Genomic DNA, 72,089 nt, shown 5'->3' on the forward strand with positions numbered 1-72,089 from the left:
ATTACCGGCATTTCTCACAAAGAAAAGGTAATTCTTTTTTTAATGCAACAACGAAAAGTGATTATGAATTTCCCATGTTATTTGTGAATACTTTAAACGCGTCAGTATTTTTAGCATTTCATATTGGTAGTCTTTCTCATATGAGTTCTTTTGAGCTCAACATGCCTCATTAGTGATCGTTGGATTAACATTCAACGACCGCGCTGCTTCTTCAATCTTTGATCTTCTTGCTCCTGCCGTCGAAACCAGCGCCAACGGGACTGCCTGCTCCTGCCTCCCCTGGTCGGATGTGCTGCCACCGCCGGTCATGCCATCCCTCTACTCACTCACACCTCTTATCATTCTTCGGCAATGGCAACCTCGCACCGCAGCCGGATCAGTCAACCCTTGTACCCCCTCCGCATGGGCATCCACCTGCATCGTCTTCCCTAGCTCCGCGGCGTTCCCTTCCTAGGCCTCACCGTCATCCACCGTCTTGATGCTCTCAGCGCGGCGTGGACAATGAGGTCAACGGACGACAACCATCGGAATAGTAATTTAGGCGGTAAGGCTGACAGCTGGACCCACCAGCTACATCTTGGAACACAAGGAAGTGCCTCCTTATTACTCGCAAAATAAAAATGATTCCTCCTCTGATAGCTGTACCCAGCTATTATATCTTTGCATGCAAGGAAGTGCGTCCTTATGCTCCCTGACAGCTGGGACCCACCCGAGCGAAGCATATGTAGCGTTGTCTGTCTAGTCGCAAACGTGTACGTGCATACAGGTGGATCGGTCTCTCTACAACGATGAACCGTGGTCGAGTAAGTAGTGGCACGTGTTATAGTAGAGCCCTCGACGTAGCAGTTCAGGCAATCCCGTCTAAACCGTGTACACGTACGTAGAACCACATGCCAAAAAATACGACCACATACGTACATACGGGCAGGTCTCGAACGCGTACTCGTGCATACGTACGGCCAGGGCTCGTGTACATGGAGAGGCAACGAACGACAACAATAGCGATTCTCAAAAAAAAAGAACGACAACAATAGCATTCTGTTCATCGGGGGGCCAACCGACTTGGACGGAACAGCCGCAACGGGGTCTGGGGTACTGTAGAATGGAGGAAACGACCTTCTGTTCGACTATCTATGGTCGAAACGGGATCCTGTTTATCGGGAAGGGTTTGTCGTACCGCAAAACAGAGGAAACAGACTTTTGTTCTAGCGCCTATAGTCGAAACAAGGTCCTGTTGGAGGGGGTGTGGCGTATCGCAAAACGGAGGAAATAGACTTCTGTTCGAGCGCCTACGATCGAAACGGGGTCCTGTTCTGGCAGGGGTGTGGCATACAACAAAAAGGGACTCCACGGGCTACTGTTCATCCACCATCTGCTGCCTCTCACTCCAGCCTCCATGAGGTACTGTTCATCCACCTCGTCCTTCAGGCTCCACCGACTACTGTTCATAAAGCCCCCACGTGGTCCTTTTCATCCACCCCCAACCGTCTGGGGTGTGGCGGCCTCCTCGGGGTCTTGTTCATCCAGCGGTAGCTGCCTACTACCAGGGGATCCTGTTCATCCAACCCCCACCGGCTGGGGTGGGGCATAAACGTACGTACGAGCGGGCGGCAGTAACGGGAATTGTTCATGCACAGCCAACCAACTGGCTGGACTTACCACACGCCTCGACTCGTTTCTACGTATCGCGCGCGCGGCAGCAATGGACAGTGTTCATCCAGAGGCAACCCAACGCACCGGCTGGCTACATCTCACATGGGGGCTCGATCGGCTTCACTAAGAAGCAAGAAGGATCGATTTGATTCAGTTAGCAGCAAAGGAATTGGCCGGCTTCAGTTAACAGCGAAGGAATCGCTCGGGTTCAGTTAGCAGCGAAGGGATGGATCAATTGGCTTCAGTATGTTATGGGATCGATCCCGCGTGTTCAGTACGTAGCTAGCTATAGTGCAATCGTTCGGGTTCAGTAAGTGAACGCCTTGCAAAAGGGTTCAGTTAGCGAGCGCCTCGCACTCGCGTGCGTACGAGAGAAATGCATAAACCACACCGCATCGCTCGGCCCCGATCACCCACCGTAACCGGGAACTTTCCGATATTTTCCTCGCCCTCACTTCTATCACGATTTTTTCCGTCATAGACGGCCCAAAGAATGTCATGCAGGTGCGTCTCCGGCCGACCCAGTATGAAAAGCCCATTTTTTGTCATGATTTTATGTCATAGAAGTAGGAGCCTACCACATCTATGATGATACGTGTTTTTGTCACAATTATCATCACAGAAGTGTCATAAGCATGACAGAAAAAGTTTTCGTTCGGGCCAAAATGTCACGGATGTGTCTTTTTTGTAGTGATAAACTCTCTTCGCCCTATTCTCCTCGACAATTGGTTCGTCAACCAATGTTGATTACTCGTGGTAGATGCTTGAGGTAATCTCCGAACCTTTATAGACTTCTTCTTCGAGAACCACAGTCACTCTTGGTCTCTAAAGAAATTGACACCTAACCGTGTAGAAGTTCACAACTCTCAAGAGTAATAGATGGAGCGTATTGGACTTAGATTCAAGTGATGCTAAACCACTATCTAATTTTGATTCAAGTGATGCTAAACCACTATCTAGTTTTCTGTCTCCAGGTTTTTTCTCTCGGTGAATTTTAAACTCAAATCACTCAGGAGATAGGGTTTCTCAATAAACTTCTCGAAATCAAATGGAGCAGCCACCGGACAAAGCCAACACAGGGTGGCTATTTATAGCCGCAGCCTTCCCTGATGGAAAATGACCATTTCGAACACAAGGTCCAGCCAATGGCCAATCGACATGTTCTCAACGGTCGGATTTTGGAAGCAACGGTAACATTACTTGAGGAGCAAGTAATGCTAGCTCTTCGGTCAGAGACAAATCTCTCACAGCAAAGAAGAACACAGTCTCTTGCTGACAAGTATTTGCTCGGAGCTCAAAGAGATTTCTCTCACTGCTCACATAGGATTTTGTTTAGCATCAGAGAATCAAAGTTTCGAACACTATACCCGTGTTAATAGTATGGTGATCCTATGATTCAAAGAGAAAGAAGAACAATGAAACAAATGCTACGTCTTCACTTCATCTTCAACTTCTCGGCTGCAGTCAATTACTTTGGACAGTGTAACATCCCAATTCTTCAATTTGGATGTTATACATACATCATCACATGCATATCATATTTTTATTTGCGTTGGTTATGATCCTAGAAATCTTAAGCAACTCAAGGACCCAATGAGAGAGTTGGAGGTTTCACTAAAATTTCATATTTGAATAAATTATCAATTTGATTTTAATATTTTCCCTCCAATTATTTTCAATAACAAAAAAAGAGAAGATAATATGACTTCTTCAACAGAAGAGAAATATTGGAGGAGAAATTTTAAAATCAATTTCTTATTTTATTTGTATTTTATTTGCTATTTTATTTGAATTAGAGAAAAACTTGCATTTAGTCCTGAAAAATGTTCATCATGTCCTAAATATTAGGTTTGGATGGTGAAAATTGTTTCTGGGGTTTTTAGGATTTCTTTATATTTTATTAGGATTTTTCTTTCGCGGTGGATTTTTTTTAAAATCTCCTGGGCCGGCCCGGCCGCAGCCGGGCCAAGGCCCAGCTCGCCGCCGCCTCGCCGAGTCTGCCTCGCGCACGCACGCGCCACCGCCGCCGTTGGCCCCTCCCCAAGCCATCGCCCCCAGGCTTTAAAAGCCGAGCCCCCCTCTCTTCTCACCACCGCCGCCCACCACCTCCCGCAGCAGCAGCAGCACGGCGCAGCCGCCACCGCTGCTTGCGCCGTGCCGCCGCCTCCCACCGTCATCGCCGCAGCCGCCTGCATCGCTAGCCGCGCCGCCGCCGCCGCTGCCTTGTTCTGCCTCGCCAGAGCTCGTCGCCGTCGCCGTTGGATCTCGTCGGTTTTCCGATATAAACCGAACCGCCGTCTCGATTTTCTTTTCGGTTTATTTTTCAGATCGGTTTTCGTTTTAGTTCGTTAGTTGATGAACGTTCACCCGGTTAGATCGTTTTAACGAACGGTGTTCATTCGTTAGCCTCTGTTTACGAACGTTCGTTCGTTAGGTTTTTCTTTTTAGTTTTATTTTCGGGCAGGGACCTATCCGCGAATACTTTTATCATAGATTAGTCCCTGAACTTCAAACCCTCGTTACTTTTTGTTCGTTTATCCAAATCCAGTGAAACCAACACCAAAATCTTCGTCTTGTTCCCCTCTTTCCAGATAATCAACTTGAACATGGTTTTGACAATTTAAAATTTGGTTTCAAGCAGATTTGTTTTCGAACTTCTTTTGATCGTAGTTTGAATTTTGTAGCTCCGATTTAATTGATTCTTTTTGCAAATCGAAGATCTTCACTTGAAATTTCAGTTTGGATCTTTTCCTTTGAGTTTACCTTTGCATCTTATGCTTGAGTGCTTATGTATGCTATTGTTTGTTCACGATAGAGTTTTCGGAGTGCGAAGCGTGCTACTACGAGTCACCAGGGTTTTCAGATCGTCAGCAAGGCAAGTAACACTTTGATCATATCCCTTATTACCCAGTTTTTATGCATTACTTTAAACCATCTACATCAACTCCATGGCCCCTCCGATGATGTGTGAGTAGTTTACTTCAGACCTTCGGGTCCATAGTTATTAGCTAGATGGCTTCTTCTCTCTCTTTGAATCTCAATACAAAGTTCTCCTTGATCTTCTTGGAGATCTATTTGATGTAACTCTTTTTGCGGTGTGTTTGTCGAGATCCGATACTTCATCCCGTATTCCCATAACTCCCCGGTACTCTGAAAAATACCCGAATCACTCGGAACCTTTCCGATGTACGAATATAGTCGTCCAATATATCGATCTTTACGTCTCGACCATTTCGAGACTCCTCGTGATATCCCTGATCTCATCGGGGACTCCGGACTACCTTCGGTACATCAAATCACATAAACTCATAATACCAATCGTCACTGAATGTTAAGTGTGCGGACCCTATGTGTTTGAGAACTATGTAGACATGACCGAGACACGTCTCCTGTCAATAACCAATAGCGAAACCTGGATGCTCATATTGGCTCCTACATGTTCTACGAAGATCTTTATTGGTCAGACCGCATAACAACATACGTTGTTCCCTTTATCATCAGTATGTTACTTGCCCGAGATTCGATCATCGGTATCCTCATACCTAGTTCAGTCTCGTTACCGGCAAGTCTCCTTACTCGTTCCGTAATGCATCTCCCGCAACTAACTCATTAGTCATAATGCTTGCAAGGCTTATAGTGATGTGCATTACCGAGAGGGCCAAGAGATACCTCTCCGACAATCAGAGTGACAAATCCTAATCTCGATCTATGCCAACTCAACAAGCACCATCGGAGACACCTGTAGAGAACCTTTATAATCACCCAGTTACGTTGTGATGCTTGGTAGCACACAGTGTTCCTCTGGTACTCGGGAGTTGCATAATCTCATAGTCATAGGAGCATGCATAAGTCATGAAGAAAGCAGTAGCAACAAACTAAATGATCATCGTGTTAAGCTAACGAAATGGGTCAAGTCAATCATATCATTCTCTAATGATGTGATCCCGTTAATCAAATGACAACTCATGTCTATGGCTAGGAAACTTAACCATCTTTGATTCAACGAGCTAGTCAAGTAGAGGCATACTAGTGACACTCTGTTTGTCTATGTATTCACACATGTACAAAGTTTCCGGTTAATACAATTCTAGCATGAATAATAAACATTTATCATGATATAAGGAAATAAATAATAACTTTATTATTTCCTCTAGGGCATATTTCCTTCAGTCTCCCACTTGCACTAGAGTCAATAATCTAGTTCATATCTTTATGTGATTTGTTCACATCTCCATGTGACTGATACCCAAAGGGTTTACTAGAGTCAATAATCTAGTTCACGTCGTTATGTGATTAACACCCAAAGAGTGATCATGTTTTGCTTGTGAGAGAAATTTAGTCTATGGGTCTGCAACATTCAGATCCGTATGTATTTCACAAATTTCTATATCTACAATGCTCTGCACGGAGCTACTCTAGCTAATTGCTCCCACTTTCAATATGTATCCAGATTGAGACTTAGAGTCATCTAGATTGATGTAAAAAGCTTGCGTCGACGTAACTCTTTACGACGAACTCTTTTATCACCTTCATAACCAAGAAATATTTCCTTAGTCCTCTAAAGATATGACCGATATCCAGTGATCTACTCCTAGATCACTATTGTACTCCCTTGCCAGAATCATGCTAAGGTATACAATAGGACTGGTAAACAACATAGCATACTTTATAGAACCTATGACTGAGGCATAGGCAATGACTTTTCATTCTCTTTCTATTTTCTACTGTGGTCAGGTTTTGAGTCTTTACTCAACTTCACACCTTACAACACAGGCAAGAACTCCTTCTTTGTCTGTTCCATTTTGAACTACTTCAAAATCTTGTCAAGGTATGTACTCATTGAAAAAACTTATCAAGCGTCTTCATCTATCTCTATAGATCTTGATGCTCAATGTGTAAGTAGCTTCATCGAGGTCTTTTTTTGAAAAACTCCTTCCAAATACTCCTTTATGCTTTCCAGAAAATTCTACATTCTTTCCGATCAACAATATGTCATTCACATATACTTCTTAGAAATGTTGTAGTGCTCCCACTCACTTTCTTGTAAATACAGGCTTCACCGCAAGTCTGTATAAAACCATATGCTTTGATCACTTTATCAAATCATATATTCCAACTCCGAGATGCTTGCACCAGTCCATAGATGGATTGCTGGAGCTTGCTCACTTTGTTAGCACCTTTAGGATCGACAAAACCTTCTGGTTGCATCATATACAACTCTTTTTTAAGAAATCCTCTAAGGAATGCATTTTTGACATCCATTTGCCAGATTTCATAAAATGCGGCAACTGCTAAGATGATTTGGACAGGTTTTTAAGTATCGATACGAGTGAGAAAATCTCATCGTAGTCAACACCTTGAACTTGTCGAAAACATTTTTTACGACAATTCGAGCTTTGTAGATAGTAACACTACTATCCGTGTCCGTCTTCCTCTTTAAGATCCATTTTTTTCTATGGCTTGCTAATCATTGGGCAAGTCAATCAAAGTACATATTTTGTTCTTTATACATGGATCCCATCTCAGATTTCATGGCCTTAAGCCATTTCGCGGAATCTAGGCTCATCATCGCTTCCTCATAGTTTGTAGGTTCGTCATGGTCTAGTAACATGACTTCCAGAAAGGATTACCATACCACTCTGGTGCGGACCATACTCTGGTTGTCCTACGAGGTTCGGTAGTAACTTGATCTGAAGTTTCATGATCATCATCATTTAGCTTCCTCGCTAATTGGCGTGGAAATCACAAGAACTGATTTCTGTGATGAACTACTTTCCAATTCGGGAGAAGGTACAATTACCTCATCAAGTTCTACATTCCCCCCACTCACTTCTTTCGAGAAAAACTTCTTCTCTAAAAAGGATCCACTCTTAGCAATGAATGTCTTGCCTTCGAATCTGTGATAGAAGGTATACCCAACTGTCTCCTTTGGGTATCCTATGAAGACACATTTCTCCGATTTGGGTTTGAGCTTATCAGGATGAAACTTTTTCACATAAGCATCACAACCCCAAACTTTAAGAAATGACAACTTTGGTTTCTTGCCAAACCACAGTTCATATGGTGTCGTCTCAACGGATTTAGATGGTGCCCTATTTAACGTGAATGCAGCTGTCTCTAATGCATAACCCCAAAACGATTATGGTAAATCGGTAAGAGACATCATAGATTGTACCATATCTAATAAAGTATGGTTACGATGTTCGGACACACCATTACGCTGTGGTGTTCCAGGTGACATGAGTTGCGAAACTATTCCGCATTTTTTCAAATGAAGACCAAACTCGTAACTCAAATATTCGCCTCCGCGATCAGATCGTAGAAACTTTATTTTCTTGTTACGATGATTTTTCACTTCACTTTGAAATTCTTTGAACTTTTCAAATGTTTCAGACTTATGTTTCATTAAGTTAGATATACCCATACCTGCTCAAATCATCTGTGAAGGTCAGAAAATAACGATACCCACCGCGAGCCTCAACACTTATTGGATCGCATACATCAGTATGTATTATTTCCAATAAGTCAGTTGCTTGCTCCATTATTCCGGAGAACAGAGTCTTAGTCATCTTGCCTATGAGGCATGGTTCGCAAGCATCAACTGATTCATAATCAAGTGATTCCAAAAGCCCATCAACATGGATTTTCTTCATGCGCTTTACACCAATATGACCTAAACGGCAGTGCCACAAATAAGTTACACTATCACTATTAACTTTGCATCTTTTGGCTTCAATATTATGAATATGTGTATCACTACGATTGAGATTCAATAAACAATTCACCTTGGGTGTATGACCATTGAATGTTTTATTCATGTAAACAGAACAAGAATTATTCTCTGACTTTAAATGAATAACTGTATTGCAATAAACATGATAGAATCATATTCATGCTTGACGCAAACACCAAATAATATTTATTTAGGTTCAACACTAATCCCGAAAGTGTAGGGAGTGTGCGATGATGATCATATCAATCTTGGAACCACTTCCAACACACATCGTCACTTCACCCTTAACTAGTCTCTGTTCATTCTACAACTCCTGTTTCGACTAATCTTTAGCAACTGAACTAGTATCAAATACTAAGGGGTTGCTATAAACACTAGTAAAGTACACATCAATAACATGTATATCAAATATACCTTTGTTCACTTTGCCATCCTTCTTATCCACCAAATAGTTGGGGCAGTTCTACTTCCAGTGACCAGTCCATTTGCAGTAGACGCACTTAGTCTCAGGCTTAGGTCTAGACTTGGGCTTCTTCACTTGAGCAGCAACTTGCTTGCTGTTATTCTTGAAGTTCCCCTTCTTCCCTTTACCCTTTTCTTGAAACTAGTGGTCTTGTCAACCATCAACACTTGATGCTTTTCTTGATTTCTACTTTCGTCGATTTCAGCATCACGAAGAGCTTGGGAACCGTTTCCGTTATCTCTTGCATATTATAGTTCATCATGAAGTTCTAGTAACTTGGTGATAGTGACTAGAGAACTCTCTCAATCACTATCTTATCTGGAAGATTAACTCCCACTTGATTCAAGTGATTGTAGTACTCAGACATTCTGAGCACATGCTTACTAGCTGAGCTATTCTCCTCCATCTTGTAGGCAAAGTGCTTGTCAGAGGTCTCATACCTCTCGACACGGGCATGAGTATGAAATACCAATTTCAACTCTTAGAACATCTTATATGTTCCGTGGCATTCAAAACGTTTTTGAAGTCCCGGTTCCAAGCCATAAAGCATGGTGCACTAAATTATAAAGTAGTCATCATACCGAGTTTTGCCAAACGTTCATAACGTCTGCATCTGCTCCTGCAATAGGTCCGTCACCTAGCGGTGCATCAAGGACATAATTCTTCTGTGCAGCAACAAGGATAATCCTCAGATCACGGATCCAATTTGCATCATTGCTACTATCATCTTTCAATATAGTTTTCTCTAGGAATATATCATAAATAAAACGAGGAAGCTATACGCGAGCAATTGATCTACAACATAGGTATGCAAATACTATCAGGACTAAGTTCATGATAAATTAAAGTTCAATTAATCATATTACTTAAGAACTCCCACTTAGATAGACATCTCTCTTATCATCTAAGTGATCACGTGATCCAAATCAACTAAACCATAACCGATCATCACGTGAAATGGAGTAGTTTTCAATGGTGAACATCACTATGTTGATCGTATCTACTATATGATTCACGCTCAACCTTTCGATCTCAGTGTTCCGAGGCCATATCTGCATATGTTAGGCTCGTCAAGTATAACCCGAGTATTCTGCGTGTGCAAAACTGGCTTGCACCCGTTGTATAAGAACGTTGAGCTTATCACACCCGATCATCACGTGGTGTCTCGGCACGACGATCTTTGACAACGGTGCATACTCAGGGAGAACACTTGTACCTTGAAATTTTTAGTGAGAGATCATCTTATAATGCTACCGTCAATCAAAGCAGAATAAGATGCATAAAGGATAAACATCACATGCAATCAATATATGTGATATGATATGGCCATCATCATCTTGTGCCTTTGATCTCCATCTCCAAAGCACCGTCATGATCACCAACGTCACCGGCGCGACACCTTGATCTCCATCGTAGCACCATTGTCGTCTCGACAACTATTGCTTCTACGAGTATCGCTACCGCTTAGTGATAAAGTAAAGCAATTAGAGGGCAATTACATTACCTACAATAAAGCGACAACCATATGGCTCCTGCCAGTTGCCGATAACTCTGTTACAAAACATGATCATCTCATACAATAAAATATAGCATCATGTCTTGACCATATCACATCACAACATGCCCTGCAAAAACAAGTTAGACGTCCTCTACTTTGTTGTTGCATGTTTTACATGGCTGCTACGGGCTGAGCAAGAACCGTTCTTACCTACGCATCAAAACCACAACGATATTTTATCAAGTTAGTGTTGTTTTAACCTTCAACAAGGACCGGGCATAGTCACATTTGGTTCAAGTAAAGTTGGAGAAACTGACACCCGCCAGCCACCTGTGTGCGAAGCATGTCGGTAGAACCAGTCTCGCGTAAGCGTATGCGTAATGTCGGTCCGGGCCACTTATCCAACAATACCGCCGAACCAAACTATAAAATGCTGGTAAGAAATATGACTTGTATTGCCCACAACTCACTTGTGTTCTACTCGTGCATATAACATCTACGCATAAACCTGGCTCGGATGCCACTGTTGGGGAATGTAGTAATTTCAAAAAAATTCCTACGCACACACAAGATTATGGTGATGCATAGCAATGAGGGGGAAGAGTATCGTCCACGTACCCTCGTAGACCGTAAGCGGAAGCGTTACGAGAACACGGTTGATGTAGTCGAATGTCTTCATGATCCGACCGATCCAATTACCAACGCACGACACCTCCAAGTTTCGCACACGTTCAGCTCGATGACGTCCCATGAACTCTGATCTAGTAGAGCTTCACAGGAGAGTTTCGTCAGCACGACGGCGTGATGATGGTGCTACCAACGCAGGGCTTCTCCTAAGCACCGCTACGATATGATCGAGGTGGATTATAGTGGAGGGGGAACCGCACACGGCTAAGGGATCAATGATCAACTTGTGTGTTCTAGGGTGCCCCCTGCCCCCGTATATAAAGGAGCAAGGGGGGAGGCCGGCCGACCCTGTAGGGTGCGCCAGGAGGAGGAGTCCTCCTCCTAGTAGGAGTAGGACTCTTTCCTACTCCTACTAGGAGGAGGAAAGGAAGGGGGAAGGGGAGAAGGAAGGAGAGGGAGGAAAGGAGGAAAGGGGGGCCGGCCCCTAGGCCAATTCGGTTTGGGCTAGGGAGGTTGCGCGCCATGCCTCCTCTCTTCCACCACTTGGCCCATTGAGGCCCAATACTTCTTCATGTATTCTCGTAACTCCCCGGTACTCCGGAAAATACCCGAATCACTCGGAACCTTTCCGATGTCCGAATATAGTCATCAATATATCGATCTTTACGTCTCGACCATTTTGAGACTCCTCATCATATCCCCGATCTCATCCGGGACTCCGAACTACCTACGGTACATCAAATCACATAAACTCATAATATCGATCGTCACCGAACGTTAAGCGTGCGGACCTACGGGTTCGAGAACTATGTAGACATGACCGAGACACGTCTCCAGTCAATAACCAATAGCGGAACCTGGATCCTCATATTGTCTCCTACATATTCTACGAAGATCTTTATCGGTCAAACCGCATAACAACATACGTTGTTCCCTTTATCATCAGTATGTTACTTGCCCGAGATTCGATCGTCGGTATCCTCATACCTAGTTCAATCTCGTTACCGGCAAGTCTCTTTACTCATTCCGTAATGCATCATCCGCAACTAACTCATTATTCATAATGCTTGCAAGGCTTATAGTGATGTGCATTACCGAGAGGGCCCAGATATACCTCTCCGACAATCGGAGTGACAAATCCTAATCTCGATCTATGCCAACTCAACAAGCACCATCGGAGACACCTGTAGAGCACCTTTATAATCACTCAGTTACGTTGTGACGTTTTATAGCACACAAAGTGTTCCTCCGGTACTCGGGAGTTGCATAATCTCATAGTCATAGGAACATGTATAAGTCATGAAGAAAGCAGTAGCAACAAACTTAATGATCATCGTGCTAAGCTAACGGAATGGGTAAAGTCAATCACATCATTCTCTAATGATGTGATCCCGTTAATCAAATGACAACTCATGTCTATGGCTAGGAAACTTAACCATCTTTGATTCAATGAGCTAGTCAAGTAGAGGCATACTAGTGACACTTTGTTTGTCTATGTATTCACACATGTACTAAGTTTCCGGTTAATACAATTCTAGCATGAATAATAAACATTTATCATGATATAAGGAAAAAAATAATAACTTTATTATTGCCTCTAGGGCATATTTCCTTCACATGATGCTTGCTATTCTTGTGGCCATGATGCCAATATTTATGAAGATGAATTTGCTATTGCACCCATACTTGATAGTTCCTTCGGTGAAAAGCATGATTGCAATGATGTTATTATAAATTCTATTAACGTCAATTGTGCTAATAATATGCAAAACCCTAAGCTTGGGGATGCTAGTTTTGCTATGACTACTATTTGTTGCAATGATCATGATTGGGGTAATTCTTCTTATGATCTTGAAAATTTATTTAATCCCCATGATGAATGTGAGATTGATAATAGTGTTTGCAATATTATTGAAAGTGGGTTTGGAAGAGTGTCAACTTGAGATACCACATATTTGGAGAATGTTCAATCTTATGATTTTTTTGATAAAAGTGGGTTTGGAGAGGTCATGACTTTAGTTAATGTTAATCCCACTATTTTGGAAGAGTGTCAACTTCGCATGCATGTGGATGTGTTGAAAATATTTTATGTGATAGCTATTTTGTTGAATTTGCTTATTATCCCACATGTAATTATTATGAAATAGGAAAATAAGGTTTTGGAAATTTTCATGTTACTAAATTACCTCCCGTTATGTTGAGATTGCTATCGTTTCTTTCCGCTTCCTAGCATATGCTAGTTTTTGCTTGCTATGATAATTTGTTTGTCTATAAGATACCTATGCATAGGAAGTATGTTAGACTTAGGTGTGTTTGTCACATGTTTTATGATGCTCTCTTTGTGCTTCAATTCTTGTCTTTCATGTGAGCATCATTGAAATTATCTTTTGCCTAGCAAAAGGCTTTAAAGAAAAGCGCTTGTTGGGAGACAACCCAATATTTTTCCTTGCTGTTATTCAATAAATAATCCATCTAGCCACTGTTTAGATGAGATTTTATGCTTTTAATTAGTGTTTGTGTCAAGTAGAACCTTTGGGAAGACTTGGAGAAAGTCTTTGCGATCTTGCTGTAAAAAATAGAAACTTTAGCGCTCACGAGATTTGCTGCCATTTTTTTATTGGAGAGTGATATTTAGTTAATTCTTTTTGCAGATGATTAATAGATAAATTACTCACGTCCAAAAATTTATTTTAGAATTTTTGGGGTTCCAGAAGTCTTCGAAACCTACAGATTACTACAGACTGTTCTGTTTTTCACAGATTCTGTTTTTCGTGTGTTGTTTGCTTATTTTGATGAATCTATGACTAGTAATAGAGTTTATGAACCATAGAAAAGTTGTAATACATTAGTTTTAACACCAATATAAATAAAGAATGAGTTCATTACAGTACCTTGAAGTGGTGGTTTGTTTTCTTTTACTAATGAAGCTCACGAGATTTTCTTTTAAGTTTTGTGTTGTGAAGTTTTGAAGTTTTGGGTAAAGATTTGATGGATTATGGAACAAGGAGTGGGAAGAGCCTAAGCTTGGGGATTACCAAGGCACCCCAAGGTAAAATACAAGGACAACCAAAAGCCTAAGCTTGGGGATGCCCCGGAAGGCATTCCCTCTTTTTATTCGCCACATGATATGTGTTTTGCTTGGAGCGTCTTGTATGATTTGAGTCTTTGCTTTTTAGTTTACCACAATCATCCTTGCTGTACACACCTTTTGGTAGAGACACACATGAATTGGAATTTATTAGAATACTCTATGTGCTTCACTTATATCTTTTGAGTTGGATAATTTTTGCTCTAGTACTTCGCTTATATATTTTATAGCACTGCGGTGGTTCTATTTTATAGAAATAATTGATCTCTCATGCTTCACTTATATCATTTTGAGAGTCCTTTAGAACAACATGGTAATTCACTTTGCTTATAATTTTTAAATGCTAAGAGAAGTTGGATGCTTGATAGTTGTTTTGAGATATAAATGTGGTAATATTAGAGGTGTGCTAGTTGAGTAATTGTGAAATTGATGAATACTTGTGTTGAAGTTGGCAAGTCCCGTAGCATGCACATTTGGTAAAAGTTGTGTGACAAATTTGAAGCATGGGGTGTTCTTTGCTTGCTTTCCTTATGAGTGACGGTCGGGGACGAGCGATGGTCTTTTCCTACCAACCTATTCCCCTAGGAGCATGCGCGTAGTGCTTGGTTTTGATGACTTGTAGATTTTTGCAATAAGTATGTGAGTTTTTATGACTAATATTGAGTCCATGGATTATACGCACTCTCACCCTTCCATCATTGCTAGCCTCTTCGGTACCGTGCATTGCCCTTTCTCACCTTGAGAGTTGGTGCAAACTTCGCCGGTCCATCCAAACCCCGTGATATGATACGCTCTATCACACATAAGCCTCCTTATATCTTCCTCAAAACAGCCACCATACCTACCTATTATGGCATTTCCATAGCCATTCCGAGATATATTGCCATGCAACTTTCCACCGTTCTATTTATTATGACACGCATCATCATTGTTATATTGCTTTGCATGATCATGTAGTTGACATCGTATTTGTGACAAAGCCACCATGCTTAATTTTTTATACATGTCACTCTTGATTCATCACAATCCCGGTACACTGCCAGAGGCATTCACATAGAGTCATATTTTGTTCTAAGTATCGAGTTTTAAGTAAATAAAAGTGTGATGATCATCATTAGAGCATTGTCCATGTGAGGAAAGGATGATGGAGACTATGATTCCCCCACAAGTCAGGATGAGACTCCGGACGAAAAATAAAAATAAAAAAAGAGAAGAGGCCACACACACACACACACACACACACACACACACACACACACACACACACACACACACACACACACACACACACACACACACATATATATATATATATATATATATATATATATATATATATATAAAGAAGGCCCAAACAAAAAAAGAGAAAAAGAGAGAAGGGACAATGTTACTATCCTTTTTCCACACTTGTGCTTCAAAGTAGCACCATGATCTTCATGATAGAGAGTCTCTTATTTTGTCACTTTCATATACTAGTGGAAATTTTCATTATAATAACTTGGCTTATTTATTCCAATGATGGGCTTCCTCAAATACCCTAGGTCTTCATGAGCAAGCAAGTTGGATGCACACCCACTTAGTTTCTTTGATGAGCTTTCATATATTTATAGCTCTAGTTCATCTGTTGCATGGCAATCCCTACTCCTTGCATTGACATCAATCGATGGGCATCTCCATAGCCTATTGATTAGCCACGTCAATGTGAGACTTTCTCCCTTTTGTCTTCTCACACAACCTCAATCATCATATTCTATTCCACCCATAGTGTTATGTCCATGGCTCGCGCTCATATATTGCGTACAAGTTGAAAGAGTTTGAAAAGGCTAAGTATGAAACAATTGCTTGGCTTGTCATCGGGGTTGTGCATGATGGGAGCATTTTGTGTGACGAAAATGAAGCATGGCCAAACTACATGACTTTGTAGGAATAAGTTTTCTTTGGCTATGTTATTTTGATAAGACATAATTGCTTGATTAGCATACTTGGAGTATTACTATTTTTATGTCAACAATAAACTTTTATCTTGAATCTTTCAGATCTGAACATTCATGCCATAATAGAGAAAAATACATTGAAGAACATGCTAGAAAGCATTCCACATCAAAAATTCTGTTTTTGTCATTTACCTACTCGAGGACGAGCATGAATTGAGCTTGGGGATGCTTGATACGTCTCCAACATATCTATAATTTTTTATTGTTCCATGCTATTATATTATCTGTTTTGGATGTTAATGGGCTTTATTTTACACTTTTATATTATTTTTGGACTAACCTATTAACCCAAGGCCCAGTGCAAATTGCTGTTTTTTTTGCCTATTTCAGTGTTTCACAGAAAAGGAATATCAAACGGAGTCCAAACAGAATGAAACCTTCAGTAGCGTGATTTTTGGAACAAACGTGATCCAGAGGACTTGAAGTGGACGTCAAGAAACGAACGAGGTGTCCACGAGGCAGGGGGCGCGCCTACCCGCTGGGCGCGCCCTCCCCCCTCATGGTTCAACCGACCTACTTCTTCCTCCTATATATGTTCACATACCCCGAAAACATCCAAAAGCACCATGAAACCCTATTTCCACCGCCGCAACCTTCTGTACACAAGAGATCCCATCTTAGGGCCTTTTTCGGAGCTCAGCCGGAGGGGGCATTGATCACAGAGGGCGTCTACATCAACTCCATGGCCCCTTCGATGATGTGTGAGTAGTTTACTTCAGACCTTCGGGTCCATAGTTATTAGCTAGATGACTTCTTCTCTCTCTTTGAATCTCAATACAAAGTTCTCCTCGATCTTCTTGGAGATTTATTCGATGTAACTCTTTTTGTGGTGTGTTTGTCGAGATCCGATGAATTGTGGGTTTATGATCAAGTCTATCTATGAACAATATTTGATTCTTCTTTGAAATCTTTTATGCATGATTGGTTATATTTACAAGTCTCTTCGAATTATCAGTTTGGTTTGGCCTACTAGATTGATCTTTCTTGCAATGAGAGAAGTGCTTAGATTTGGGTTCAATCTTGCGGTGCTCGATCCCAGTGACAGAAAGGGAAATGACACGTATTGTATTGTTGCCATCGAGGATAAAAAGATGGGGTTTATATCATATTGCTTGAGTTTATCCCTCTACATCATGTCATCTTACCTAAGGCGTTACTCTGTTCTTATGAACTTAATACTCTAGATGCATGCTGGATAGCGGTTGATGTGTGGAGTAATAGTAGTAGATGTAGGCAGGAGTCGGTCTACTTGTCGTGGACATGATGCCTATATACATGATCACGCCTAGATATTCTCATAATTATTCGCTTTTCTATCAATTGCTCGACAGTAATTCGTTCACCCACCGTAATACTTATGCTATCTTGAGAGAAGCCACTAGTGAAACCTATGCCCCCCGGGTCTATTTTCCATCATATAAGTTTCCAATCTATTTTTACTTTGGAATCTTTACTTTCAATCTATATCATAAAAACACCAAAAAAATTATCTTATCATTATTATCTCTATCAGATCTCACTCTCGTAAGTGACTGTGAAGGGATTGACAACCCCTTTATCGCGTTGGTTGCGAGGTTCTTATTTGTTTGTGTAGGTACGAGGGACTTGTGTGTGGCCTCCTACTGGATTGATACCTTGGTTCTCAAAAACTGAGGGAAATACTTACGCTACTTTGTTGCATCACCCTTTCCTCTTCAAGGGAAAAACAACGCAGTGCTCAAGAGGTAGCAGAGTACCCGTGTGATCATCCTATGGTTTGCCACCCAGGCTCAAAGGGTCTTGAGATTATTCAGGCTAGAAACTTCCGTATGCAGCCACAAGCCATTATGGGCTCTGGCATAGTTGAGTAAGTTATGTGACCTCTTTCAGTGGTAGGCTAGCAGATGTAGGTGGTACTGTCTACCCAGAGTAAAGAGTTAATGCTTCTAAAAGACTGTGTCTTGGTCATCCGTTTCTCAAACACCAGGTAGTGCGAGAAATCCAACGGAGGAGATCGAGTCTTGTGGGGAAAAGTGCGCAAACCTGTACAGAGTGTACAAACTAATCATGGTTAGCCGTGTCCCCGGTTATGGACATCTTGAGTATCTGGTACTTGAATTATTGATTTGATCTCATCACTTTACTTATTTAATTTGTTGGGTTATAATTATTAATTTGGGATTGAGTTGGAGGAACCTTCTCAATAACTTTCAACCAACTTTGTAGTTAAACAAAATATATTTCTTTGTTGTAGGAAAAAATTAGCTTCATGCAAATGATAACCATAGAGCCTCCACCAGCCATATATGCATGTAATGATAGCTGTTATTTATTCATTGCTCTATAGTGTTATCTTGCCAGCATATTCCATGTGCTGACCTACACAAGCTGCAACATATTATGTTGCAGAGTTTTCAGACGAAGAGTAAGGTGCGCTAGGTCGTTGTCATGCACTCAATTTTGCCGCGGAGTTGGATAGACTCTTCTACCTTCGAAGCTTCCGCTGTTATCTTATTTAGATGGCCTTCAGCCATATTATTGTAATAAGTTCTCTTTTGTGACATTCGATGTATTAAGCGTGTGATTGAACTCTGTTATAAATCCCCGAGTATTGTGTGTGTCAGCAATACCGATCCAGGGATGACACTTAAGTACAAAGACTTGACCGTTTGAGATTGGGTCGCTACAGACAGACACCAAACCAATTGTTTTGCGTCAACAATTTTTTGGGGTCACTCTCGACATCATAGTCTTTAGTGATAATCCTCGCTGCCACGCAGGAGATTATCTTCAGAGTTTGAACCAAACTTCTCATGACTCTAGGGACCTGTTACTCTATGTGCACTAGCAAACACTTACTGTTTATGTCAACAATCTCCAAAACATAAGGAGATAAATTATTGCACCAACAATACCTAGGATGATCGAGGTGATCCGAAGGCATGTGGGAGCACCGACAGTTGATCTCCAGCAGACAGGTGCGCTCGCTCGCCGTGATTGGCGGCACGGGCACCCAATCTGGGCTGAGATGTCATCCATTCGGGAGATGCATGTCGGACCACGACAACGGGGTGGTCGTGTCCCAGTAGAGCTGGCACACCTCCACCTTGACGTATGACCGTGGGCAGTGAAATAGCAAAGGCGGTGGGCGGCGAGATGGAGTAGGCAATGACACTCCCCAACGACGTGAAGAACGACCCTGCTTCGTGGTCTTGCTTTCCCTTCTTGCCGGGGATCCACTTCCACATCCCCATGGCTGGTCGGCGGCCGGCGGGAGCGAGGGCAGTGCTAGGATTGGGCTTGTCGGGGCACGAAGCGACAATAGAAGAGTGTGGACGAATTCAAAAGTGGACTGGCCGGTCGACGACTTCATCATTAAAAAGGACGCATTGAGGGCGGCTGGGAGGCTCATGTGCGGGCCCATCCACACGTGCGGATTAAATGGGGCCGGTGGGAACCAGTTGCATTGCCGACATGTGGGCCCGAGGGCAAACAATGAGAGGACACGTGCATGTCTATGATGTGTTCGTCTGAGCGTAAATCCGGCTAAAATTTGCGTCGGAATTGGGTCGGGCGAGTCAAACATAATTTGCCCCCGAACGCGAGTGTTGGGCTCATACCTGGCCAAACGGGCTGGGCCGGCCCGGCACGGCCCGCGTCGGCACGAATAATAACCGGGTCGTGCCGTGCCGGCCCACGTACTGGAGCTAGCAGCCCAAACACGACACGTAGGCTACGTGGGCCGGCACACGGCACGTCGGCCCGTTGCGGCGCGTTGGCCCGCCTGGCGCGGTTTTTTTTCCTTTTTTGTTCGTAATACCTCTGAAAACAACGAAAAGGCCAAAAAATGTGGAAAATTGCAAAATTTGTTAGACTATTATGTGGGATAAATCTAGAGCTTTATTAGCACCTACATCATTAAAAACTTCCATCTCAAATAAGTAAAAGAATACAAGACATGCTATAGAATTACAAAAGGATAAAAAAAATACAAAGATTGAGAATGGACGTCTGGCTCTCGGCCTCCATGGAGGCCTTTTTTTGAAAATAAATCAAAATTCAAACTATTTGGTTTAATTTTTTTTGAAAAAGTATGCAAGTAAACAAGAATGTTATGTGTATGTGGGTAAAATTTCAGGATGAAAAACGTTGAAATGCGACCTGTACAAAAATGACAAATTCATGGCCCGGGAGGATGAATAGTATCATGTGTTAAAAAGCCCTAGATTTGTCATTTTTGCACAGGCCTCATTTCAACGTATTTTGTCCTGAAAATTTACACACATATGTGTTATGCCTTCATGTATATCTGTGTTTTTTTAGAATTTTTTAAAATGCAGAAAATATGAAATTTGATGAAATTCAAATTTTCCAAAACCGAGCTCCATGGAGCTCGGCCTCCAAAGACAATATTCAACAAAGACTACACTATATAACACTACTAATACTCAGATCCAAGCACTAAAATACGCATGCACGGCAAAAAATTTGAACATATTAGAGTATTATAGATATTTATATAGGACATATATTTATATATTTCAAAAAAATAAACGGGCCGTGCCGTGCCGGCCCGCGTGCCCAGCCTCCAGGCCCAGGCACGGCCCATGGCGTGCCGCATGCCGGGCCTGGCCCGTTTAGCCTGGGTCGTGCCGTGCCAGCGTGCTACCGGGCCGGCACAGTTAGCACGGCCCGTTTGGCCGTGGCATTTGTCCCAGACTTCGTGCGTTGTGCGTTGGAGTTGGCCCTAGTCTCCGGTTTCCGTTTCCGGTTCCACCCCGAGTTCCGCCTCCGGTCTCTCCTCCGCCGGCGCAGGATGGCGGCGGCCGCGGGCACATCGAGGCAGGCGGGCGCGGCGCCCAGGGTGGGGCTGCTGTACGACCAGCGGATGCTGAAGCACGCGCCTGCCGGGAAGAAAGAACGGGAGACCCCCGAGCGGCTACGCGCCATCTGGCGCAAGCTCGCCGCCGAGGGCGTCACGTCCAGGTACGCGCCGCCAGCGACTCTCTCAAGCGAGAGCAGCGCCACCTCGTGCCCCCCCCCCCCCCCCCCCCCTTTTTTTTTTCTGCATACGGTTCCGTGGAATCGCCGGAGATAGATGGGATGGGAAGTCCTCGCGCGCTCCCGCTGTGCTTGATCTGTTTCCTGTTACGACTGTAAATCTGCACGATTATGTTTTGGTTATCTGATGAAGCGCCCGAAATGGTGAAGGGCCTGAGAAAGGGGGGAGAGTATATAGATCCTTCATACAATAGGTTCAAACATGTATGCCATGTAGCGCTGAAAGGAACAGTCCTGCTATTTCTGCAATTTGGGGCACTCCAGTCCTTCCTCGTGTGCAGTAACTTGGACTGTCCATTGCTTGCATTACTTTGATTGATTAGATTGATAATTGTATGACTTTTGCAAGGTTCTGTGGCTTTAGTGTGACATAAGTTTCTTCAGATAATAGGTTCAAACATGTATGCACAGTAGCGCTGAAAAGGTATAGAGTCCTGGTATTTCTGCAGTTCTGGGTACTCAAGCCGTTGCCTGTGCACAGTAACCTGGATGCTACTAGAGTTAAGTTTGAACATTGGCATTATGGCTTCTGTGCTGCCCACTGTTTGCATTATAGGTTCAAACATTTATGCACTGCATATCTGAAAGGAACAGCGTCCTTCTGGTATTTCTGCAATTTGGGGCACTCCAGCCCTTCCTTGTGGTACAGTATCTCGGATCCCTGCAGGCGTCGATTTAAAGAGGAACTGCAGTGGCTCAGGCTCACCTACAGGGCCAAAAGGAAGGAGTATAGTGGCCTGATTGATTGGGTCAAAGCTTTCAGATGAACTTAGTTCTGCCTTCATTGTACCTTTTGTATTTTCTGTTCCTTGTTTGTTTTCACTAGGCCTGTGTAGCTCTTTTATTTTATTTCTGAACTTTGTTTTGTACTCCCTCCATCCCACAATATAAGATCGTTTTTCAAGCTGGACAAGGGAGTAACATTTATTTGAAAAACAATAAAAATACACAGCAGAGTCCTGCTGTTTCCTTAAGAAAAGGTAACTTGTATGCCACTAGAGTGAAGTTTGAACATCGGCATTGTAGCTTCTGTGCCGTCCATTGCTTGCATTACTTTGATTGATTAGATTCATAATTGTATGACTTTGCAAGGTTCTGTGGCTGTAGTGTAACATAAGTTTCTTGCAGGTGTGTGGGCATGAGGGCGAAGGAAGCCAAGGAAAAATATATAGCCTCTGTCCATGGCCCGAATCACATAGATCTGATAAGGAATATCAGCTCGAAGGATAGTTCCGAGCGAAAAAATACTGCTGAGAAACTCGATTCCATTTACTTCAACAAAGGCTCCTCAGAGTCTGCTTTCCTCGCAGCCGGTTCTGTCATCGAGGTAATTTCCGTTTACTTTTCCTACATTGCATATGTATTCACTAGTCTTATACAGCAATTCTGGTTCCGTTGATCCTGAGTGCTGACAAAATGACTCGTTTGGCAAGTAGGTTGCTGAGAAGGTTGCAGCTGGTGAGCTGAGTTCTGCGATCGCTCTAGTCAGGCCTCCAGGCCACCATGCCGAACATAGCAAGCCCATGGGATTTTGCCTCTTCAACAATGTGGCAATTGCAGCTAACTACCTCTTAAATGAAAGGGTGCGTATTTGAAACTTCCCTGTTGAATGTTCTGTTAAGATCAATACGTGCTGTTTTTGTTTATCATTTCCTCTGTAGGAACAATCATATCAATTTGCTATGATGTGACCTACTGAGAACATGGAGTCATTTTCTGAGTTCCCTTTTTCTGTTGCAGCCTGACCTAGGTATCAGCAAGATATTAATCGTCGATTGGGATGTTCATCATGGAAATGGCACGCAGAACATGTTTTATAATGACCCTCGTGTATTGTTCTTTTCAGTGCACAGGTATGACACAATAACTTGGCGTTGCTTTGCTATTTTTGTTTAGACTTCAGACTTTGCTTCCGCAAACATGCAAACCACTGTATGTATACGCATTAGATATAAAGAAAACATGCAAACCACTGTATGTATACGCATTAGATATAAAGAAGAAGTCTTAGTTGAGACTTTAGACTAGCTTCATAACCTTCATGATATGATATTCGTGAAGCCGTGGTAGTTTTGTTGCCTACATTTTTATGGCTTACTGCTTTTTGAATGGATGTAGGATGCTGAGAGCGTTTTCTTACAGTGGATCTCTGCAGTTCATAGAAATTTAGAAACTCCATTTCTTATTTACATGGTATTAACAAACTCATTTTTGATATTTGTGAGCTCACCTTACTATAATGCTCTTGGATATTGTACCTGTAATGATCGGGATTAAGTCTCAGTTTTGTTGATCCAGTTGGGCTGTATAGCACGACCTAAATGCTTGAGCCCAGTTTGTGATTAATGTGCCATGGAACCTATTAACTATTAATCCGTTGTCAATGGAAGAACCTATTAACTATTAATCCTTTTTCTGTTTCATCATGGTTTTACCATTTTACTTCCTATGTTGACACTACTAGTATTGAAATAGCCTGAATTATCTGTTCTAAACTTCTAATCAACATAGTATGGTTACTTTATTTGTCATTTGAATTGTCACCTGCCCACCCTTGATTTTGGTTATAGTATATTAATCAATTCATTGTGTTTACTTTCTATTGCTATCTGAGTTTAGTCTCCCATGCATCTGCAGGGCTAGATACTACGGTTCATGTTTACATTAGAAAGAGATGTTTGTAATGCAACTTCAGTGCTTATGTTTGAAAACTGAGTTGTACTTGTTATACAACTCTTGCTCTAATATGTTTGATTTATCTGCACTGCTATAGTCTGGAGCATCCAAAATACATGATGTTGATATTTATTCTTTCTTTCTCCGATATATGTGAAAAGTTCTAGCCTCCCAGATCCAACGCCGAAACTTCTTCTAACATTGTTCTAGCTAGTGTCAAAAAACGTCTTACATTATGGGACGGAGGGAGTAGTAGGTAGGTACCTGAGGAAAGCTGCTGTTCTAACCGCTTATCATTTAAGTTTACATACATGTTACCTTGGCTGATGAATCTACAGATTGTGTAACTTGCCATCTTTGGTAAAGGCCTCTCCTAGAACTACCCAACCAATTCTGATCGAAATCTCAATTTTTTGCAGTTGTTCCATTGCATTCTGTTGATCCTTCAGTAATGTGTAAACTATTATTCCAATGTTTGCTCTGTAGATATGATGATGGAAGCTTCTACCCTTATGAAGCTGATGCATCACACGTTTTCATTGGGGATGAAACTGGTCGAGGGTACAACATTAATGTGCCCTGGGAGCATGCGGAATGCGGTGATGCAGATTATGTTGCTGCATGGGACCATGTACTCCTTCCTGTTGCAGAAGCATTTGATCCTGATATAATATTACTGTCTGCTGGGTTTGACGCAGGTAGACAGCTAGAAAATTCTTAGAAACTATCTTGTCCCTAAAATTTAAACATCTAACTAATCTAGGCACTTCAAATGAAGCCTGACTGTTGCTATATACCGGCATTGTAGTTTATTCTATGTACTAGATGTGCACTGTTCGAGTACTACTCCTTATATACCTGATTTCCTTTTTGCGTGACAAATGAGATCTTCACTGAAGATATTTTGACAACCGCTGTGGCTTTGTTGTATTATATTGCTATTACATGCCAATGGAATCAAAACTTCTGTGTCTCATATGATCATGCATGTTCTTGTTACTCACTGGTTTTGAATATTTTCCCTGTTTCTTTTTTGCTAGCACTGGGTGATGATATGGGTAATTGCTGCATCACTCCAAATGGATATGCACTGCTACTGACAAAGGTATGCATTTGCACGTTTGCAGCAAAATGACCTTTTATTAAACTCACTGAACCATGCGCTCTCCTGGCCTTAAAAACATTTTTCATTCTTGACCTTGGAGTTTGGATGTGATAGAGTAGCGTTTATGTTATTGCCACGGTCATTCATTTTTGTTGTCATGCTTTGGTGTTACCTGTTAGAAAATTTTCATTTGATCCCATCAATTTATTAGTATCTCCTATAACTTTTTTGGACTTTCTACTCAGCTGATCGATGCTTATGCCTGTCTACATTTTACCTGCAGCTGTTAGGTTTTGCAAAAGGAAGGATTGTGATGGCCCTTGAAGGAGGTTATAACCCTGAGTCCATAGCAAACTCAGTTTGTGCTTGTGCAAAAGTATTGTTGGGAGATAAATTCACACTTACCTCTCCAGAGATGCAACCATTCGAATCTACATGGAGAGTCATACAAATGGTAATGGTCTGCAGTGTACTATTTCTGTCTAATTTTGGTCTCGCTATGCGTATCTGTAATTTAGTTCTCATTCCCCCTCACACTGACCAGGTACGCGATGAATTAAAGACATACTGGCCTGTTTTGAGCAGTAAGCTTCCGGAGAACGTATCTTTGAGGAGTACGCCCTCATATATCCAGGTGAGTTTCCTCTTTCTATTTTCTTCTTCTTGGGGACTTGAGTTGGGGCCTGCTTGGTCTGACCTCTGACTAATGAATTGTGCTCTTATGTCTGAGATGTGGATCGCTCTGTTCCAGATCCGTTTGCTGGGAAACTTGACACCATCTTCTCTTACTTTTCACCAACATGTCATGACCACAGTTGCAGCTTTCAAACCACATTCTTAATGGACGATTTTCTTTTTTTTCCAGGGTTATAATGAAGCACCATAATGTAGCCCAATTTCATAGATGAATGCATGTTCACGAGTGATGTGGACTGTATTACACAGCTCAGTTGATATGCTATTTCCATATTATCCGCACTTCCGCAGGCAATCCATACTTGATGAACCTTTTTTTGTTGTTGTGATCAATGCTTCATGTGTATACTTATTCTGAGGTGCCTATCAACTTTTAAACTCTTAACTCTTGCAAAAGAACATGCAGAGTTATACAGCTCAACTATGTTTGTACTGTGCACTTTAATTATCTTGTGCCAATAGTCTCACATTTGATTTACTCCCTCCGTCCCAAAATAAGTGTCTCAACTTTAGTACAACTTTGTACTAAAGCTAGTACAAAGTTGAGACACTTATTTTGGGATGGAGGGAGTACCATTTATGCATCTTGATGCATGCAGGCTTACTGTATAGCTGAGACGATCAATAGGAAATATTAACCTGATGGTGGAGCCCTTGAATAATTTCTCTTTCTTGTTTTCCCCATTGGGGAATGAACAGCCATGCACTTCCTCTGGTTCTGAGTCTGATGTTTTGAGTATGATATGCTTGGAGATCCGCATTGTCAAAAGTTCAATATTTGGTATGCCAGCTTTGGTTCAAACATGTGGAAACCAAGATTCTTGTGCTACATCGAAGGGGGTAAGGTAAAGTTGAAATCACATTGTCTTTTATATATGGCAAGGAACATTTAGGTTCCTCTATTTAAAGCTTGTAGCCTGTCGCTGCATTCATCACATCATTGATTTCTCGGGGAGATTTCAGTCGGTGCACCCCTTTCAGTTAATGTAACTCAAATCACTTATGGAGGGTACTTTTGTACCTTCCGCACAAATCGGGAATAAATATTTGTCCACTTCATGCATTAGTCTGTTACGCACCGGTGTATCAATTCAATTGGGGAAGCTGCTGCCCGGAACAATAGCAGCTCACGCTTGCTCCACGACGTTCGAACAAACCTTATCTAGTCCATGGCTCTTCATGCCTTCCTCGCTGCTCCTCTTAGTTTGTTTGATCTGGCACTATGTGAATCACAGACGTCGACCTGGGGATCGGTGTCTATGAGTGCAAAGCTTCACGAACATTCGCTAGCAATGACCAAAGAGATTGAGGGCCTATTTGATTCGCAGGATTTTCAAAACAAGGGAATAGGAAAACACAGGATTGTAATGTCATGTTCATCTCAATCCTACAGGATTTTGGGTTGTTTGATTGCATCATAGGAAAGACAAATTATTCTTTCAAAGAGGTTTGAGTGGATGGTATAAATCCTATGGGAAGTAGTACAAATAAATCCTTAGGAAAAATTCCTATAGTATTCAATCCTATGAATCAAACAAACAACATCGGAAAAATTCCTAAGGATTCTAATCCTCCAAAATTCCTATGAAAATCCCTTGAATCAAAGGAGCCCTGAACTGACTGTGGCCCCTTGCTTTATCCTTCACTCCTGCTTCTATAAGGGGAGAGGAGGGGGGCAAGCGTGATGTAAGGAGATGCGGACGGGCTGAGATGAGGTTGGGCCTGAAGGTGGGCTGTGTGGGTTGCACCATGCTCAGTATCCCTCGTCGAGGTGGAGGGACTATGGGCTCTGGGCGAAATCTTTGGCCGGCGGGGGGGCGGTACCGGCGGCGGAGGCATCCTAGGCATCTTTATCCTCCTTGGAGGCGTTGCCGAAGAGTTCATCCAGACACCAGATCATTGTGGCTGGTACTAGGTTCCGGTGGCTATTGGCGTGGCTGGATCCCCTCCCACGGGGTTCAGTGGGGTGGTGGTGTGCAGAGCTCTTGGCAAAAGCTTTGTCCCGACGGAGGCGTTATCGAAGTGCTTCTTCACTCCTACCTCGGGTCGCTTTGGCCCTCGATCGATTGGTTTGTGTTTGGTGGTGGTGCCTAGTTTTGCTTGGGGCTGTTTGTACTCTTTGTTGGGGTTTTTGCTCGGTTGTCCCCTAATCAACCATGTTGTGTGGTTTCTGGCCTAGTTTTCCCTATAAACCGGGCCAACTCTCTTCTTAATGAAATAGCAGGAGCACCCTGCCCTCTGACGAGGTTCCGTAAAAAAAAGTATCCAACCACATGAAATAGACTACATCACCCTTTATGGCGTGGTAAATGACTCGTTGTAATCCCCACCATTTATCCACATGAATAGTTTTCTAAAGGGGTTGTACCAAAGGAATCCTTTTTGGGGGATATTTTGGTCTTCGGGAAGTGTTTTTAGTGCTTTCCGCAAATGAAATTGCATAAGGGTGCTTGTTTATAGATCGAATGCGATAAAGACGCTGATTTCCGTTGCACCCCTTATTCTAACTTACCTTTTCCTTTTCTGAAGTGTTATGCTTTGTGTGAAAGTTGCTATTCATTTTGGTCTGTGGCAGGTTGATGGTATGGGTGTATCATGTTTTGGTTCACATGACACAAGCCCACGAAGAGGCACCATGTGGAAAATGTGTGTCATACATTTTTTTCAGGAGATCCTCTATCCCCTGTGGGGTACTGGTGGTGTTGCTTTCCTCAACCCTGATATAAACTACAGTGACAAGTCAATGTCTGCATGTACAAAATAATGTATGTTATATCATAACCACATCTACGTTTTATTGATCCTTGAATTAGGTCTGGGTGGAACATAATCTCTCGTCAGTGCTCTGATTTCATCATGAATTTCTCTTTTTTACAGGCTTGAGCAGTTCAATTACACGTTGTTTCAAGAGAACTGTTTAGTGAAGGATATCGGCGAAGATGGAAAAATCAAGTCTCCTGGCTCTCCTTTGATTCGCTTGTCTGAAAGACTCTGCCTCTTCACAAAAAACTCTTCATCTTGAACCTATTAAGGTTGGATTTGCTGGTTTCCACATCAAGCGCACGCTTATCCTCCACATAGAATTTTCTATATGCCTATAAATAAATGAGAGTAGTTAATATCACGTCGTTGGAAAAAAATGCTCTTAAGTGCGACTGTCCTTCTGGCAGCACTTTGATAAAGGACACTACCAACCTCTTGTGTGGCCATCACTGGTAGAATCTATCATTCTTACAGATTAACGTTAATGCCTGCTGTAATAGTTGATCCTTTGGTAAGGAAATGCCATGTCCTGCCTCTTTTGTCTGTCGGGTTGGTCTGAAGTTAGAAGTTACCTGGGACTGATGCTTAGTCCAGATCGCAGTTTGGAATGTTACCATGGATTTGAAGCTCTTTTGACATCATCACAACAGTCGAAAAAGGTCTTGTTTCAGTACATTACAAACTGAAAAGGATAAACTATTTTTCTTCTCATAATGCCGCTTCATCCATAGCAATATAGTTGACACTAGTTGATTTTCTAAATAAATCTGATGCTAGTTATATTTTCATATCAATGGATCATTTCTGCAAGTTATTATTTTTTATTTTTCATGTTTGTTATGCAAATTTCCTACAGGATATCTGGTACTCCACGTGTAAAACCAACATACTCTATCTTGAGAGGAGGATGACGTCCAATTTTAACTATGACGTAAGCTCCAGTCTTCACTTGGTAAAGAAATTTCTTGTAGATACTATCCAATGCACTACTTGAAGGGAAGCGGTAAGAACACAGATGAAGATATGTTTTTTCGTGGATGGTGTGAAATTGTTTGTTTCCCTGCAGATAGATGCCCCTCAACAGCTGTTGCACAGGGGGATCCCCCTCACCTATGCTGTTCAACATTGCTGTAGATGTTTCGCAGGAATTAATTCATAGGGCTAAGAGAGCTGGGTTGATTTGAGGGGTAGTTCCTTGTCTAGTAGAGGGAGGCATTAATATGTTACAATATGTTGATGGCACAGTACTTTTATTAAGAGCTGACAAGAAGAGGCCAAAGTGTTAAAGAACATTTGATGCTTAGTTAAGCATCTTTCTGGTCTAAAGATTAATTTTAATAAGAGCGAGCTTTATTGTTTATGAGAGGCTAGTGATCACATTAAAATATGTAGAGAATTTTTTACTTGTGTAGCTGGTAGCTTCCTTGGGCATCCCTGTGCATAGTGTTAAGCTTATGAATAGTGATTGGGAAGGAGTGGAGGACAAGATGGAAGGGAAACTAGGAGCCTGGCAAGGAAGAATGATCTCTTATGGTCCTAGATTAATTTTGCTGAAATCCTGTTTGAGTAGTATACCTTACTTTATGATGTCTATGTTTACTATTCCTAAAGATCCTCTGCATAGAGTAGAATATTTTATGAAAAGACTTCTATGGCAGGATAGTGGTGAATCTGACAAGTAGTACAATTTAGTGAAGTGGGAAAAGGTTTGCCAACCTATTCATTGGGGTAGAGGGTCTGGGAGTAGTTGATTTAGCTGTAATGAATATGTGTCTTTTGAGTAAATGGTTATGGAAAATAGAAAATGAGGAAGGTATGTGGCAAGATATTATTAGAAGTAAATATTGTAATAAAGAGTCCTAGTCAGCATTAAGAGAAAACCTACTCAGTCTCATTTTATGAGTGGCATCTTAGACTAGAAAAGAGTATTACAAATTTTGTAGGAAGCGAGTGGGGGATGGCAAAACTACTAGACTTTTGGGAAGACTCTTGATTAGGTAATGTTCCACTGTGTAGTAAGTTCCATAGATTGTATAATGCTAACACCAGTTTTAATATTACTGTAGCAGAGGTGATTGGGGGTTGGATAATGTCAAATTTAGGAGGAGGTTGGGTGATTTGGCTGAGCAGCATTTGCAATATCTCTGTGAGGACGTGGTTCAAAGTGAGGAGAGAGATAAGTGCGTGTGGACTTTAACTACATGTGGTGAATTTACCATTAGATCAATGTACCTGATGATCAAAGCTTTGCAAGTTAGATGTCGTTTTAGAAAATTATGGTTTATTAAAGTACCTCTTAAGATTACAGTTATCTTGTGGTTGATGTTTAAGAATAGTATATTATTGACTAAAGATAACTTGAGAAAAAAGAGGTTTGGTGGGAGATGAGAGGTGTCGATTTTGTGAGGCTAAAGAATCTGTGGATCACCTCTTTATTCACTGTTCTTTGGCAAAATATGTATGGGGAGCAGTTAGTTGTGCTTTGGGGGTATCCATGAATTTAGACACTGCACAAGATATTTCTCTGTGGATCATGAGATTTCCTGGTAAGACGAGAGGACTAATGGCTGCAGGGGTAGCAGCGGTGATTAGGGGCTTAGGGCAATTTGGAAGGTAGGAATAATGCATATATGCTTTAGAGGTATTTATCCGCATGATCCGAGCAGCGTTATTACTCAAGTTTCTCACTGGTTGGAACACTGGGCTGGTTTGCAGAAGCGAGGGGGTCCGAGAATTACAAGCCAGAGGAGCAAGACTATTGTTGCAGGTTGCAGCTGAGATGTACAGCCAAAAGAGAGGGTGGGCGCCAGTGGTGCTGCGAATAGCTGGATGAAGGAGTTATCTGGGAGCTTTTGATTACTCGGCTGGGTTGTGTGTTTGGTTCTGCTTTTGGCTGTTGTTGCGCAATCCTGCAATGCAGCGGTTAGAGCCTAGAAGAAGTGAGCGGTGGTGTGCGGTTTGTTCTACTGGAGCCTTTGATAGTGCAGGTATAGTGGTTTTTAGATTGGGTTTTATAGTACTGAGTATATGTTATTTTGTTAGATGGTGCTGTTATGTATGATGGAATCTGATCGTTGGTCGATCCAAGTTACCCTGCTGTATTGTCATTGCTGCTTCCCTTCCACGAGTCCCTTGATCGATCTGTACTAGGACGCTTCCTAGTTTGATTCGGAATTAGGAGAGTAGAGGCCTCGTTGGATCTGACCGACTATTTTCGTTTGGAGTTTGCGCTGGTTTGATCACTGAGAAAGTTCCATGTATATATTGAGCAGGTTTGAACATGTCAATCTCTCAAGTCTCACACAGCACGGACCCAACCCAAAGTGTTGGTCCGTCTTGGACATTTCAGTGTCGTTCCTCCGTCATCTTACAGTGCTGTGCACCTAGGGCTCGCGCTGTTGAAGGTACTGTGTCACCCATGCGGAAGTTTTGAATGTGTATGTGTATGAACATGATGTATGCAATGATACGACAGGGGGCTCTCTGCTGGCTGTCCTATCCCAAGATTTATCATGTCATGTATCATCGGCACGGAACAATTTTAAGCGACGCACATCAGGACACTCTCATCCTATGCTACTTGTAGACACATTTTACTGTCAAAGGCGTGCACCGGAGAGGCCACATGTGCGCATTGGAGTGACGACATGGTCACTTAGATCCACGTAGTCTGCTTGATCGGTCTAGGCCACATGCGCGCATTGGAGATAAAATTGATTAAAACAAATCGATATAGATGGAAACTAGATGTTTGGTTAATGTCATATTCAGAAGATAGGGAGGGGGGGGCACGATGTGAGTTTAGTGCATAAACAGTAGTTGCAAAAATATAAAGGGAAAGAAGAAAAATAGAGACAAAAAGGAAAGAAAAAAAATGAGAGGAACCCCGCTAGAAAGGAGGAAAGAAAGAAAATACTAGTCGCGAAAATTAAAAGGGTATGGAAAAAAATTAAGAGAACCCGGCGTAGAAGGAAGAAAGAAGAAAAAATAAACGCAAAAAGGAAAGGAAAAAAAATAAAAAATTGGAGATAAAATTGATTAAAACAAATCAGTATAGATGGAAACTAGATGTTTGGTTTATGTCATATGCAGAAGATAGGGGGGGCACGATGTGATTTAGTGCGTAAACAGTAGTTGCGAAAATAAAAAGGGAAAGAAGAAAAATAGAGACAAAAAGGAAAGAAAAAAATGAGAGAACCCACTAGAAGGAGGAAAGAAGAAAAATACTAGTCGTGAAAATTAAAAGGGGAAGGAAAAAAATCAGAGAACCCGCTAGGAGGAAAGAAGAAAAATACTAGTCGCGAAAATTAAAAGGGGAAGGAAAAAAAAATCAAAGAACCCGCTAGAAGAAGGAAAGAAGAAAAAATAAACACAAAAAGGAAAGGAAAAAAAATAAAAAATCCGCTAGAAGGAGGGCTCGAACCTCCGACCTTGTGGTTAACAGCCACACGCTCTAGCCAACTGAGCTATTCCAGCTTGGTGGCAAAGAACAGAACTCTCTCTAGATAATCAATACGTTCCTAATAGACACAAGGAGCCAGCACCGAATCACCATGAGTTAGTGGCCTAGGAAGCAAGCGACGATATTTCTCTCTCTTTAAACTAGACGAATCGTGCATCAGTAAGAATAGGAAACCACCTTGACCTGATCGCGCTTCCATGTCCAACTCACCGAACAGTTTCGTGTCCATCACATGCCAAGGGTAAAGAGCTTGCCCATATGTTGCAAAATTCCTAGTGATTTACTACAGGACATGGTATATTCTCCTAGGATTGGTTGGTGTGTCCGTTGAGCTCAGCATTGGTTTCAACCTGCCGAGACCCTGAGACAGGCCCCCAATAAAAACAGGTGATGGGACTACTTGTCCTGGGATGTGTTACCGGGAGGAGGAGCAGTTGAACTGATGCAATCAACACCAGTAGGATGTCACTCTGGATTGTAACACTTGACACGTACTATAAGATTTGGTGCACCTACAACACAACCTTGATCTAGCCAACAATGTAACCACTTCAGCTCACCAATTCTCAGCTCTGCATCTACACAACCTTGAGTCTTTATAGAGATTTCACTATGAACTACATAGTGAGCAAAATGAGTGAATCTACACTTTAAAAGGTTTAGGGTTTAGTGGAATCTCTCCAAAGACTTATATTTGGTAACGGGGAGAGGGAGTACATTCATACATCATCCAAATGAAGATTACCTAAGCCACTGAACGTGAAAGAAAGATGAACGGAGCGTGTATTTTGGGCACAGCGTCATCAGGAGGCCAAACCGGCAAACAAAGCAAGCAACGAGTAAAATTGCAAGGTTTCAACTTCCAACACTGGCAGCGGTACAGAAACAGCAGCATAAGTCAAATGCAAGGTTCCAACTTTCCAAACCAAGGTAAGGTACAGAGACAACAGATACACTCCCAGCATCAACCGCCCTCACTTTGGGGCATTCATGATGCATCACAACAGTATCCCCCGTCTTTCGGGGTTTCCCCGCTGGCGGCGGGCATACTGCACTACAAATACATAAATATGAAAAACATACACATCACCGAGATTACGGACAGACGGCACCGACACAGACAGGCTCACATCTTTAGAGGCCTACTTCTTCCAAGCACCAGGTCCTTTCTGGGGGAAATGCACCACCAACCAACAGCTTGCGCTTTCATGGACGACGGACGGAACAGATCATTGTGAAAACATCTTCCACAACTTACAGGGATGATATTTACTAAAAAGAACCACAGAGCAACCACAACCATGTTCCAAAGCAGATCAGGCGTCTTCCGTCTTGCACAGGTCCAGCAGTGACAGTGTCTGCAAAATTGAGATGAGAATGTTCAGTCCACCTGTCTTGCTCAAGCATCTATTATCGTGGCAGCTGGAGTAAGGTATATATACCTCTGCTATGGAGAGCTCGAGGCGGAATTTAGGACCATCATAGTGGTGCAGCACTGGCCTAAAAGCATCCTCTTCCAAGGCCTTGCAAAGCCTTCTAATGCGGATCCTCACCTGATATGATGATGAATATGTCAGATCATGAAAAACAAGCCTGATAATAAACATATGTCAACCTTGGAAATTAATTACCTGTGCTGGGAATCTGGATTCACCTTTGCACTTCTTATCTTCCCAAGCGGTGGGATCAATGTTTGATCCTCCAAAACTAGCAGCCTGAGACACAAGAAAATCTGATTAGAATGCTGAAGAACAAGCACTATAATTTGTGCTAGAGTTCAACCAAGACGCATGTGCATTTGAAATGGAACTTTGAGAACAGGTACGCTTCTAATTTCAGCCAGGCAAAACCGGAAGGGCCACAGAAGCACGTTTGGCTAATAGGAACGTAACATCAGGAGAATGTTGGCTTAGAAGCACAGGAATAAATTTGGTAACCTACCATGTTTTATTACAGCTAGAAGAAAGAAGAACATGAAAGTTCAAGTTCTTGATTACATATGGTAGAGTATCTACACCGCCAAAATGGCATTTCCTATTTAATTCAGTTCCAAGAAAACACTAGCTAAAACTTTTCATCTAAAAGGAAATTCAGAAACAGCACACGAAACTATCCATGCAAATGATATAAGCATTTATGTATGACAAATACAACTGTTACAATGTATTCATGAAGAGGCTTGCAGTTCCATTCAAATAAGGAGGCTCGTAGTTATCAGCAAATGAAACAATCACACACCTCAAACACCCCATGTAGCTGATGGGTCGTGTAGTTGTAGAGGAAAAGAGGTAGACCAGGAGTGATGGCTCGGACTGAATCACGATATCTTGCTGGCAAGCCTGCAGAACAGAACAAACCATGAGTAACAGAGTAACTTACATATAATTGTGTGAGATGGTATGTGAAATGATTTACAAGGATACATAGTAGGCATACCAAAAAGCTGTCTCTTGAGATCCTCCTGCATGGTATCATTGTTGCAGACAAAGATGTATCCACCAAGAACTTCATTCCTTGGTAGCATCTCGCTTGTTGGTAATGTTTTGAAGCGCTTGTCAACAGAGTTGTTGTTGCTGTTGCCTCCATTGTTGTTGTTACCACCATTGTGTTTGCCGTTTGCTTCCTTCCCATTCTGATTATTCGGATATTTGTTGACCCCGACATTCATCTTGAATGAATTGACATTACCGTTGTTTCCCTTGGGGTACATGGGGTTCATGTTATAGGCCATGTTGCGGAAAGGGTACTTCATGGCAGCCTCGTTCATCTTGAGATCGTTCATCTTAAGATCCAGGTTCATGAGGCCAAGATTGAGGTGGTCCATCTTGTTGTCTTCTTGGTGGTAGGATTGCTTATCCCATTGCTTCACATCAGGGACGGTGTTCATCCTTGCATACTCAAAGTCATTCATCCTCTCAGCCTTTGACTTTGTGATCTCAGCCAGCTTTGATGTCATGAGAGACCATTGGCGGTCCTCCACCACCTTTGATTGCCCACGGAACTCATCTCCGAGATGCCACAAGTTGTCCATAGCTCAGTTCAAGCTCTCTGCACGCAAGAAAGGATTAACATATATCAGGTGACAAACAACACTTGTAAAATATCCTGCTTACGAAAATAAATGCACCATAGGACATAATGATATTGGAGCAACATATCTCCAATACAACACAAAAATTACAAATAACTTCATGCATGTTGTAATTCTATTCTAAGAAACTAATTTTTTTCAGAGCTGCTATCTAACTTTAGAATCAGACTAGACCGCTACTTCAGGAAACAAAATGCTGAGCTACAAACCTATATTTACACCTCAACGAGCAATAAAACTGAACCCAACCGAAATCAGTGAGAGAACTTTTTGACAATCAATAATAGCCCACCAAGAATAGTGCATCAAGGCGGGCAAGTTTCGACAGCAACAACAAGCTGCCAGAATACGCTGTCCCCTTCCGTCCACGCTCTAGCCCTATATCCTGTTGTACTTCTCCCATGAACACAATCCCTACTCCTCGCTTTCTGATCCCGCGCTGGTGCGCTTACCATCGCTCAACTATGATCATACAAACTCTCTACAAAACAAATGGAAGTAACACCGACCATTTCAATTCATGTTCATGACAACTTTCAACTTAAACCAAGCTTCATAATACCGTAAATCTATCTTCCAACCGCACAAAATTAAAAATTCTATAGACCAATTCGTCACCCAGAAGGACGCCAAATCACAACTATCATCTAGATCTATGGGAACTTTGAACCGAATTTTACGGAACGCTACTCCCCATGCCCAGATCTGCCACCCCTTCCCATCCGTGGCGGGGCAAGGAGGCACCCTGGAGTCCAGGAAGGGGGCTCAGGAGTGCCACTCGCCAGGACGGCGAGGCGCGCGGCGGAGGATCGAGACCGTGGCCGCAACGGGAGCGCCGCGTGAGGCGAACCGGGCGAGGCCAGGCGGGTGCGGCGGCGCTACCGAACACGCGAGAGGTGAGAAACGGGGAAAGCGGATGGCGCCGTCGGATGCTACGAAACGGAACGAAATACCAAGGCGAATCTGGCGGAACCACCGGCGCCCCTACCCAACGACCGCGCCAAAATCGACCGCCGAAACGCCGGCGAGATCGCATTTCGGGGCCTTACAAGCAAGGAGATCGGAGAGGAGCCTCATACCTGCTCGATTCGGCGCCGGATTCCGGCGGGGAGGGCGCTGGATTTGGGGGCGAATCGGGAACGAACTGCTGCGAGGAGGAGAGGAGTCGGCTCGGCTGGCTTGGCGTTGGCTCCCACTTCGCTCCGCCCACACGGAGTCCACCGGTCAGAGAGATTGGAGAGGGTGAGGGAGGTGAGCTGTCCTGCCGGATTTATAGGAGAGTGGGGGCGGAAAGAGGCCCCGGGTTGCGGGTTATTTACCCGGTGTGCCACTGGTGGGGCAGGGGGGCGGTCATTTGTTTGCTTTGGTTGGTGGTCGGCCTCGATGGTTGTTGCTCCGGTTGAGCGGATGCCGTTTGTAGAACCCGTTAGAAAATGCCAGAAGGTTGTAGCTAGGAGTAGGAGTATATTCTGCAAGTGTTTGATAGATCATGCTCAGCTGCTTACATATATGCAGATTTGTTTTTCTTATTGCGAAGGAATCCCTGGATTTCAATGGGCCATATGAATATATGATTGACGTGAAGAAGATTTCGGTCATTATGGTGGATTCGGTTGCGTGTATGTTTGTGTGTTTTGTGTGTTGTTTAAAATGTTGTATGTCCACGGTAGTCGATGGCCGACATGGCTAAGGTGGGGAACCAACTCTCGGTGAGGCGGCGAAGAACCATCTCTCTCTGTGTTACAAGACTCAAAAGCGTAATTATTGATGAGAACCACCACTTTGCGTTTCGTCAAGACTCAAGTCACCCCATTCTCGCGTTTACCAACACGTGGCGGCTTCGATAAGAACTCTACGAGATTCTAGATTTCTCCATGGTTGTGGTCAATTGTATACGGAAGATGCTTGTAGCGCACGCTTGCGATGTCGTGTAGCTCGGTGGCGTGTGTGGGTTGTGTCTTCTAGCAATGAAAAGCGAAGATAAGGAAGTAGGTGGTAGGTGCCGCCGTAACGCTTAGTCGGTCGTCTAGAAACGAACGCCAACATCGCTTGATGGATAGAGATTGAGGAAGTGGAGCTAACGTCGGTTAGATAGAGATCCCGAGACCAGGACATCGTCACGAGATAGATAGAGGCACCGCCCTGAGTGAGTATACACTAGAAAACAAAGATCACCAAGAGAAGAAAAGGAAAAGAGATAGACGTGATCAAGATAGATGGATAGATAGATAGGATTGTCGTATACCCTTTCATGACACGTTTGGCCGCAGAGGATACGGAGGTCTTCTCGATCTCCACCGACAATTATCCTTTTTTATCACGATCATTCTTCATCATCTCGCCTTTGATCCTCTAAGTGCCACATATGCCTCATCCTTCCCTCGTGTGACCTCTTTTCCTCCTGTAGGTCACCACCTTTACACTAGTCACCTTTACCAGGTGGATGAGGACGAATCATGAAATAAGGTGAAAGGTAGAAACATGACGAGAAGGAGGGGGGAGTAAGAGTTTCGCCGAAGAGGTGCTGAGCCGCTGACATTGTATTTATCATCCCTCTTTTGTCTTGGGGCCCATACCGTAAGCCTCGACTGCTCAGTGGAACTTCATCACAGAATGTTCGAGTGTGGCCATTTAGCATCCACAAAATTCCGAGCATTTTGTATAGGATTGGTGTGGAACACTATAAACATAGTGTAATGTTTAATTAGAAGTAATGTCAAGATTTAACCCCTAAGGACATGCTTTATGAGGCTTCTCGTAATTTGGTTGATTGATCTTCCATCTTTACACGCGGAGAGGGCAGTAGTTTCGAAGAAAAAAAAGGTTTACTCCACTCCTTTTTACTTTTCAAAAAAAATATTAACTAGTCAGAAGAAAAAACAAAAAAGGAATTCCATGAATTGTATTTTTATTGATCAATTAGGATTGACTTCTAGAATGTATAATTGTCTAAAAAGGGCCAATATACAAAGTTTCCAAGGAATTACTGTACTCATATTCCCTTTAGGTGTCCGGGATTACTATCCTCCTCCTTTTATCCCGACGTTAAAGCAGGTCTTGTTGAAGTGTAGAGGGTCATACACCTACCAATTTACCAAATAATTATTGTATAAAACTCAATGTCGTAGCAAAGAGAAGGAGAGGCGGTTTGCCATCTGGGTCACTGCTGCCATAACCGTTTAGTCAGTCATCAAAGGCCAGCATAACCGGATAAATAGAGGCCCCACACACGAGTAAATGTAGATTAGAAAACAAAGATTTTCAAGAGAAGAAATGAAAATAGTAGACATTATCACAATATATAGTATTGAAGTAGTGGCTCTAATCCTACTTAAGGAACCACCCCTATCCTACATGGCATGCCACGTAGATGATCAACAAGAGTCAAATCTAGTTCATACTCAATACTAGTCAAGGCAGTCAATAATAGTCCAAGCCCCTCCCCCCTCATGGGTCAAAGCAAGCCCTCCCGGTCAACAAAAGTCCAAGCAAGACTTCTTGGTCAATAAATCAGAGGAAGATGACCTCATAAAAGAATAAGTTAAAGCTGAATGCAAAGAGAACAAAGAAAGCCCAAGGTCAACGTAGACACACTTCTCCATGGAGTAGGAACTATCCACTCAACGGGCTATAACCCACCTCCTAGCCCAATAAGGGGCACATGGGCCTAGATAATTAGCTAGTTCTATTGTGCCACCTCCTCACTTCAAGGGTAGCCTTGGTCGTCTATCAAGCACCCCTGGGCTATACAAGTCCCCCATGACCGTGTAACTCACTCAATCTCACTTGAATAGACTCAATAGGAGGGTCACTCACCCTTCCAGGCCCCTTTAGGAGGGTAAAAGAAGAGCAAGACTAAAAAAATCTGAGGGGACATATAAGGCCCTGACTAGTCGGGAGTCATGGGACTCCGGAAGCACTGGCACTCTAAGTATTTTTGTGCGCTGAGCACCACTCTCGATGACCCTTCAATAGAATGTAGGTCATGCTCCCACGAGATGACTGAACCTATTTAAAACAATGTTGTGTCACCTTGTCGAATGCATGACAACCTTCACTATAAGGCTGTCATACACGCCTCGCCTACTCATCACTAACCACGTTGCTATGGAGACCCCTAGCCGACAGTTGATTCTTGAACATCAACTAATAGATATGTAAATAGATAAGAGTATCATACGCCCATTAGGGCACGTTTGGTTGGATGGTATAGTGAAGTCTTCTCAATCCCCACCAACAATTGTCCATTTTATCATGATCCTTCTGCAACATCTTGCATTTGTTCATCTTAAGTGTCACATAGGCCTCATCCTTCCTCATGTTGGTTGCCATCTTTATGATAGTCGCCTTGCCCGATGCATGAGGACAAGCTAAGAATCAGCCGAAACAATATGAAAAATACAAGAAGTGTCAAATGCTCTGTGCAAGATTGAGGGCCAAATCATGTTGATAGTATCGTTGAGTGTTTAGACATGGTCGTTTAAGATGCACAAGAGTTTTGTGTATAAGAATTGGAGTGAGACACTATAAACACTAGTAAATGCGTACGTGCAATGCACATTGATATTAGGCAGAAAACTAATTGCACATTGATATTAGAAAAAAAATTAATAGCATGTTAATATTAGGTAGGATATCAATTACATGTTAATTACCTGGATAGTCATATTTGGTATGTTATTAACTACACACTAAACATGTTGAGTGCTCGCGGTTGGAACAATATAGGTTGTTGAATTAACACTGTTTGATGGCCGAGATTTGTTGGATCTGCCCCTTTTGATTTTTCTGTATTGATATAGATATAGATTGTTGAATGTTTAATTAGAAATAATGCAAAAACGATTACAATAGTGATTTGATGCCATCATATTGCTTGTATCCATGAATGGATTAGGCAAAGTGTTGCTAAGTTCCAAAGGAAATACCGTACTCATCGTTTTATCCTTGTGCTAAAGCGAGCCTCGTTCAACTGTTGAGGTTCATACACCGACCAATTTAGCAAATAGTTATTGCATGCTTTATGCCACGTGGGTGTGTGGGATTTCAGAAAAAATCAATAAGTTATATATTGAAATTCCAAAAAAAGTTGACAAAAGCCGACGTTTTACACCTAGGTATGATATGCATACTCTACCTTCATTAATAAATGTTTTCATTTGTGTGCTACATAAAAATCAATTTCGCGGGTCTACAATAGGAAATGATATATTGTAGATCAACATATATGTCTTTTTTATGCAGCCCTACAAATCAACATAATGTTATATGAATATTCACTAGTACATAACCAGAGTATACATGTACTTGTACATTTTTATAAAAAAAATTAAACTTTAGAATGTTTTTTATAGAGGAGTTGATGAACATGAGCTCATTTAGCAATATCCGAGTAAGGAACCAAATGCAAGTAGTAAGATTAAACTAGGTCATGTTACTGAAGGAAATATGTCCTAGAGGCAATAATAAAGTTATTATTTATTTCCTTATTTCATGATAAATTTTTATTATTCATGCTAGAATTGTATTATCCGGAAACATAATACATGTGTGAATACATAGACAAACAGAGTGTCACTAGTATGCCTCTACTTAATTAGCTCGTTAATCAAAGATGGTTATGTTTCCTAACCATAGACATGAGTTGTCATTTGATAAACGGATTAACTTGACCCATTCCGTTAGCTTAGCACTTGATCATTTTAGTTACTGATATTGCTTTCTTCATGACTTATACATGTTCCTATGGCTATGAGATTGTGCAACTCCCGATTACCGGAGGAACACTTTGTGTGCTACCAAACGTCACAACGTAACTGGGTGATTATAAAGGTGCTCTACAGGTGTCTCCGATGGTACTTGTTGAGTTGGCATAAATCGATATTAGGATTTGCCACTTCGATTGTCGGAGAGGTATCTCTGGGCCCTCTCGGTAATGCACATCACTATAAGCCTTGCAAGCAATGCAACTAATGAGTTAGTTGTGGGATAGTGCATTACAGAACGAGTAAAGAGACTTACCGGTAATGAGATTGAACTAGGTATTGAGATATCGACGATCGCATCTCGGGCAAGTAACATACCGATGACAAAGGGAACAACGTATGTTGTTATGCGGTTTGACCGAGAAAGATCTTCGTAGAATATGTAGGAACTAATATGAACATCCAGGTTTCGCTATTGGTTATTGACCAGAGACGTGTCTCGGTCATGTCTACATAGTTCTCGAACCCGTAGGATCCGCATGCTTAACGTTCGGTGACGATCGGTATTATGAGTTTATGTGATTGGATGTACCGAAGGTAGTTTGGAGTCCCGGATGAGATCGGGGACATGACAAGGAGTCTCGAAATGGTCGAGATGTAAATATCGATATATTGGACGACTATATTCAGACATCGAAAAGGTTCCGAGTGATTCGGGTATTTTTCAGAGTAATGGGGAGTTACGGGAATACGGGGAAGAAGTATTGGGCCTCATGGGCCAAGTTGTGGAAGAGAGGAGGCAGGGCGCGCGGCCCCCTAGCCCAAACCGAATTGGACTAGGGGGGCGACCCCCCTTTCCTCCTTTCCTCCCTCTCCTTCCTTCTCCCCTCCCCCTTCCTTTCCTCCTCCTAGTAGGAGTAGGAAAGGGGAGTCCTACTCCTACTAGGAGGAGGACTCCTCCTCCTGGCGCGCCCTAGGAGGGCCGGCCGGCTCCCCCTTGCTCCTTTATATACGGGGGCAGGGGGCACCCTAGGACCCACAAGTTGATCATTGATCCCTTAGCCGTGTGCGGTGCCCCCCCTCCACCATAATCCACCTCGATCATATCGTAGCGGTGCTTAGGCGAAGCCCTGCGTCGGTAGCAACATCATCACTGTCATCACGCCATCGTGCTGACGAAACTCTCCCGTGAAGCTCTGCTGGATTGGAGTTCGTGGGACGTCGTCGAGCTGAACGTGTGCTGAACTCGGAGGTGCCGTGCGTTCGGTACTTGGATCGGTCGGATCGTGAAGACGTTCGACTGCATCAACCGCGTTCTCATAACTCTTCCGCTTACGGTCTACGAGGGTACATGGACGATACTCTTCCCTCTCGTTGCTATGCATCACCATGATCTTGTGTGTGCGTAGGATTTTTTTTGAAATTACTACGTTCCCCAACAGTTACCTCGTTGATTACCTGTTGAGCCCACATTCTTGATCTTACATGTCTTTAAGGCCAACTCCAACGTGTCGACGCGAATGGACGTGGATTTGGCCTGCCTTTTGTCCATTTGGATCGGCTGTAGGGACAGTGTTCCCTCGTCCGCACAAATCTTGCTAGCACACCCAACCGACTAACCCATATGGTCCGCCTCATCGGTTTTTTGCCAAATTTTCTCAATTTAGACATTCTACGCATATACAACCAAATAAAACAAAACATTTCACATAGTTTACAACCAAATAAGTTACACAACATTTTCATCACAATAAATAAAAAAACTCATAGTTTATTACAACCAAATGAATTTAAAATTGTACCAACTACATTGTAAAAACAGAGTCGATACACCTATTGGTTTCCTACGCGAGTCCACATATGCTCAACCAAATTATTTTGAAGTTAAATGATGAGTTGTCCAACCACGTATTTCTTGATGAAATTGGGTGAAATGTGCAAACATTGCCGCTCCATACTCAGGCTCAACGTTCTCACCCTAGAAACCCCACCCTTGATCAAAGACGATGTCATCATGCTTGTCCTCTACAATCATGTTGTGCATGATCACACAAGCAGTCATCACATCCCACCTCCTCCGAGGACTCCATGTTCAGGGTGCCGAACGGGGTTGATTGGAATCAAGAGACAAAGGTTTACCCAGGTTCGGCCCCTCGCGGTGGAGGTAAAAGCCTACATCCTTCTTGATTGCTATTTGATGCCGATGATGATCTCGATTACAGGGTGCTATTTCACTACCTCTCATCTCGAGAGCATATACTTTGATCTTGTCTAAGACTTGTCTGTCTGTCCTGACTTGTCTGTCTAAAAAACCTCCTTCTGATGACCCACGGACTCCCTTTATATAATAGTTGAGCTCCTGGATTACAAGAGATTCCAGGTTATACCCGTTTTCAGAGTCCTACTCTAAGTCCTCTAAGTCCCCCGTGCCATCCAAGTCGGGGTTCTCCGTCTTGTATTTGGACTCCTGGAAACCTAGACTTGTCTCTCCAAGTTGGGACTCATCCTCAAGCCGGGTCTCGTCTTCAGAGTTGGCTCATCTCCATGAGCCGGTTTATCTCCAGAGCATGCTTATCTCCGTGAGGCTTCTTCACTTAGTGAGACCACTTAATTAACTCCGTGAGACGGCTCGTCCGTGAGCCTGCTTATCCATGAGCCGACACATCTTCACGAGCCTGCTTATCCATGAGCCGACTCATCTCCATGAGCCCGCTTAACCATGAGCCAGCTCATCTCCCTGAGCCTGCTTATCCATGAGCCCGCTCATCTCCATGAGGCCGCGTCACTCCGTGAGCCTGCTTAGCCATGAGCACGCTCATCCATGATCCGGCTTATCTTTAGAGTCAGAAAACTTGTCTTGTAATCGGTCGGGTCAAGATTGTAGCCTGCTACTTCTTGAGCTTGCGTTGATTTTTCCCTTGAAGAGGCAAGAGTGATGCAGCAAAGTAGAGATAAGTATTTCCCTCAGTTAAGAACCAAGGTATCAATCTAGTAGGAGGCACAAGCAAGTATCCAATCTATGCACCTCCACAAACTAACAAACACTTGCACTCAACGCGAAAAAGGGGTTGTCAATCTTGATACGTCCATTTTGCATCATGTTTTCTTACTGTTATTTATAATATTTTATCCATAATAATGTTTTTTGGAGTAATTCTAATGCCTTTTCTCTCATAATATGCAAGGTATACACAAAAAGGGAGAATTCCGGCAGCTGGAAATCTGGACCTGTAAAAGCTACGTCAGGCCATCTATTCCGCACAACTCCAAATGAGCTGAAACTTCACGGAGAATTTTTATGATATATTTGAGGAATATTGGAGCAAATATCTACCAGAGGGGTCCCACCAGGGCGCGCCAGGGAGCCCAAGCGCACCCTGGTGGGTTGTGCTCACCCAGGCCCACCTCCGGTGCCCATCTTTTGGTATTTAAGTCATTTTGACCTAGAAAAAATAAAGACAAGACTTTCGGGATGGAGCGCCGCCGTCTCGAGGCGGAACTTGGGCAGGAGCACTTTTGCCCTCCGGCGGAGCGATTCCGCCGGGGGAACTTCCCTCCCGGAGGGGGAAATCATCGTCATCATCATCACCAACAACTCTCCCATCTTGGGGAGGGCAATCTCCATCATCATCTTCAACAACACCATCTCCTCTCAAACCCTAATTCATCTCTTGTGTTCAATCTTGTTACCGGAATTATAGATTGGTGCTTGTGGGTGACTACTAGTGTTGATTACATCTTGTAGTTGATTACTATATGGTTTATTTGGTGGAAGATTATATGTTCAGATCCAATATGCTATTTAATACCCCTCTGATCTTGAGCATTATTATCATTTCTGACTAGTTACTTTTGTTCTTGAGGTCACGGGAGAAATCATGTTGCAAGTAATCATGTGAACTTGATATGGGTTCGATATTTGGATAGTATGTATGTTGTGATTCCCTTAGTGGTGTCATGTGAACGTTGACTACATGGCACTTCACCATATTTGGGCCTAAGGGAATGCATTGTGGAGTAGCGATTAGATGGTGGGTTGGGAGAGTGACAGAAGCTTAAACCCCAGTTTGTGCGCTACCCCGTAAGGGACCGATTGGATCCAAAAGTTTAATGTTATGGTTAGAATTTATTCTTAATACTTTCCTCGTAGTTGTGGATGCTTGCGGGAGGGTTAATCATAAGTAAGAGGTTTGTTCAAGTAAGAACATCACCTAAGCACCGGTCCACCCACATATCAAATTATCAAAGTACCAAACACAAATTAAGCCAACATGATGAAAGTGACTAGATGAAATTCCCGTATACCCTCAAGAACGCTTTGCTTATCATAAGAGACTGTTTTGGCCCGTCCTTTGCCTCAAAAGGATTGGGCTACCTTCCACTTTCGTTACCACTATCGTTGCTTGCTCGTTACAAAAATAGTATAAAAAGTTGCCAAAAGTATGTAAAAGTTGTAGAATATTGGCATGGAACAATCAAAAATTACAGATATGATGGAGACATATCAAGTAGAAGCACTCAGTTTCAGGCTTGGGTCTAGCTTTAGGCTTCTTCATGGGAGTGGCAACTTGCTTGTCATTCTTCTTGAAGTTCCCTTTTCTTTCCCTTGCCCTTTTACTTGAAACTAGTGGTCTTGTCAACCATCAACATTTGATGTTTTTCTTGATTTCTACCTTCGTCGATTTCAGCATCACGAAGAGCTTGGGAATCGTTTTCGTCATCCCTTCCATATTATAGTTCATCACGAAGTTCCAGTAACTTGGTGATAGTGACTAGAGAACTCTGTCAATCACTATCTTATCTGGAAGATTAACTCCCACTTGATTCAAGCGATTGTAGTACTCAAGCATTTTGAGCACATGCTCATTGGTTGAGCTATTCTCCTCCATCTTGTAGGCAAAGTACTTGTCAGAGGTATCATACCTCTCGACTCGGGCATGAGTCTGAAATACCAATTTCAGCTCTTGGAACATCTTATATGCTCCATGGCATTCAAAATGTTTTTGAAGTCCCGGTTCTAAGCCGTAAAGCATGGCGCACTAAACTATTAAGTAGTCATCATACCGAGCTTGCCAAACATTCATAACGTCTGCATCTGCTCTTGCAATAGGTCCGTCACCTAGCGGTGCATCAAGGACATAATTCTTCTGTGCAGCAATGAGGATAATCCTCAGATCACAGACCCAGTCTGCATCATTGCTACTATCATCTTTCAACTTATTTTTCTCTAGGAACATATCAAAAATAAAACAAGGGAGCTATATGCGAGCTATTGATCTATAACATAGATATGCAAAAACTATCAGGACTAAGTTCATGATAAATTAAATTTTAATTAATCATATTACTTAAGAACTCCCACTTAGATAGACATCCCTCTAGTCATCTAAATGATCACGTGATCCATATCAGCCAAACCATGTCCGATCATCACGTGAGATGGAGTAGTTTTCAATGGTGAACATCACTATGTTGATCATATCTACTATATGATTCATGCTCGACCTTTCGGTCTTAGTGTTCCGAGCCATATCTGCATATGCTAGGCTCGTCATCAGGTTTAACCCGAGTATTCTGCGTGTGCAAAACTGGCTTGCATCCGTTGTATGTGAACGTAGAGATTATCACACCCGATCATCATGTGGTGTCTCGGCACGACAAACTGTCGCAATGGTGCATACTCAGGGAGAACACTTATACCTTGAAATTTAGTGAAGGATCATCTTATAATGCTACCGCCGTACTAAGCAAACTAAGATGCATAAAGGATAAACATCACATGCGATCAAAATAAGTGATATGATATGGCCATCATCATCTTTTGCCTTTGATCTCCATATTCAAAGCACCGTCATGATCACCATCGTCAAGGCTTGATACCTTGATCTCCATTGAAGCATCGTTCTTGTCTCGCCAACTATTGCTACTACGACTATCGCTACCGCTTAGTGATAAAGTAAAGTAATTACATGGCGATTGCATTTCATACAATAAAGCGACAACCATATGGCTCCTGCCAGTTGCCGATAACTGTTACAAAACATGATCATCTCATACAACAATTTATATATCATCACGTCTTGATCATATTGATAACCCACAAGTATAGGGGATCGCAACAGTTTTCGTGGGTAGAGTATTCAACCCAAATTTATTGATTCGACACAAGGGGGGCCAAAGAATATTCTCAAGTATTAGCAGTTGAGTTGTCAATTCAACCACACCTGGAAACTTAATATCTGTAGCAAAGTATTTAGTAGCAAAGTAATATGATAGTAGTGGTAACGGTAGCAAAAGTAATGTTTTTGGTATTTTGTAGTGATGATAGCAATAGCAACGGAAAAGTAAATAAGCGAAGAACAATATATGGAAAGCTTGTAGGCAATGGATCGGTGATGGAGAATTATGCCGGATGCGGTTCATCATGTAACAATCATAACATAGGGTGTCATAGAACTAGCTCCAATTCATCAATCTAATATAGGCATGTATTTCAAATATAGTCATACGTGCTTATGGAAAAGAACTTGCATGACATCTTTTGTCCTACCCTCCCGTGGCAGCGGGGTCCTAATGAAACTAAGGGATATTAAGGCCTCCTTTTAATAGAGTACCGGACCAAAGCATTAACACATAGTGAATACATGAACTCCTCAAACTACGGTCATCACCAGGAGTGGTCCCAATTATTGTCACTTCGGGGTTGCCGGATCACAACACATAGTAGGTGACTATAGACTTGCAAGATAGGATCAAAAACTCATATATATTCATGAAAACATAATAAGTTCAGATCTGAAATCATGGCACTCGGGCCCTAGTGACAAGCATTAAGTATAGCAAAGTCATAGCAAAATCAGTCTCAGAACATAATGGATACTAGTGATCAAACCCTAACAAAACTAACTCGATTACATGATAGATCTCATCCAACCCATCACCATCCAGCAAGCCTACGATGGAATTACTCACGCACAACGGTGAGCATCATGAAATTGGTGATGGAGGATGGTTGATGATGACGATGGCGACGGATTCCCCTCTCCGGATCCCCGAACGGACTCCAAATCAGCCCCCTCGAGAGGTTTTAGGGCTTGGCGGCGGCTCCGTATCGTAAAACGCGATGAATTCTTTGCTCTGATTTTTTCTCCCCGAAACCAAATATATAGAGTTGGAGTTGAGGTCGGAGGAGCTCCAGGGGGCCCATGAGGTAGGGGGCGCGCCCCTCACCCTCGTGGACAGGTGGTGGACCCCCTGGTCTTCATCTTTTGCAAGGATTTTTTATTAGTTTCGAATAGATGTTCCGTGAAGTTTCAGGTTATTCCGAGAACTTTTGTTTCTGCACATAAATAACACCATGGTAATTTTGCTGAAAACAACGTCAGTCCGGGTTAGTTCCATTCAAATCATGCAAGTTAGAGTCCAAAACAAGGGCAAAAGTGTTTGGAAAAGTAGATACGACGGAGATGTATCAACTCCCCCAAGCTTAAACCTTTGCTTGTCCTCAAGCAATTCAGTTGATAAACTGAAAGTGATAAAGAAAAACTTTTACAAACTCTGTTTGCTCTTGTTGTTCTAAATATGTAAAGCCAGCATTCAAGTTTTCAGCAAAGATTATGAACTAACCATATTCACAATAACACATAGGTCTGAAGTTTACTCATATCAATGGTATAATCAACTAGCGAGCAATAATAATAAATCTCGGATGACAACACTTTCTCGAAACAATCATAATATAATACAACAAGATGGTATCTCGCTAGCCCTTTCTGAGACCGCAAAACATAAATGCATAGCACCTTTAAAGATCAAGGACTGACTAGACATTGTAATTCATGGTAAAAGAGATCCAGTCAAGTCATACTCAATGTAAACTAACAGTAATGAATGCAAATGACAGCGGTGCTCTCCAACTGGTGCTTTTTAATAATATGATGACTCAACATGAAAGTAAATAGATAGGCCCTTCGCAGAGTGAAGCAGGGATTTGTAGAGGTGCCAGAGCTTGGTTTTGAAATAGAGATGAATAATATTTTGAGCGGTATACTTTCATTGTCAACATAACAACCAAGAGATGGCGATATCTTCCATGCTACACACATTATAGGCAGTTCCCAAACAGAATGGTAAAGTTTATACTCCCCCTCCACCAACAAGCATCAATCCATGGCTTGCTCGAAACAACGAGTGCCTCCAACTAACAACAGTCCCAGGGGAGTTTTGTTTGCAATTATTTTGATTTAGTTTGCATAAAGCATGGGACTGGGCATCCCGGTGACCAGCCACTTTCTCGTGAGTGAGGAGCGGAGTCCACTCCTCTTGAGAATAACCCGCCTAACATGGAAGATACGGACAACCCTAGTTGATATATGAGCTATTCAAGCATACAAAACATGATATTTATTTGAAGTTTTAGAGTTTGGCACATACAAATTTACTTGGAACGACAGGTAGATACCGTATATAGGTAGGTATGGTGGACTCATATGGAATAACTTTGGGGTTTATGGAGTTGGATGCACAAGCAGTATTCCCGCTTAGTACAGGTGAAGACTAGCAAAAGACTAGGAAGCGACCAGTTAGAGAGCGACAACAGTCATGAACATGCATTAAAATTAATTAACACCGAATGCAAGCATGAGTAGGATATAATCCACCATGAACATAAATATCGTGAAGGCTATGTTGATTTTGTTTCAACTACATGCGTGAACATGTGCCAAGTCAAGTCACTTAAGTCATTCAGAGGAGGATACCACCCTATCATACCACATCACAACCATTTTAATAGCATGTTGACACGCAAGGTAAACCATTATAAGCTCCTAGCTAATCAAGCATGGCACAAGAAACTATGATCTCTAGTTGTCATTGCAAACATGTTTATTCATAATAGGCAGAATCAGGAACGATGAACTAATCATATTTACAAAAACAAGAGAGGTCGAATTCATACCAGCTTTTCTCATCTCAGTCAATCCATCATATATCGTCATAATTGCCTTTTACTTGCATGACCGAATAGTGTGAATAATAATAATAGTGCACGTGCATTGGACTAAGCTGGAATCTGCAAGCATTCAATAAACAGGAGAAGACAAGGCAATATGGGATCTTTTGTCAGATCAACAATAATGCATATAAGAGCTACTTCAAGAATTTAATTATGGTCTTCTCCTATCGACCCCCAAAGAAAAGAAATAAAACTATTAACACGGGAAAGCTCCCAACAAGTAAAAGAAGAACAAGAAATATTTTTGGGTTTTCTTTTTTAATTACTACTACAAGCATGGAAAGTAAACTAATTAAAGGCTACAACTATTTTTTTCTTAATGTTTATTAAACACATAAGAAGAAAGCATAAAAAGGAAAATAAACTAGCATGGGTGATACAATGAAAAAGTATGAGCACCAACATCTAGCAATGAGTGTGTGAACATGAATGTAATGTCGATGGGAAATACGTACTCCCCCAAGCTTAGGCTTTTGGCCTAAGTTGGTCTATGGCCACGGTTGGCCTGGCTGATATCCATAGTAATAGTTGGGGTGATACTGTGATGCAGCGGCTATCGCCTCCTGAGCTGCAGCGTGGCGATGAGCGGCCTCTGCCCTCCTCTCGTACTCATTTGCCTCCTCTCTGGTAATAACATATCTTCCTTTTGCCTGATAATCAAAGAAGGCAGGAGCATAGAGAGTAATACGGACATCACGACGTCTGTCAAAGATTAAACGATACTGGAGAGGTGATTCATTCCTCTCAACAAACTGGTGGTGAACCATAGCATTAAAGTCTAGGTAAGCAGGAGGTAATTCAGTATCATCATTACGTATAGTTACACCAAGAAAATCAGCTAAGCGGGTTGCATAAATTCCACCAAAGAAATCTTTATTAAATCTATTCAGATGCAACCTACGTGCAACAATGGCTCCCAAATTATAAGATTTATCTCCCAACACAGCACTCCTAAGAATACTAAGGTCAGGGACACACATGTGACATGCTTCATCTTTACCGTTAATGCATCTACCTATGAAGAGAGCGAAATAATGTATAGTAGGAAAATGAATGCTCCCTGTGGTAGCTTGTGTTATATCTCTAGATTCCCCCACAGTTATACTAGCAAGAAAATCTCTAAATTCAGATTTGCGAGGTTCCCTGATACTACCCCATTGTGGAAGTTTGCAAGCAGTGGTAAAATCCTCTAAGTCCATAGTGTAAGAATTTTCATAAAGATCAAACAGGACAGTTGGAGAATTACGTGAAGATGAAAATTCAAACCTCCTCACAAAGGAACTAGTGAGATAGTGGTACTGACGGTATTTTTCTTCCTCGAAGCTCACAAGATTAGCGTTACGCAAATATACGTTAAATTCTTCCTTAATTCCCGCTCGATCCATAAAGTTCTCCGAAGGCCATTCACAAGGACGCACTGGAGCGTTTCTTGGTGGCTCATCATCAGCATCACGCATTGCAAGCCTGGGCTCTTGTTTCCTTGAAGAGCCCCCTTGGTACATTTTCCTAAACATATTTCTTCCTCTAAAAAATTTCTGAATTTTTTAGTAACTTCAAAATAAAAGTGAACCAAACTCAATAATATTGATAGCAACTACTCCTACAAGTTCTTAGAGCCTATATCATGCATCAAAACTACTTTTAACCATATAAATTTGACATGCAAGCTCAAGAACAGGGTCACCTAAGCAACACAAATTTGCAATGAATAAAGCACTAGAACAAAAACTAATTGGACCAATGGAGGAGTCACCTACCAAGGAACAATCTCCCCAAGCAGTTTTGTGAGAGGTGCTTTAAGCAAGGAGATCGAAAATGGTAGCAAAATGAGCTTAGACTCGGGTTTGAGTTGGATATTCGTGTTTGTGGGAGGAAGAAGGAGTGTGTGGGTGCAGGAATAAGTGGAGGAGGGCCACCATGGGCCCACGAGGCAGGGGGCGCGCCTAGGGGGGTAGGGCGCGCCCCTGACCCTCGTGGCCAGGTGCCAGCTCCTCGTGTTGTGTTCTCAGTGCCAAATATTCTCAAATATTTCAGAAAAAAAATCATATTTAAATTTCAGGGCATTTGGAGAACTTTTATTTTTGGGGTATTTTTATATTGCACGGATAAATCAGATAACAGACAGAAAAATACTATTTTTATTTTATTTAATATAAATAACAGAAAGTAAGAGGAGGGTACAGAAGGTTGTGCCTTCTAGTTTCATCCATCTCATGATCATCAAAAGGAATCCATTAACAAGGTTGATCAAGTGTTGTTAACGAACTCATTCCGAATAATATGGAACCGGAGAAATTTCAAATAACACTATGTTACCTCAACGGGGATATGCACATCCCCAATAATAAGAATATCATATTTCTTCTTGACAGTAGGAAGAGGAAATTTAAAACCTCCAAATATAATCGATGGAATTTTTCCAATAGAGTTGATTCTATGAACTTGATGTTGTTTCCTCGGAAAGTGTACCGTATGCTCATTACCATTAACATGAAAAGTGACATTGCCTTTAGTGCAATCAATAACAGCCCCTGCAGTATTCAAAAAGGGTCTTCCAAGAATAATAGACATACTATCGCCCTCGGGAACATCAAGAATAACAAAGTCCGTTAAAATAGTAATGTTTGCAACTACAACAGGCACATCCTCACAAATACCGATAGGTATAGCAGTTGATTTATCAGCCATTTGCAAAGATATTTCAGTAGGTGTCAACTTATTTAAATCGAGTCTACGATATAAAGAGACATGCATAACACTAACAGCGGCTCCAAGATCACATAAAACAGTTTTAACATAATTTCTTTTAATGGAACATGGTATAGTGGGTACTACCGGATCTCCAAGTTTCTTTGGTATTCCACCCTTAAAAGTATAATTAGCAAGCATGGTGGAAATTTCAGCTTCCGATATCTTTCTTTAATTTGTAACAATATCTTTCATATACTTAGCATAACTATTCATTTTGAGCATATCAGTTAATCGCATACGCAAAAAGATAAAGGTCTAATCATTTCAGCAAAGCACTCAAAATCCTCATCATCCTTTTTCTTTAATGGTTTGGGAGGAAAAGGCATGGGTTTCTGAACCCAAGGCTCTCTTTCCCTACAGTGTTTCCTAGCAACAAAGTCTTTCTTATCATAACATTGATTCTTTGATTGTGGGTTATCAAGATCAACAACAGGTTCAATTTCTATATCATTATCATTGCTAAGTTGAGCATCATCATGAACATTATCATTAACATTATCACTAGTTTCAGGTTCATTACCAGATTGTGTTTCAGCATCAGAGATAGAAATATCATTTGGATTCTCAGGTGTTTCGGTAATAGGTTCACTAGAAGCATGCAAAGTGATAGAGGCGAGGGTCCCGATCTTTCGATGAGACGATAACTATCGATTTGGTGGAGACGACTTTGACGATCCGACTACAAACGTGCATGACGTTGCGCCTTAGCAACCGCTAAACCAATCTCCTGAGGTTACTGACGATGCTGGAAGCACGGTCAACCTGACCACGAAGGTCTATTCCTGCAAGCAATCAAAGAACAAGCAAGAATATGATAAAGCAATCTGAATATTGCGAGTATATATGAAGTATTGATAAAGGTGGGGATCCGTAAGCGGTCTTGGTCTGGTCGTTGGACACAAACGAAGTACACGAAGTTGCTATGGCTAACTTTTAACTAAACAAATCCCCAGAAAAAAGCTACTAGATGAATCTACTTATATAGGAGCAAGGGGTGGCGGCCAAGGAGGTGGGAGGACGTCCCAAGGCAGCCTAAAACTAACCCTAGGTCGTACAAGGCTCATGGGTCCAAGTGGAGGTGATGCAACACCTTTGGGCTTGTAATTTGACTCGGATTCTGCTGTAATGTCAGATTGTTTCGTCCGTAACTCAACGCTTCGGACGAATTTGAAGGTGAATCCAATTGGGTTGGAAAGAGCATGAAATCTAGTTTCCAACAAAAAAAGAATCACCCAATTCAGAGTCCGTATGAAAAAGTTGTTGGCGTTTTGAGTCAGGTATGTCTGTGCAGTCCGAATCTGAATCCAGAACGTGAGAGACTTGGACTCTATCTTCTCTTGGCCCAAAAGTGACGTGAGAGGACTTTTTGAACACAACCTAAACTTCTCCTTTTCCCTTATCTTCATATGTGGATTGTACAAATGTCCCATACACCTGCAATTAGACAAAACACAAAAGTGTGTGAAGTATTTTTGTTCTGGATAACATAAATAGATTATTGAATAGTTTGCATTAAAATCACCTGACAAATATGTATGTATGCAATATTTTTGGTCGTATCCAAGGTAGTCATGTCCTCATCATCCTCCCCTTTTTGAAAACAAAGCCGTCCTCGGCGTTGCTTAATCTGAAATGTGGTTAACAAAAGAGACAAGGTGTACATGTTGTATATGTATATGTCATCCAGTTTAACTTCCCTTGATTTTTGCACGTATGACACATGTATACATGAGTAACTTTCATAGTTCATAAAAACTAAAGCCAAAAAATTATCACAAGAAGTAGAAGGCATGAAAATATTAGAACTCAGTTTGCACATATAAGTGAAGCTCTTATTCATTTCAAAAGATTCGCAATGTTCATCATTAAACCATCCCAACTTTGGTGAATAAACCTTACTTGCATCAAATTTACATGCTACAACATGCTTAAATAAGCAAACATGCAATAAGTCATTGGACACAGAATCATCACCAAGATTGGAGGCCATATCAAAATGATTAAACATTAGTTCTTTTGCATCAACAGTTAATTCAGTGGGTGCACTCAAAATTGTTGATATTTCAGTTGTTTGATCACATGACGCATTCATGACAGTAACAAGATTCTCTAAATAGGTGGTGTGCTCAAATCAACAGGTAACTCAATACATGACACATTCAAGTTAACTAGGCATGCATCATTCTCATGTGAAGTTATATCATCAATACCTTTACTGTTACCTTGTGGCAAAGATGTAGCTGATGTAGGTACGAACGTTGACAATGTACCATACCCTTGAGATGATGCCGCGCTCATAATCTGAGGTGCAATGATGGAGGAACCCACCGGCGGTGGTGAGCATGAACTGAAATAGTAGTTGTTGTAGTCACCTAATGCATCCTCCTGTATCTGTCTCTCAAAGGTACAAGCACGGACATACATATCAGTAATGCAACAAGGAATATACTGAAATCTTGCCTGAATATCATGGTTCAAACCACCAAAAAATCTATTCATTGTATCATTCTCAGATTCTTCTATGTCACAATGATGCATATAAGATTTGAACTCTTGGTAGTAAGCATGAACAGTGTTGTTGCCTTGTTTAAATTGTTCAAATTTGCGAAGCAATTCACGATGATAATAAGGAGGGAAAAATTGTTGTCTCATTACAGCTTTCAAAACTTTCCAAGTTGTGGGTTGGTTATCAATGTTTTTCTTACAATGTACACTCCACCAAACAGAAGCAAAATCAGTAAATGCTCTAGTGGCTGCTCGCACTCGCTCAAGTTCATAAAAGTCATGGTGACTAAAAGCTTGTTCTACTTCAAGCTCACAAGCTAGATAAGTAGTAGGATTAAATCTGCCCTCAAATGACGGTAAAAAGATAACCTGACCATGTGCTTGTGTGTGTTGTCCCAACTCTCGTGATGGTGAAGATGTGTTTGTCGTCTAAGAACTTCTATCTTCGGAACCTGTCATGATTAGTAGAAACAAGAAACAAAATTCAAGAATAATGTTCCTATGAACTACTAGGGTGTGGTGGTAAAGCGCCCACAGTAAAGCAAATATCAATATCTTACAAGTTCTTACCAAGCAGCAGATGGTGACAGGCAACCAGCGGTGTCAAATAACTCCGAAGATTGTGTAAAGTGATTGCCAGGGGAACGTGCGTATACACGGTTTAGAAATATGTGGAGCTGGGTTGGCTATATATGGTAGCAAAAGATTAGCAATAATCAATTCAGAGATGCAATGTTGAATAAACGCTCAATGATGGTACTGTGCTGGTCCTAGGCTAGACCGAACTAGAGACGCGAGCCTAGAACACTAATGAGGTCACGTCGTAGCACAACTAGCATCAATGAAGGATACTAAGTAGCTCTGGACAGCAAGATATAAGTAAAGATCACAACGGCAGTAAAGATAATGATGTGAAACAACAGCCAAGAAGGATATATCAACAACTTTGTCTCCAACTTTCCTTTAAAAAAGTTTGTGCCGATTTTTTTGATTTTTTTTCAAGAATGGTATTGACTCAAGCTTTCAAACACAAAAGGAATCACTCAATTTCGAGTTGATATGAGGAGTTAAAAAATTCGAAAACTGGCCTGAAAAACTGAAATAAGCTGTGTTCAAGAACTTCGGAGGGCAAAAAGACCTATTTAGAAGCCGATTTTGAGGTGCCAAATATTGAACTAGCTTCTTCAACTATTTAGATGCGGCTCGTCGCTAGCTTTCGTTTGAGTACTCGCGGAGGCAAAACGGACTTCGTATGAGGAAGTTATGTCTGTTTTACTGAACAGTGCACAAAACAGATTCCAATCCGAATTCAACTACGAGATTGAGCCTAAAAAGATCCGAATTTTGTTTTTTTTCTTCTCTTTTTTTTCCTCACACTTTTTTTTCTTTCTCTCCTTTTTTTCTCTGACTTTTTTTCTCTTTTTTTCTCTCATTTTTTTCTCTCTTTTTTTCTCCCTCTTTCCAAAACAAACTAGATAAGATGCAGATTGGATCAAGCGAAGATGTGAACGAGATCAACTATTATTATGACAATGAATGGTGGGTAGCACGTGGTGGAAATTGATGGATGGGTGGTGGACAGCGAAAGAGATAATGATGCAGCGGTGGCGTGACTAATGTGAACAGAACTCGAAACTCTAAACGAACTAGACACTAAGACCAGCAACTCGACACGATGATGTAACCGATAATTCAACTATGCAAGCAATGAAAAGAAAATTGCAAAGGCCCAGACTGGCTTGGACCAAGGTTGAATAGATCTAACTCTTTTTTGTGCCTTTTCCTTGGACAATAGGTAAGAAAAAAAATCTAATCTAGGAAAACTGGAAATTCTCACCGAGCAACCTGAAAACTGATACCACTTGATAGAGGCGAGGGTCCCGATCTTTCGATGAGACGATAACTATCGATTTGGTGGAGACGACTTTGACGATCCGACTACAAACGTGCATGACGTTGCGCCTTAGCAACCGCTAAACCAATCTCCTGAGGTTACTGACGATGCTGGAAGCACGGTCAACCTGACCACGAAGGTCTATTCCTGCAAGCAATCAAAGAACAAGCAAGAATATGATAAAGCAATCTAAATATTGCGAGTATATATGAAGTATTGATAAAGGTGGGGATCCGTAAGCGGTCTTGGTCTGGTCGTTGGACACAAACGAAGTACACGAAGTTGCTATGGCTAACTTTTAACTAAACAAATCCCCAGGAAAAAGCTACTAGATGGATCTACTTATATAGGAGCAAGGGGTGGCGGCCAAGGAGGTGGGAGGACGTCCCAAGGCAGCCTAAAACTAACCCTAGGTCGTACAAGTCTCATGGGCCCAAGTGGAGGTGATGCAACACCTTTGGGCTTGTAGTTTGACTCGGATTCTGCTGTAATGTCAGATTGTTTCGTCCGTAACTCAACGCTTCGGATGAATTTGAAGGTGAATCCAATTGGGTTGGAAAGAGCACGAAATCTAGTTTCCAATAAAAAAAGAATCACCCAATTCAGAGTCCGTATGAAAAAGTTGTTGGCGTTTTGAGTCAGGTATGTCTGTGCAGTCCGAATCTGAATCCAGAACGTGAGAGACTTGGACTCTATCTTCTCTTGGCCCAAAAGTGACGTGAGAGGACTTTTTGAACACAACCTAAACTTCTCCTTTTCCCTTATCTTCATATATTGATTGTACAAATGTCCCATACACCTGCAATTAGACAAAACACAAAAGTGTGTGAAGTATTTTTGTTATGGATAACATAAATAGATTATTGAATAGTTTGCATTACAAATCACCTGACAAATATGCATGCATGCAATATTTTTGGTCGTATCCAAGGTAGTCATGTCCTCATCACAAAGTCCTATCATTTTTCTTTTTCTTCCTATTAGAAGGACTAGGTGCATCCACATTATTTCTATGAGAATCTTGCTCAATTCTCTTAGGGTGGCCTTCAGGATACAAAGGTTCCTGAGTTATTCTACCACCTCTAGTCATAACTCTAACAATGTTATCATTATTCTTACTATTCAATTCATTGATCAAATAATTTTGAGCTTTAAGTACTTGTTCTACTCGAGTGGTAACCATAGAAGCATGTTTACTAATAAGTTTAAGTTCACCTTTGACATTAGCCATATAATTACCCAAGTGTTCAAGCATATCTGAATTGTATTTCAATTGTCTACCAAAATAAGCATAACAATCTTCTTGCTTAACCATAAATTTATCAAGCTCATATAAGCATGGGCTAGCAAATTTAGTAAACGGGATTTCATCTTTATCATGTCTATAGAGAGAATTTACCTTTACTACCTGTGTCGGGTTATCAAGACCATGAGTTTCTTCAATAGGAGATGTATTAAGGTCATATGTTTCTTCAACACGCGGTAAATTAAGATCGTGTATTTCTTCAATAGGATGTAAATTCTTAACATCTTCGGCTTTAATACCTTTTTCTTTCATAGATTTCTTTGCCTCTTGCATATCTTCATGACTGAGAAATAGAACACCTATCTTCTTCGGAGTTGGTTTAGGAATAGGCTCAGGAAGTGTCCAATTATTTTCATTTGTCAACATATTATTCAATAGAATTTCAGCTTCATCCTGTGTTCTTTCCCTGAAAACAGAACCAGCACAACTATCCAGGTAATCTCTAGAGGCATCGGTTAGTCCATTATAAGAGATATCAAGTATTTCATTTTTCTTAAGAGGATGACCAGGCAAATCATTAAGTAATTGGAGAAGCCTCCCCCAAGCTTGTGGGAGACTCTCTTCTTCAATTTGCACAAAATTATATATATCCCTTAAAGCAGCTTGTTTCTTATGAGCAGGGAAATATTTAGCAGAGAAGTAATAAATCATATCCTGGGGACTATGCACACAACCAGGATCAAGAGAATTAAACCATATCTTAGCATCACCCTTTAATGAGAACAGAAATATTTTAAGGATATAAAAGTAACGAGTTCTCTCATCATTAGTTAATAGGGTGGCTATATCATTTAATTTAGTAAGATGTGCCACAACAGTTTCAGATTCATAGCCATGAAAAGGATCAGATTCAACCAAAGTAATTATATCAGGATCAACAGAGAATTCATAATCCTTATCAGTAACAAAGATAAGTGAAGTAGCAAAAGTAGGGTCAGGTTTCATCCTAGCATTTAGAGATTGCTTATTCCATTTAACTAATAACCTCTTAAGTTCATAACTATCTTTGCAAGCTAAAATAGCTAAAGAAGCTTCTTTATCAAAAACATAACCCTTAGGAATAACGGGCAAGTCTTCATCATCACTTTCATCAATATTATCAGATTCAATATTTTCATTCTCTCTAACCCTAGCAAGTTGTTCATCAAGAAATTCACGAAGTGGCACAGTAGTATCAAGCATAGAAGTAGTTTCATCATAAGTATCATGCATAGCAGAAGTGGCATCATCAATAACATGTGACATATCAGAACGAATAGTAGAAGCGGGTTTAGGTGTCGCAAGCTTACTCAAAACAGAAGGTGAATCAAGTGCAGAGCTAGATGGCAGTTCCTTACCTCCCCTCGTAGTTGAGGGATAAATCTTGGTTTTTGGATCTCTCAAGTTCTTCATAATGATAAGCAGATATAAATCCCAAGTGACTCAAAGAATAGAGCTATGCTCCCCAGCAACGGTGCCAGAAAATAGTCTGGATAACCCACAAGTATAGGGGATCACAACAGTTTTCGAGGGTAGAGTATTCAACCCAAATTTATTGATTCGACACAAGGGGAGCCAAAGAATATTCTCAAGTATTAGCAGTTGAGTTGTCAATTCAACCACACCTAGAAACTTAATATCTGCAGCAAAGTATTTAGTAGCAAAGTAATATGATAGTAGTGGTAACGGTAGCAAAAGGTAACGGTAGCAAAAGTAATGTTTTTTGGTATTTTGTAGTGATGATAGCAATAGCAACGGAAAAGTAAATAAGCGAAGAACAATATATGGAAAGCTTGTAGGCAATGGATCGGTGATGGAGAATTATGCCGGATGCGGTTCATCATGTAACAATCATAACATAGGGTGACACAGAACTAGCTCCAATTCATCAATCCAATGTAGGCATGTATTTCGAATATAGTCATACGTGCTTATGGAAAAGAACTTGCATGACATCTTTTGTCCTACCCTCCCGTGGCAGCGGGGTCCTAATGGAAACTAAGGGATATTAAGGCCTCCTTTTAACAGAGTACCGGACCAAAGCATTAACACATAGTGAATACATGAACTCCTCAAACTACGGTCATCACCGGGAGTGGTCCCGATTATTGTCACTTCGGGGTTGTCGGATCATAACACATAGTAGGTGACTATATACTTGCAAGATAGGATCAAGAACTCACATATATTCATGAAAACATAATAGGTTCAGACCTGAAATCATGGCACTCGGGCCCTAGTGACAAGCATTAAGCATAGCAAAGTCATAGCAACATCAATCTCAGAACATAATGGATACTAGGGATCAAACCCTAACAAAATTAACTCGATTACATGATAGATCTCATCCAACCCATCACCGTCTAGCAAGCCTACGATGGAATTACTCACGCACGGCGATGAGCATCATGAAATTGGTGATGGAGGAGGGTTCATGATGACGATGGCGATAGATTCCCCTCTCCGAAGCCCCGAACGGACTCCAGATTAGCCCTCCCAAGAGGTTTTAGGGTTTGGCGGCGGCTCCGTATCGTAAAACGCGATGAATTCTGTAACATCCCAAAATTCTAAATTTTGGAATGTTATAATAAATAGATAGATTGATTGTTTGTTTGATTGTTGTGTGATTGATTTAGTGAAATTCGAAACCTTTTGAAAGTTAAATGAGAGGGAATAAAAGGACTTTCCCAAACTTTCATTTTTGCATTTATGATCTCCGGGAATTCAAATTCTTTTCACCACAAAACCCTGGAGAGAAGATGACATGACTTCTTCCATTTATTCAAATGAAAAAGGGTTTTGAAAAGATTTGAATTTTATTTGGAAATATTTCCAATTCTGAAACTTTATGCAACTCAATGATTTTCACGAGCGAAGATAAAATGACTTCTTCAAAACATATGAAATATGAGTTGGGATTTTCAAAGGATTCAAAGTCCTTTTGGAAATTATTTTTAATTTGGAGTTATTTGGTTTTATTCAAATTATTTTTCTCCAAAAATAAAATACATGGAAAATAGGGTAACATGATTCCCTACAATAGAAAATTGAAGAGAAATAAATTTGAATTCATTTTGGTTTTTAAAAAATGATTTTTGTTGGATTTTATTAGACAAGTAGCACTCTTTGAATTATCTAAATTTGTGTGAATTTTATTTAATGCTAGGAAAATGTTCACGCTGTAGACAATATTTTTCTGAAATTTTTGATATATTATATGCCTATAGTTTATTTTTTTGTGGTTATTCGTATTTTTGCTGTCAGTAAAAAATGTTTTAAGAAAACCTTTCTCTTCGGGCCGACCAAACTGGGCCGCGCCCAGCCCAGCCGGCCCAGCGCACCGTCACCCTCGTGTACCCGAGCAGGACTACCGCCGGAGTCCGGCACCGACCTCGCCGCCTTTGCGCCTCGCCCATGCATCGCCCGCCCCCTCCCCTCCTTAAAAAGCGGCCCCGGGCCCTGCCTCTCTCCCTGCCGTGCCGCGCCGCCCCTCCCGCGTCGCGTCGCCGTCCCGCGCTGCAGATCGCCACTCACCGCCGGCGAGATCCGCCGCGCCGCCGCCGCAGCCGTCTCCTTGCTGCGCCGCTGCCCGCTAGCGCCGCCACATGCCGCGCCGCGCCGCCCCCTCGTCACCGCGCCGCACCCCACCGCCTGCCGTCGCCTGCTACCGCGCCGGAGCCGCCGTCTCGCCTCGCCCCGTTCGCCGGAGCCGCCGCACCATCGTCCCGTCTCGCCGGAGTAACCACCCCATCGCCGGTTTTGTCTTCGTGAACCGGTATAAACCGTAAACCCGTTCGGTTTCTTTTCTTTAGCTCGGTTTATTTCTTTTGATCGGTTTTTCTTTTAGTTAGATCTAAATAGTGAATGTTCGCTAGATTAGGTCCTCACAGTGAAAGGATTCGTCTGTTAGCGTTCTGCAACAAATATTCGGTATTTAAGTTTTTCTTTTTCTGTTTTAATTCCAGCCAGGGACCTATCTGTGAATTCTTTTCTTACAAATTAGTCCCTCTGCTTCAAACGATCACTACTTTTTACGCGTTTATCCAAATCCAACGAAACCAACGCCCACTTCTTCGTTCTGATCCCCTCTATCCAGTAAAACAACTTGAACATATTTTTGAAAGTTTTAAAATTTGAATTCAAACAGTTTTGTATTTGAACTTTGTTTGATCATAACTTGAGTTTTATAACTCCATTTGAGTTGATACTTTTTGCAAATCGAAGCTCTTGACCTACACTTTCTGATAAAGCCAAATTCACATAATTTTGGTACTGTTAGAAATTGTTTTATGTTGCAAGAGTTATTTGCTTGGTTTAGAAGTTTTCCGAATCGTCTTCTTCGATCTTTCTGATCTGTTGAGTGATTGCTTATGTGTGGTTCTATTGCTTGCGTACGATAGATTGACCGGAGTGTGACGAGTAGATCTATCAAGAGTTATGAGTGCGAATCATGTTCATCAACATTGCAGGCAAGTTCACACTTTGATCATATCCCTTTCATACCCAGTTTTTATGCATTAGTTTCACCCTCAAACATTGCATGGTTAGGACTTGATAACATGTGGGTATTGGGAAGTAGTTGATGAGGTAGGAACCTATTGCCCTGTTACTATCAAACCCCTGGGAGTTACTATTACGTTATGCTTATGCTGCTATGCTATGCTCGTAGACGTGGTTTGGGTGAGTGAAATCCATGACAGATGTGAGGTTGTTAATAATGGTTTACTTAAGGTGGCAACTTTAACACATATCTGGGTGGATTGAGGCACCTGGGTATTCCAACGATTGCCTGTTTTTCTTTATGGACCGCCACCCAGGCTCAAAGGGATCATGAGATTATTCATGCTAGAAACTTCCGTGTGCAGCCACAAGCTACTATGGGCTCTAGCATAGTTGATTAAGTCGCGCGAACTCTTATAGTGGTAGACTAGCAGATGTAGGGGAAAGTAGGTGTAACGGTGTACCCGATCGTAAGGTGCTAGCGCTTCTGAAAGACTATGTCTCGGTCATCCGTTTCTCAAACACCATGTAGTGCAAGAATCCCAACGGAGGAGATCGAGTCTTGTGGGGAAAAGTGCGCAAACTCTGCAGAGTGTACAAACTAATCATGGTTAGCCGTGTCCCCGGTTATGGACAATCTTGAGTCTCTGGTACTTGGATTATAATATTGATCTCATCACGTTACTTAAATAATTTGTTGGGTTATTGATGTTAATTTGGGATTGAGTTGGAGGAACCTTCTCAATATTTTCAACCAACTTTGTAGTTAAATAAAATATATTCCTTGCAGTAGGAAAAAATTGGCTTTTCGCAAAAACATTATAACCATAGAGATTTTCCACGAGCCAAATATGCATGTAGTGATAGTTATTATTCATCATTATCCTATGGTGTGAATTTGCCAGTACATTGAATGTACTGACCCTCTGTGGCTGCAACGTCTCATGTTGCAGGATTTTTTACGACGAGTAAGTGATACGTTAGGGTTACGATTTCTACACTCAACTTTGCCGTTGGTGTTGATGGGAATCCACAACCTTGTTGTTACTTCCGTTATTGGATTGAGGTAATAGTATTTACGTTATTTTATACATGTGATTTACCTCTGTTATAAATCCTCGAGTACTGTGCGTGTCAGCATACCGATCCAGGGATGACACTTAAGCACAAAGACTTGACCGTCTAAGGTCGGGTCGCTACAAGATGGTATCAGAGCACATGTTGACTGTAGGACGTGACCCAAGAAATTGGCAAGCCCATAGGAAAGATTTTCTCTACAACTTCATTTTCAAAAGATCTTTTACCTCTCTTCTCTTCTGAGCTTATTCAAATATTCCCTTTTAGTGAGACCATACCCTTTTTTCCCTTTTGACCACACGAAGATTCAGCTGATGAGATCACTCCAAGAAGTACAAGATATTGGATAGCTAGGACCACTTTGGAATGAAGAGGATTTTTCTATGCTTTATAAAATGGAAACTACAACAGTTAAAGACTCCGAAGACTAGGAGAATTTGAAGGCTCTAAAGAATTCCCAGATTTGTAAGACCTAGGAAGGCTACCCTTATTGAACTTGGCAGACTAAGGAAGCTGTCAATACCCGTGATCAAGGTGTATCGGAGAAAGACCGGAACATGGAGCAACCCAAAGTTTTTGTCAAGAAAACCCGAAGACAGGAGATATCAATTATGGAATGAAAGCTCATGGCAGTAACATGGGCAGAAACATGGCTATCCATGATGTTATCACCCACTTATGCTATTATCACCATGCTGAGTTAAGCATGCTTATGCATGGAAGGATTGGATGGTAGAAGGCTGATGGAGCACCTATTAGCAAAAGATGAAGTTTTAACCTTAGCTGGTGTATCGCCAGAATCTGGAGTAATACATCAAGAAGTTTAAGATGGACTTGTAGGAAGTCATATTTGACAAGGAGGCCATTCGTGAAGAACTCAGGAACCAAAAACTGAAAGTAGCCAAGCTGGAGGAGCTACAACCTCGAGATACCGAAGATTTGTCAGGAACTGAGGGACAGTAGGACCATGGCTCATGCCAAGGATGTTGAAACCCAGAAGTTTGGAACACAACTCTAGAAATATTGAAGGACGTCATGAGAGACTTCGTGTCAACAGACATGATCTGGCAAAAGAACTTGAGAAGGACAAGCACAATCGAAAGAAGCCATTAGAGACATGAACAAGACTCGTAGAGCTTGATGACTTTGAAGATTTATTGACCTTTAGAAGACCCAACCCCTGTTATATGCCTATGTTAGATGCGACGATTGTGAGCTGTCATTTGTTTGATGTTTTTCGACAGCCACAACAAAAATCTGTCTTTTCAAAACTGTTGTTTGTATTGTGTGTATCCCTCTCCCTCCCTCTCATCTCACCCCAAACCCATGGACCCAATAGAGGACGAATGGAGATGAACTCATGTTTCCCTGGACCGATAAGTCAATTGGAGATGGACCAATGGATTCAGAACATGGAGGATCATATGAAGAATAACCCTATAGTTGGAAAGGATATGACCCAGCATGCTCTTCAGTGCTTTGAAAGAGGTGCTGCTACTTGGTGGAGGATGTACCAAACCATCAATGGGTGGCAAGGAGTAACCACTTGGAAAGAATTTAAGTTGACTTTGCCAAAGTCTCGGTTTGTGTCCTAGAAGTTGAAGCCTTATGGAAAGGATATGAAGAAACCTTGTGCATGCAAGATTTGTGGAGAAATAGGACACACCCATAAAGAACACAAGGATGAATGTCCTAATTGTGAAGGAAGTCACCCAGTTGAAGAATGCCCAACTAGGCAGATTACTTGTTTCTTGTGTGAAGGTACTACCCACTATCCTGCTCAGTGTCACATTTACCCCATGGTACAACAAACCATCCAGCAGAAGAAAGAAGTAATGAAAGGATCCCTCATGGAAATTTTAGAAGAAACTATGATGAAGGAAGAGGTGGAGGACACACCTAAAGAAGACCCGAGTAAACCCTGCACTAAGTCTTGCTATTCATGTGGAGAAGAAGGACACATCTCCCAGAATTGTATGAATGGGGATCTAGTAGAATTCCGTACGGAGGAACTATAATATGACCCACAAGAAATAGAAGCCATGATTGGCATGGAAAGGTCCAGGAAGAGAAGAAGATTGGATTCCAGGAAGGACCTGAGTCATATCACCTGTTACAGGTGCAAGGAGTCAGGGCACTACCTCAGCAGTTGCCCAAAAAGGAAACCTCGAGACTTGTCAGAAATAGTATGTTTTCGTTGTAAGGGAGCAGGGCACTTTGCCAGAGAATGCCCCAAGGAGAAGGAGACTTTTTCTAGATAGTTGAGTTTGCAACAGAAGAAATGGAGTAGTAGAAGTGAGAACATTTTCTTTTATTTCGAGGTGTTGAGTTGAGATTGTAATCAATTGAGAGTGAATAAACTTAGCATTGTTGGTACTGATATGGATTTTATGAGTTGTTACTCTATGAAGAAAGATTTTGACCATTTTTGAGGATATAAGAAATATGGTCTATGGAAGATTTATGCATTTTAAGGGTGGTAGTACCCTGTAAGAACCCTTGACCCCTGGAAAAGATAAGGATACTCCACTGAGTGGATTTCGGACAAAATGACTACGAGTTTGTCTCGATATGTGTGATACCCCAAGAGCATGTGGGATGAAGTTGGAGACCATCAGTTGTTTGGACCAAATGTGATCAAGGAGTCAGGAGATAATGTTAAGTTGATTCGAGATAGACTGAAGGTAGGCCAGTCCAGGCAGAAGAGTTATGCAGACTCAAAAACTCAAGGAGGTAGTCTATGAGATTGGAGACAGAGCATGTCTTCGTCCCCTCTACGAGGAGTTAAACAATTTGTAGTTAAGGGAAAGTTAGCCCCGAGATTTGTAGGACCATACCGAGTTTTGGAGCGTATGGAAGAAGTGGCCAACAAGTTGGAGTCACCCGAAGGACTGTCAGGAGCTCATGATATGTTTCACGTTACACAGTTGAAGAAGTGTCATGCAGAGATGGCCAATATTCCCCTGTAAGGATGTTTGACCCCTGGAAGGGATAATGATATTCCACGGAGTGGACTTCAGACAAAATAAGTATAAGTTTTTATCTCGGTATGTGGGATAACCCACGAGGATGAAGAGATGAATTACTATTGGATATAAAGGAGGTATGATGTTGGTATTATGGAACGATAATAACTCCATGATGAGTCTGAGTAATCACGTCTTAGTTTGGAACCAATAGAAAGAAGAAGGATCGTACAATTGGATGGATTTAAGCATGCTAGAAAGCTGGATGTTGGAATAATGACTAGTTGCCCCGAGGATGAGTTCAAGGACTACAAGTGACGAGATGGGCCATAACCCACAGGCCCCAGGACCTGCCAAGAGGCAAGCACACTCTTGCTGAAGGAAAAACCGTGGAAGGAGTTACGACTTTATCAACCGACGATTTTATAGGAATTTACGCAAAACCTGAGAGTTGTGAAGGAACGATAGATGTTTCTTTGGCTTGCAGAATTGATAGATTTATCCGAACCTTGGTTCATCGACAAGAGAAATTCTGCAATGCTTGTGAGGATGACCAAGTGTTAGAGTGCGAGATTCACTAAACCGTATACCGGGTAATGATTTGGGTGCGGGATGGATTGATCACCATACCGACTTACTCTTATTATCCGCCTTGCTATATGGGAGGGTAAATCTGAGAGACTTACCTATAGTAGAGAGACGACGATCAAACCTTGTTTAAACCCTAGAATGGTATAAGAATTTTTTTCCTTGTACACTGCAGCCTTTCCCAACCGTGGGTTATACGGTGAGGATCAACCCAGACCCATTTCCTGCAGGAGAAACCATAAATTGTTGACCACCATGAGATATTGATAGTTGTTTAGTATTGGCGCCAGACCCGTCAGCACAGAAGACCCAGTCTCGGAATAACCCTACCAAGAAGAAAGGATGCAGAAGAATTGAGGAAAAGGTTATGCCACTACCGGAAGAGTCAGGGAAGGAATTATACTGAAGATCTGAGAAGACCGGCCCTGTCAAGAATAAGGATGGTGTATATGAGTGTTGATGGGACCGTAACGATGTTTCTAAGGGTGGTAGCACCCCAAACCCCGGTGATGATTGATGGATTTTGAGGAGACCCCCAAACCCTAACCTTTTCTTGCTAGCCTCTCCGAATCTCGAGGACGAGATTCATTTTAAGGGTGGTAGGTTTGTAACATCCCAAAATTCTAAATTTTGGAATGTTATAATAAATAGATAGATAGATTGTTTGTTTGATTGTGGTGTGATTGATTGAGTGAAATTCGAAACCTTTTGAAAGTTAAATGAGAGGGAATAAAAGGACTTTCCCAAACTTTCATTTTTGCATTTATGATCTCCGTGAATTCAAATTCTTTTCACCACAAAACCCTGGAGAGAAGATGACATGACTTCTTCCATTTATTCAAATGAAAAAGGGTTTTGAAAAGATTTGAATTTTATTTGGAAATATTTCCAATTCTGAAACTTTATGCAACTCAATGATTTTCACGAGCGAAGATAAAATGACTTCTTCAAAACATATGAAATATGAGTTGGGAGTTTCAAATGATCAAATTCAAAGTCCTTTTGGAAATTATTTTTAATTTGGAGTTATTTGGGTTTTATTCAAATTATTTTTCTCCAAAAATAAAATACATGGAAAATAGGGTAACATGATTCCCTACAATAGAAAATTGGAGAGAAATAAATTTGAATTCATTTTGTTTTTTTAAATGATTTTTGTTGGATTTTATTAGACCAGTAGCACTCTTTGAAATATCTAAATTTGTGTGAATTTTATTTAATGCTAGGAAACTGTTCATGCTGTAGACAATATTTTTATGAATTTTTTTGTCACACCCTAGCTAGTTCATGCATTAGAGTGTTGCATCATGTCTATCCTTTCATCAGAAACTTGAAATGGGGATGTCAGAACCCCCAGCCCCCTCTGAAACCAACCAGGGTTTACTAAAAACTTTTTCAATGAACCTGAAATGCCCTTCTAAAATGTCCATCATTTTTGTCTTGGTTCAGAACCTCTGCCAAAAGTGTTGCACAATTTTCTAGGTCATTTTAGGGTCTTTGAATTAAATGATAAGTATTTGAATTTGGGCATTTAAAATTATATAAAATATTTCAAATGCTCAAATATTCCTAAACTGAAATGTTTCATGTTGGAAATATTCTAACTTTGGACCAGGAGCAGTTTGGTGATTTTAGGAGTTGCCTAGGTATTTTTTATAATTCAACAAAGTTGCAGAAAAATAGAAAAAAAAAGAGACAGAAAGGAAGGACTTACCTGGCGCCTGCAACCCGGCCCACCTGCCGGCCCAGCCCAGCGCCGCGCCAGCGAGCTGCTTGCCGGCCAGCCAGGCAGGCAGGTGCTCGATGGCGAGCACCGCATGGGTGCCACGCACCTGCTCGCCGCCTCGCCGCTCCACTCGGCCGGCTAACGACGTGGATCGCTCCCCCTCGCTCTCCCGAACCCTCCAGACACCTCCTCTCCTCTCCAGCTCCTCCCCCTCGCGCTCCCCAGCCATGGCCGACGCCACCGCCGCCGCTCCATCATCGTAGCCGCGCTCCCCGCCGCCCGTGCTCCGTCTCGTGGTGTCCAGGAGCTCCGCCGCCGTCCACTTCGTCGAGCTAACCGAGCCCCGCGTGCTCGTGAGGCCCGAGTCCACCGCACCGACCCCGCCTGAGTTCGCCGTCGCCGGAGATCCCCTTCAACGCCGTCACCGCATCAGCTCGTCCCCGACCCCGCTGGTGGCCTCTACGGGTGCTCTGTGAGCCTAGCTACCCCTCCTACCCTTCCTCTCTCACCCCCGAGCCGTGTAGCCACCGCACGAAGATCACCCGCACGCACCGCCGCGGATCTCGTCGCCGACGTGCTCCCGGTCATCCTCCGGCCAACTCACGGTGTCCAACGCACTCACCACGTTGCGTTGAGTCCAACCGTGCACTCCCCGCACCTCACCGCACACCCTAGCCCGAGTTCGCCTTCACCCGAACTCCGGTGACCGCCTAGGTCGTCGCCGGCGCCAACTCCGGCCACCCCGACCTCAACTCGCTCCACCAAGAGCTGCGGCTCGTCCCCAGCTCCACGTAGATGCCTTCCGCGCCCCATTTGGTGGCCGGAACGGCCAAAACCACTTCCGCCGCCGCGTCGGGCTCGCCGGCGGCTAAACGCCGGTGCAGCCGTTTTGACTTTGACCACGGGTGGGCCCTGGTTGACTCTGTTGAGTCAATGACAGGTGGGGCCCCCTTCTGCTAATTATCCAGATTAGTTTAAACTAAATTAAATTAGTTAATTAGCCACTGACACCCTGGACCCACGCGTCAGGTTTGACCTGGACCGGGTCTGTTGACTTGCTGAGGTCAGCATGACCTCATGCTGACGCAATAAACCTTTTCTGAAATTAAAATAAATCTAAAATGATTTATAAATTCCAGAAATTGTTGCAAACTTCAAAAATTCATATAAATTCAACCGTAGCTCCAAATCAAACAAATTATATATGAAAAATGATCAGAAAAATCCAATCTATCCATCTGTACTAGTTTCATGCATGTTTAAACAAACTAACTTGAGGTTTAGTGCAGAACAAGATAAAACACTTTAAAGGGCCATTTATGAGTTTGAAATTTGAATCTTTGGTTCAAATTGATTCAAACCCATCTGGTTTTAGTTGCATTAGCCCAACACACTCATATTGCCATGTTTCATGCATGCATCATATTGTCGCACATTGTTTGGTGATGGTTGTGTATCGGTGTTCTTTGCGGCAGGTTCTGCCTCCGAGGAGTACCGTGATTACCCTAGCGAAGAACCGTATCCGTGCATCGATCCATCAGGCAAGCAACCAACCATTTGATCATATCGATACAATCCCATGTTCTCGCTCTTGCTCTCTTTTACTGCATTAAGACAACGCGTTTCAAACTGCTGTGTGCTACGGTAGTTGAACCCATTTCCTCTGCATGACCTGTCATTGCCACAGTAATTAGATGAAACCCACTAGCATGTGTAGGAATTGATTGAGCCATATGTATGTGTTGTTCCTACCTTGCTATGCCTGCTATGCTTAGAGTCGTGTCAGGTTTGGTTCATCTGGGTGATGGGCTAGAGAGAAATGATCATGTCGGTAATGAGAGTGATGTGGTGAACACGATTTGGTAAAGGTATCGATGAGAGGCCATGTAGGAGTACATGGTGGGTTGTTTCATTGAAGCCGACCTTAAGAACTGAGATCTGTATGCGTGATTTAAGATTCAGCTACTACCATGCATTGGGCCCTGAAATATGACCCCGCTCGACTTCTTATTCACCCTAGTCCTCTGTCCAGGAGTTGCAAGTAGTTTCTGGTGTTTGTAGCTTACTGGAGGCCGTGGACAGCGCTGACCCGCGGGTGGGCTGTGATGCGGTAGGTACGTGGCACGGTGTACCGAATACCCGTTAGGTATCTCGGGAACCCTGTACACATCGTTCGGGGCCGTATGG

At 42.0% G+C, this 72,089-nt stretch overlaps 1 protein-coding gene, 1 non-coding gene and 1 pseudogene across 2 annotated transcripts; 1 reads left to right on the forward strand and 2 right to left on the reverse strand.

The window, feature by feature from the left end:
- Positions 1-20,775: 20,775 nt before the first annotated feature.
- Positions 20,776-31,420, forward strand: LOC123061227 (histone deacetylase 5-like; annotated as a pseudogene).
- Positions 31,421-32,738: 1,318 nt separating this feature from the next.
- TRNAN-GUU (transfer RNA asparagine (anticodon GUU)) lies at positions 32,739-32,812 on the reverse strand. The gene has a single exon. It is a non-coding gene; the product is annotated as a tRNA-Asn (tRNA).
- Positions 32,813-33,692: 880 nt separating this feature from the next.
- LOC123061233 (B2 protein) lies at positions 33,693-37,226 on the reverse strand. Its single transcript, XM_044484234.1, has 6 exons — positions 36,969-37,226; positions 35,235-35,846; positions 35,037-35,137; positions 34,430-34,513; positions 34,241-34,351; positions 33,693-34,156 (listed from the first exon to the last, which is right to left on the reverse strand). Exons 2-6 carry the CDS (start codon positions 35,827-35,829, stop codon positions 34,115-34,117), a joined length of 933 nt encoding a protein of 310 aa, XP_044340169.1. The 5' UTR covers positions 35,830-35,846; positions 36,969-37,226; the 3' UTR covers positions 33,693-34,114.
- Between the last annotated feature and the right edge of the window lie 34,863 nt (positions 37,227-72,089).

This window comes from Triticum aestivum, chromosome 1A (genome assembly GCF_018294505.1).
Source record: "Triticum aestivum cultivar Chinese Spring chromosome 1A, IWGSC CS RefSeq v2.1, whole genome shotgun sequence".
In the NCBI taxonomy this organism is placed as follows: Eukaryota; Viridiplantae; Streptophyta; class Magnoliopsida; order Poales; family Poaceae; genus Triticum; species Triticum aestivum.

What these genes read in the sequence shown, in the direction of transcription:
- LOC123061233 (XM_044484234.1), bottom strand. Translation starts at nt 35,829, where the DNA reads ATGGACAACTTGTGGCATCTCGGAGATGAGTTCCGTGGGCAATCAAAG. An exon ending in TCTCAAGAGACAGCTTTTTG is followed by an intron (nt 35,138 to 35,234) that starts GTATGCCTACTA and finishes TCTGTTCTGCAG; the next exon opens with GCTTGCCAGCAAGATATCGT. An exon ending in AATCCAGATTCCCAGCACAG is followed by an intron (nt 34,352 to 34,429) that starts GTAATTAATTTC and finishes TCATCATATCAG; the next exon opens with GTGAGGATCCGCATTAGAAG.